Here is a 72,089-nt window from a genome sequence, read left to right on the forward strand (position 1 = left end):
CATAGGCCACTCCACCTTTTTTAGGTCGTATGCGGCTACACCTCAACTAAGAAGTTGGGAGGTATGCGAGTCTATAGGAAGGACGCATCTGTAAATGCTCATTAAATATTCAAAAAAGGTCCAGAATGGCCTGACTTTGGTGGTCATTCCGATTTGTTTGCTCGCTAGCTGCTTTTGCAAACGCTAGGCCGCCGCCCTCTGGGAGTGTATCTTAGCTTAGCAGAATTGCGAACGAAAGATTAGCAGAATTGCTACTAAATAATTCCTTACAGTTTCTAAGTAGCTCCAGACCTACTCCTAGACTACGATCACCTCAGTCCGTTTAGTTCCTGGTTTGACGTCACAAACACGCCCTGCGTTCGGCCAGCCACTCCCCCGTTTCTCCAGCCACTCCTGCGTTTTTACCTGGCATGCCTGCGTTTTTTAGCACACTACCTGAAAACAGCCAGTTTCCGCCCAGAAACACCAACTTCCTGTCAATCACACTACGATCACTCGAGCAATGAAAAAACGTCACTTGAGCTTGTGTAAATCTACAAAGTTTTGTGTTAAATTACTTAGCGCATGCGCGTTGTGTACCATGCGCATGCGCATTTTCCAACTAATTGCTGCGTTGTGAAAAACAGCAACGAGTGAACAACTCGGAATGACCACCTTTATGAGATGAAAGCTCTCATTACTGAACAGCTGACATCCCATTGACATACTGTAGTTTGAAGTGAAATGTGTCTGAATAGGAGTCTCCACTGTGCACGAGTGGGACTCTGTTATACACACCAAGGCAACCATGCAACACCTGAGCAGACTATAACAGGTGATGTTCATGGGAGAAGTAAGTTCTCCCAGTACTACAATGCCCCCAAGACTCAACAGAGGAGTTAATGCTGACACTGGGTGTGCACAAGGAATGGGCTGAAGTAGGAAATGGGGAGAAAGACACAGACACTAGTAGTGATACAAAGATAAGAGAAGTATAAGTTGGGAGCAAGGTTTGGAGAACAGGAAATAAACTAATCAGGTGGTAATAAGGAAAAACAAAATGCACAGGTCTGGGTAAGAATAGATAAAATAAAAAAGCTGAAACTGGGTTCCATAAACTGTTAGTTTCTTCAAAGCAACAATAGCAGAGCAGGACACTCCATGCAGAGATGAAGCTATTACCGACAGGGAGGCTATGCTCCCTTAAAAGAAAACAATCTGCAGCTGTGCAACTGCACGTCCAAGCAGGCAGGTGTCCCAGCTGCTTAGCAACAGCTGGTATCAACAGCCAGGACCATCAGCCACTACAGCAGACATGACAAATCGTTCCGGTTGCCTAATGATGGCAGGGACCCACCGAAGAATGCAAACTGCTGCAACTCCTAACAAACTCCAGCAACAGTGCAGTATAACATTAATAATTTTAAAGGTAGATCTATTAAAAGGTATATTTAACTGAATATACTGTAGGTTGTGTGCCTCAAAACTGGGAGTACCTTTCTCTGCCCCTTGTTTTGTCTACCTATTATTAACTCTCATGGGTGCACCGCCACATGTGGTGTTTTTTTGCTTGTCTACTATTTGGTAGCTATAGTATATTTGTAAGATTATATAGATTATAGTTGGCAGTGTAAAATATGGCAAATTCCTACTATTATTCTTAAGTGTACAGTGGAGCATTTTGGTAGCAACATGAGAACACTTAGAGGATGCTACATAGAAATGTAAAAGCAATGGTAACATAGAAAAGTTAACATCGGTATGAATGTTAAATTGCCATTGGCATAGCTAAAAGTAAGGACTATTCAGTGTGAAGTCAGACATAACCCCATGTAGTCATTAACTTTATGTTTTGCTGGCACTGCAGGTGTTGTGTCATGAGAAATTGAGACTTGAGTTGGGGCTACTTGGGCTAGCTGGGCATACTGGTAGTTTAGTGAATCTTGAAGGCTTAATGAAGCTGGTCCTCATGTGGACCAGTGGGAGGTGAGGGAGATGAAGTTACAGTATGCCCGTATGAATGCACTTGATAGAATCACTGATGCAGGGTAAGCAGAATACCCAGTGCAGAGTCACTGATACAGGTTAGCGGAATATCCAGTGAAAGCAGAATATTAAATGTAGGAACATTGGTGGTCATTCTGAGTTGATCGCTAGCTGCATTTGTTCGCAGCACAGCGATCAGGCTAAAAAACCCAGCAGTTCTGCGCATGCGTATGCGGCGCACGTGCGACATACGGGCACAACGAACTATGCAGTTTTGCACAGGGTCTAGTGATGCATTTCAGTCGCACTGGTTGCTGCAGAATGATTGACATGAAGTGGGCGTTTCTGGGTGGCAACTGACCATTTTCAGGGAGTTTTCGGAAAAACGCAGGCATGCCAGGGAAAACGCAGGCATGGCTGGGCGAACGCTGTGCGTCTGTGTGTGACGTCAAATCCGGAACTGAATAGTCTGAAGTGATCGCAAGCGCTGAGTAGGTTTTGAGCTACTCTGAAACTGCACAAAAATTTTTTGCAGGCGCTCTGCGATACAACCGTTCGCACTTCTGCTAAGCTACAATACACTCCCAGTGGGCGGCGGCATAGTATTTGCACGGCTGCTAAAAACTGCTATCGAGCTTTCAACTCGGAATGACCCCCATTGATTACTGTTATCAGAATATACAGTGTATGAACACTGATGCAGGTTAACATAATATCCAAAGTAGGAACACTGATGCATGTTAGCAAAACATCAAATGTACTTTAGGACACTGATGCAGGTTAACAGAATTTACAATGTAGGAACAGTGAAGCAGGTTAGCAGAATATCCAATGTACGAACACTGGTGCAGATTAGCTATATATCCAGTGTAGTAACATTGATGCAGATTAGCAATATATCCAGTGCAGTAACACTGATGCATGGTAAGCAGGATATCCAGTGTACTGTAGAAACACTGATGCAGGTTAGCAGAATATCCAGTGCACGAACACTTATGCAGATTAGCAATATATCCAGTGTAGTAACACTGATACATGGTAAGCAGAATATCCAATGTACTGTAGAAACACTGATGCAGGTTAGCAGAATATCCAGTATACTGTAGAAACACTGATGCAGGTTAGCAGAATATCTAGTGTATGAACACTGATGCAGATTAGCAGAATATGAAGTCTAGGAACATTGATGCAGGTTAGCAGAATATCCAGTGCAGGAACACTGATGCAGGATAGCAGAATATTCACTGCACAGTAGCAACACTGATGTAAGAATTGAAGTGCAGAATACAAAGCAAGAACCTGGAGCCAAGGCACTAAGGGGGTCATTCCGAGTTGATCGCTAGCTGCCGTTGTTCGCAGCTCTGCGATCAGGCTAAAAATCTGCATATCTGCACATCCATATGGGCCGCAGTGCGCTCGCATGACGTACTTTCACAAAAAACTATGCAGTTTTACCCAAGGGCTAGCGACTCTTTTCCGTCGCTCTGTTGATCGGTGAGTAATTGACAGGAATGGCGCGTTTCTGGGAGGTAACTGACCGTTTTCCGGGAGTGTGCTAAAAAATGCAGGCGTGTCAGGTAAAAACGCAGGCGTGCCTGAAGAAACGGGGGAGTGGCTGGTCGAACGCAGGGCGTGTTTGTGACGTCAAAGCAGGAACTAAACAGACTGAAGTGATCGCAAGGAAGGAGTAGGTCTGCAGCTACTCTGAAACTGCTTGAAAAAAAAATAACCCCGTTCTGCGATCCTTTCGTTCGCACTTCTGCTAAGCTAAGATACATTCCCAGAGGGCGGCGGCTTAGCGTTTTCTACTGCTGCTAAAAGCAGCTAGTGAACGATCAACTCGAAATGAGGGCCTAAGGGCTCTCTGTTGATTGACAGGAATGGGGCATTTCTGGGAGGTAACTGACCGTTTTCCGGGAGTGTGCTAAAAAACGCAGGTGTGTCAGGTAAAAATGCAGGCGTGCCTAGAGAAACGGGGGAGTGGCTGGTCGAACGCAGGGCGTGTTTGTGACATCAAAGCAGGAACTAAACAGACTGAAGTGATCGCAAGGAAGGAGTAGGTCTGCAGCTACTCTGAAACAGCTTGAAAAAAAAATAACCCCATTCTGCGATCCTTTCGATCGCACTTCTGCTAAGCTAAGATACACTCCCAGAGGGCGGCGGCTTAGCTGCTGCTAAAAGCAGCTAGCGAACGATCAACTCGGAATGAGGGCCTAAGGGCCTAATTCAGAGTTGATCGCAGCAGCAAATTTGTTAGTAGTTGGGCAAAACCTTGAGGGTAATTCCAAGTTGATCGCAGCAGGAATTTTGTTTGCAGATGGGCAAAACCGTGTGCACTGTAGGGGAGGCAGATATAACATGTTATTTTGTTTCTGTGCAGGGTAAATACTGGCTGCTTTATTTTCTTTTTCATCGACTAGGGGTCACTGGAGTACTCTTGGGATATGGACGGTTCCGCAGGAAACAAGGCACTGAATAAATTAAATTTGGAACTACTCCTCCCCTCCATATCCCAGAGTACCTCAGTGTTTTTTCGGTGCTCACAGAGCAACAAGGCTGTGTGGAGATTATCCACACTTATTGGATTTTTTGATTTTTCTTCTTTTTAACTTTTCCACATCCCTTCCCCCCTTCCAATAGGCGTGGGTCTGGGATAGTGGAAGCTGCTACAAGCAGCTGTGGCGTGTCGGGCCTCTCTAAAAAGAGCTACCTCACAAACCACGTGCAGGACTACCTGCAGGAAAGGCTGGACGGATCTTACAGAAGAAGCCCCGTCACAGCCCCTCACCACAGGGTCCAGGTATGTTGGGGACGGGGTGGTCAGCTCACCCTGCCGCCCCGCTGCGTGGGGACACCGTGATTAGGTGCGAGCCGCCCGCCGCCGCTTCCAGCGCCCGCTACCTGGTGACCGCTAAGGAGAGATGCCTCCCGCCGCTTCCGGAGCCGCGCTGGCCACGATCTCCATGCATAGGCGGCTCTATGCAACACGCTCCCCGGCTCCCGCGACCGCTTCCCGGCTTCTTCTCCAGCTTGTATGTAAGCCCGGCTCCGTGTAATAGAGAGCGATACACGGAGCATGGGGGGGGGGGAAAGCACACAGCAAGGGGGAGAAGTGTGCTAGTAGCAGCAGCAGCGCTGCATGTGTATTAGAATAGGCTATTAAGCCTTTTTTAACAGGATTCACTTATAATGTTTCTTACACTAAAGGTTTGAATACAACATAAGGATGTTTTTATTTAAATCTCTTAAATAAGATATAAGTCTGCACTTTGTGTTATACTGTAAGCATGGGGGCATATTTAACCATGCTTCCTGTTTTTCCTGTTGTGTTTCCAGAATTTTCTGTACTACATCTCTACTCCATTGAAGGTGCAGGGTTGTAGGGGGATTTTGGGGATCAGGTTTCATGTTGCTGGCGTGCACTGCACTTGGCCAGATATATATATATATATATATATATATATAGACACTTTAGTGCTATTTACTGAGTTGGGCAAGTTGTCTGTCTTGTATTTTGTATTGTTTGTCTGCATAATGAGTAAGACACCAGCTAAAACTAAAAAGCAGTTTCACTGCAAGGTCTGTAACAGTGTGTTACCGGATGGATCTACCACATGTACAGTATGTTATGTGAATTCAGCTACAAATACAATTTCCGCTCCGGTTGCAAAACCAGTTTCATCTCCGGACCCTCCATGGGCTATGCTTGCAGATGTTCTGGCTGGATTGCAATCAGAAATGGCCACCACTCGGCAAGAGCGGGAGGCGGCAAGATCGGAGTCTAGGGTGAGACCACTAGAACTATCGGAGGGGTCTCAGCCTTACCAAAAGTCCAAGTCCTCTTTGGGTAGAAGGGATAATTTTCATTTGTCTTATAATTTACCAGTGTCTGCTATGTTGCTTTCTGACGATTCTATGCCAGACCTCACTGCGCAGGATGAGGGTGAGGAGGGCGAAGTAGACCAGCAGTCAGATGGTGACAATTTTGACAGCCCGGGCATTGATAATCTCATCAGAGCAGTGCGTCAGTCTCTGAAGTTTACAGAAACTGAGGAGCATCTGACAAATGATGAGGTCATCTTTACTAAACGACAGAGAACTGCAATGTGTTTTCCTGTTTCGGAATCTCTTAATAAGATGTTGCTAGAAACACGAAAGAATCCAGATAAACGATTTTCTATACCTCGCAGATTTAAGTCTAGTTACCCGTTTCCAGACTCTGTAACAGCTACATGGGAGAATCCGCCATTGGTGGATTCATCTGTGTCTAAACTTACAAAGAAATTAACCATACCAGTACCAACTGCTACTACACTTAAGGACCCTTCGGACTGTAAAATAGAAGCTATGCTAAAGTCCATGTATATAGCAGCAGGGGTGTTGCTTAGACCTGGGTTGGTTGGCATTTGGGTAACTAAGGCGCTAATGGTATGGATAACAGAACTCAAGTCTGCCTTAAGTGATGACCTCGCTGATCAAATCGGGGAAGCTGCGGACTATCTATGCACAGCTTCTACAGCTTCTACTGACGTCTGTCAGCTCACTTCTCGCCTTTCATCATCGCTGGTTACAGCACGACGAAGTACCTAGAAGGAGATATTCTGGACCTGCGTTCAAATCCTTTAGACCTCAGTCCGTTCGCGGGCGTGGCAGAGGAACGGCCACACCTGGTAGACGAGATCGGGGACGTGGTTTCCAACAAATCAACACCACTCGTCAGGACGCTAAGGTCACCGGCAAGCCAGTGGCATGACTGGCTCCCAGCCCATCTCGGATCTCCAATTGTGGGAGCACGCCTTCAGACGTTCCAGTTGGCGTAGTTTCAGACGTCCACAGATGGGTGGATCCGCAATTTAGTGTTAAAAGGTTACAAAATAGAGTTCGACTGTCTCCCGCCAATGCGGTTTTTCAAGACAGGACTGCCTGTGTCGGACGACAAGAAGGCGGTTCTGCAGATTGCTATTTAGTCTCTGCTGGATGCAGCAGTTTTGATTCCGGTCTCTGTACACCAACAGGGTCAGGGTTATTATTCCAGTCTGTTTGTAGTACCCAAGCCGGATGGCTCGGTCAGGCCAATATTGAACTTAAAGGGTCTCAATCAGTACGTCACTTACTACAGATTCAAGATGGAATCTCTGTGTTCAGTAATTGCAGGTCTAGAGCCACAGGAATTCATGATTGCACTGGATCTCAAGGATGCGTACTTACACATTCCGATTTGGCCACCTCATCAGAGGTTCTTGCGATTTGCAATACTGCAGAACCATTACCAGTTTCAGGCTTTACCGTTTGGCCTCTCGTCAGCGCCTCGGGTATTCACCAAGGTGATGTCTGTGATGATAGCTCATCTCAGATCCCTAGGAGTGATAATAGTTCCGTACTTGGACGATTTGCTCATCAAAGCTCCGTCTCAACAAATGCTCCTCCAACAGGCGTTGCTAACAAACAATGTACTGGTTCACCACGGTTGGATTGTCAACTTCAAGAAATCACATCTAATTCCGTCTCAACTACTTCAATTCCTAGGTATGATTCTCGATACGGTAAATCAAAGAATTTACCTACCAGAACAGAAAGTACAGGTCATTCGTCATCTGATACAATTAGTGCTCAAGCCACGCACAGTCTCGGTTCATTTGTGCATTCGCCTCTTAGGCACAAGGGTGGCGGCTTTCGAAGCGCTTCAGTTCGGAAGATTTCACTCACGTCCATTTCAACTGGATGTGCTCGCACAGTGGTCAGGCTCGCATCTGCAGATTCACCGCAGGGTGAGGTTGTCGCCATGGGCCAGAGTGTCTCTACTCTGGTGGCTCAAAGTACAGAATCTAACCACAGGGAAACGGTTCGGCGCCTGGAATTGGATAATTATCACGGCGGACGCGAGTCTCAGAGGTTGGGGAGCTGTAGTTCAAAATTATCAGCTCCAGAGTCTCTGGGCGGATCACGAAAAATTGCTGTCTATAAATGTCCTGGAACTCCGGGCAATTTACAATGCGCTACGACAAGCAGTGCACATGCTTTGGTCTCAGACTGTTCAGGTGCAGTCAGACAATGCGACGGCGGTCGCATACATCAACAAACAAGGAGGAACGAAAAGCCACATGGCAATGCGGGAAATAGCTTGAATCCTCAATTGGGCCGAGTATCACCAAGTGATATTGTCGGCAGTATTCATTCCGGGAGTGGACAACTGGGAGGCGGATTATCTCAGCCATCGGGATTTTCATCCAGGAGAATGGGCATTAAATCCAGAGGTGTTTCACATGCTGGCCCAGAGGTGGGGTCACCCTCAAGTGGACCTGATGGCATCTCGCCACAATCATCAAACGTCCCAGTATGTGTCCAGAACGAGAGATCCAAAGGCAGTGGCGGTGGATGCTCTCACAATCACGTGGCCATACAGCCTCGTGTATCTGTTTCCACCATTTCCGCTGCTCCCCCTGTTGCTAAAACGGATCAAAAGAGAGTCCGTCACAGTCATACTAGTGGCACCTCATTGGCCTCGTAGAGCTTGGTTCTCAGATCTCCTCTGACTACTCACAGATGATCCTTGGCCGCTCCCACTGCGTTCGGACCTGTTACAACAGGGTCCGTTCCTTTACCCCGATTTAGCGTGGCTGCGTTTGATGGGGTGGCTGTTGAGACCGCCCTCTTAAGAAGAGAGGGCATTCCAGAATCAGTTATACCAACCATGTTACGAGCTAGGAAGACGGTTACGGCAGCCCAATATTACAGAATTTGGCGTGCCTATATAGGTTGGTGTGAAGCTCGGAAGTTTCCAACTTCATCTTTCAAGTAATCCCGTCTTTTGTTATTTCTACAGATGGGGTTAGATGGAGGTCTGCATTTATCCACACTAAAAGTGCAGATATCTGCGTTGTCAATTTACTTTCAGAGAAGATTGGCTCTATTGCCGTCGGTACACACTTTTCTGCAAGGTGTCCTCAGAGTACAGCCTCCATTTACTCCACCTACTGCGCCATGGGACTTGAATCTGGTTTTAGATTTCTTACAGTCTTTATATTTCGAACCCTTACAACAAGTGGATATTAAGTTTCTCACTTGGAAAAAATTTTTCTCCTAGCCTTGGCTTCGGCAAGGCGTGTTTCAGATTTGGGTGCCTTGTCATGCAAGCCACCATATTTAGTGTTTCATGATGACAGAGCGGAACTTCGGACGAATCCCGCTTTCCTACCAATAGTTGTGTCCTCTTTTCACATCAATCAACTAATACAGGCATTCCCAACCACGGTCCTCAAGGCACACCAACAGTGCAGGTTTTAGTGATATCCAGGCTTCAGCACAGATGGTTAAATCAAAAAAACTGAGGTGCTAATTAAGTCACCTGTGTCCAAGCGTGGATATAACTAAAACCAGGACTGTTAGTGTGCCTTGAGGACCGCGGTTGGGAAACACTGAACTAATAGTAGTTCCTGTGTTAACAGGAGATTCTGAAACCTTGGATGTGGTACGCGCACTGCGCGTTTATGTATCCCGAACGTCTACAGTTCGTAAGACGGATACGTTGATTGTTCTCTACGATGCTGCCAAGATGGGTTGGCCAGCTTCTAAGCAGACCTTATCCAGATGGATAAAACTGACCATACGTCAGGCTTACCTTCATGCTAGGTTACAGCCACCTACATCAGTAACAGCTCATTCCACACGTTCTGTGTGAACGTCATGGGCAGCTGGTCGTTGAGCTTCTACGACACAGCTTTGGCGTGCGGCTACATGGTCTTCAGTGCACACGTTTGTGCACTTTTACAAGTTTGATACTTTTGCGGCATCAGCATCTAGCTTTGGTTGCCTAGTGTTACAGGTGCCAAACAGCTCTCCCGCCCACGGGGAAACTTTGGTACGTCCCAAGAGTACTCCAGTGACCCCTAGTGGATGGAAAAAAAATAGGATTTTGGTACTTACCAGGTAAATCATTTTCTTTGAATCCATAGGGGGCACTGGACGCCCACCCAGAGCAGTTTTTCCTGGTTTGTGGTAAGTTCAGGGGATCTTATGGTAACACACTCTAACCGACTGGTTCAAATTATCAAGTTCTATCGTTTATGGTGTCAACTGTTAGTTGTCAGTAACGTTATGTGTCAACTTTATTGTTGTCCGTTTTGTTATATGTAATTCTCCATTGTCAACCTCTCTATAGCTCCTGTTCGGCTCAGTAAAAAAACACTGAGGTACTCTGGAATATGGAGGGGAGGAGTAGTTCCAAATTTAATTTATTCAGTGCCTTGTTTCCTGCGGAACTGTCCATATCCCAAGAGTACTCCAGTGCCCCCTATGGATTCAAAGAAAAGGATTTACCTGGTAAGTACCAAAATCCTATTTTTACACTGCAAATTAGATTGCAGATTGAAAACACCACACCCTAATCTAACTCTCTCTGCACATGTTAAATCTGCCTCCCCTGCAGTGCACATGGTTTTGCCCAACTGCTAACAAAATTCCTGCTGCGATCAACTTGGAATTACCCGCAATGTGCGCTGCAGGGGGCAGATATAACATGTGCAGAGAGAGTTAGATTTGGGTGGGGTGTGTTCAAACTGAAATCTAAATTGCAGTGTAAAAATAAAGCAGCCAGTATATTTACTAGAGATGAGCGGGTTCGGTTTCTTTGAATCCGAACCCGCACGAACTTCACTTTTTTTTCCACGGGTCCGAGCGACTCGGATCTTCCCGCCTTGCTCGGTTAACCCGAGCGCGCCCGAACGTCATCATGACGCTGTCGGATTCTCGCGAGGCTCGGATTCTATCGCGAGACTCGGATTCTATATAAGGAGCCGCGCGTCGCCGCCATTTTCACTCGTGCATTGAGATTGATAGGGAGAGGACGTGTCTGGCGTCCTCTCCATTAGAATAGAGATAGATAGATTAGATAGAGAGAGATTGTGCAGAGTCGCAGACAGAGTTAGTTTACCACAGTCAGTGACCAGTGCAGCAGCTAGTTAACTTTTATTTAATATAATATATCCGTTCACTTCTCTCTGCTATATCCGTTCTCTGCCTGAAAAAAAAACGATACACAGCACAGTCAGTCACACAGTGTGACTCAGTCTGTGTGCACTCAGCTCAGCCCAGTGTGCTGCACAGTCATCAATGTATAAATTAAAAGCTTATAATTAATTGTGGGGGAGACTGGGGAGCACTGCAGGTTGTTAGCAGGAGCCAGGAGTACAATTATATTAATTAACAGTGCACACTTTTGCTGCAGGAGTGGTGACCAGTGCCTGACCACCAGTATAGTATTGTTGTATACTACTAATATCTCTTTAAATATCAACCAGTCTATATTAGCAGCAGACACAGTACAGTGCGGTAGTTCACGGCTGTGGCTACCTCTGTGTCGGCACACGGCAGGCAGTCCGTCCGACCAGAATTGTATTATTTATTATTATATACCTACCACCTAACCGTGGTTTTTTTTTCATTCTTTATACCGTCATAGTGTCATCCTAATTGTTACGAGTATACTACTATCTCTTTATCAACCAGTGTACAGTGCGGTAGTTCACGGCTGTGGCTACCTCTGTGTCGGCACACGGCAGGCAGTCCGTCCGACCAGAATTGTATTATTTATTATTATATACCTACCACCTAACCGTGGTTTTTCTTTTCATTCTTTATACCGTCATAGTGTCATCCTAATTGTTACGAGTATACTACTATCTCTTTATCAACCAGTGTACAGTGCGGTAGTTCACGGCTGTGGCTACCTCTGTGTCGGCACACGGCAGGCAGTCCGTCCGACCAGAATTGTATTATTTATTATTATATACCTACCACCTAACCGTGGTTTTTTTTTCATTCTTTATACCGTCATAGTGTCATCCTAATTGTTACGAGTATACTACTATCTCTTTATCAACCAGTGTACAGTGCGGTAGTTCACGGCTGTGGCTACCTCTGTGTCGGCACACGGCAGGCAGTCCGTCCGACCAGAATTGTATTATTTATTATTATATACCTACCACCTAACCGTGGTTTTTTTTTCATTCTTTATACCGTCATAGTGTCATCCTAATTGTTACGAGTATACTACTATCTCTTTATCAACCAGTGTACAGTGCGGTAGTTCACGGCTGTGGCTACCTCTGTGTCGGCACACGGCAGGCAGTCCGTCCGACCAGAATTGTATTATTTATTATTATATACCTACCACCTAACCGTGGTTTTTTTTTCATTCTTTATACCGTCATAGTGTCATCCTAATTGTTACGAGTATACTACTATCTCTTTATCAACCAGTGTACAGTGCGGTAGTTCACGGCTGTGGCTACCTCTGTGTCGGCAGTCGGCAGGCAGTCCGTCCATCCATAATTGTATTATTATTATAATATATACCACCTAACCGTGGTTTTTTTTTCATTCTTTATACCGTCGTCATAGTGTCATACTAGTTGTTACGAGTATACTACTATCTCTTTATCAACCAGTGTACAGTGCGGTAGTTCACGGCTGTGGCTACCTCTGTGTCGGCAGTCGGCAGGCAGTCCGTCCATCCATAATTGTATTATTATTATAATATATACCACCTAACCGTGGTTTTTTTTTCATTCTTTATACCGTCGTCATAGTGTCATACTAGTTGTTACGAGTATACTACTATCTCTTTATCAACCAGTGTACAGTGCGGTAGTTCACGGCTGTGGCTACCTCTGTGTCGGCAGTCGGCAGGCAGTCCGTCCATCCATAATTGTATTATTATTATAATATATACCACCTAACCGTGGTTTTTTTTTCATTCTTTATACCGTCGTCATAGTGTCATACTAGTTGTTACGAGTATACTACTATCTCTTTATCAACCAGTGTACAGTGCGGTAGTTCACGGCTGTGGCTACCTCTGTGTCGGCAGTCGGCAGGCAGTCCGTCCATCCATAATTGTATTATTATTATAATATATACCACCTAACCGTGGTTTTTTTTTCATTCTTTATACCGTCGTCATAGTGTCATACTAGTTGTTACGAGTATACTACTATCTCTTTATCAACCAGTGTACAGTGCGGTAGTTCACGGCTGTGGCTACCTCTGTGTCGGCAGTCGGCAGGCAGTCCGTCCATCCATAATTGTATTATTATTATAATATATACCACCTAACCGTGGTTTTTTTTTCATTCTTTATACCGTCGTCATAGTGTCATACTAGTTGTTACGAGTATACTACTATCTCTTTATCAACCAGTGTACAGTGCGGTAGTTCACGGCTGTGGCTACCTCTGTGTCGGCAGTCGGCAGGCAGTCCGTCCATCCATAATTGTATTATTATTATAATATATACCACCTAACCGTGGTTTTTTTTTCATTCTTTATACCGTCGTCATAGTGTCATACTAGTTGTTACGAGTATACTACTATCTCTTTATCAACCAGTGTACAGTGCGGTAGTTCACGGCTGTGGCTACCTCTGTGTCGGCAGTCGGCAGGCAGTCCGTCCATCCATAATTGTATTATTATTATAATATATACCACCTAACCGTGGTTTTTTTTCATTCTTTATACCGTCGTCATAGTGTCATACTAGTTGTTACGAGTATACTACTATCTCTTTATCAACCAGTGTACAGTGCGGTAGTTCACGGCTGTGGCTACCTCTGTGTCGGCAGTCGGCAGGCAGTCCGTCCATCCATAATTGTATTATTATTATAATATATACCACCTAACCGTGGTTTTTTTTTCATTCTTTATACCGTCGTCATAGTGTCATACTAGTTGTTACGAGTATACTACTATCTCTTTATCAACCAGTGTACAGTGCGGTAGTTCACGGCTGTGGCTACCTCTGTGTCGGCAGTCGGCAGGCAGTCCGTCCATCCATAATTGTATTATTATTATAATATATACCACCTAACCGTGGTTTTTTTTTCATTCTTTATACCGTCGTCATAGTGTCATACTAGTTGTTACGAGTATACTACTATCTCTTTATCAACCAGTGTACAGTGCGGTAGTTCACGGCTGTGGCTACCTCTGTGTCGGCAGTCGGCAGGCAGTCCGTCCATCCATAATTGTATTATTATTATAATATATACCACCTAACCGTGGTTTTTTTTTCATTCTTTATACCGTCGTCATAGTGTCATACTAGTTGTTACGAGTATACTACTATCTCTTTATCAACCAGTGTACAGTGCGGTAGTTCACGGCTGTGGCTACCTCTGTGTCGGCAGTCGGCAGGCAGTCCGTCCATCCATAATTGTATTATTATTATAATATATACCACCTAACCGTGGTTTTTTTATACCACCTAACCGTGGCAGTCCGTCCATAATTGTATACTAGTATCCAATCCATCCATCTCCATTGTTTACCTGAGGTGCCTTTTAGTTCTGCCTATAAAATATGGAGAACAAAAAAGTTGAGGTTCCAAAATTAGGGAAAGATCAAGATCCACTTCCACCTCGTGCTGAAGCTGCTGCCACTAGTCATGGCCGAGACGATGAAATGCCAGCAACGTCGTCTGCCAAGGCCGATGCCCAATGTCATAGTACAGAGCATGTCAAATCCAAAACACCAAATATCAGAAAAAAAAGGACTCCAAAACCTAAAATAAAATTGTCGGAGGAGAAGCGTAAACTTGCCAATATGCCATTTACCACACGGAGTGGCAAGGAACGGCTGAGGCCCTGGCCTATGTTCATGGCTAGTGGTTCAGCTTCACATGAGGATGGAAGCACTCAGCCTCTCGCTAGAAAACTGAAAAGACTCAAGCTGGCAAAAGCACCGCAAAGAACTGTGCGTTCTTTGAAATCCCAAATCCACAAGGAGAGTCCAATTGTGTCGTTTGCGATGCCTGACCTTCCCAACACTGGACGTGAAGAGCATGCGCCTTCCACTATTTGCATGCCCCCTGCAAGTGCTGGAAGGAGCACCCGCAGTCCAGTTCCTGATAGTCAGATTGAAGATGTCAGTGTTGAAGTACACCAGGATGAGGAGGATATGGGTGTTGCTGGCGCTGGGGAGGAAATTGACCAGGAGGATTCTGATGGTGAGGTGGTTTGTTTAAGTCAGGCACCCGGGGAGACACCTGTTGTCCGTGGGAGGAATATGGCCGTTGACATGCCAGGTGAAAATACCAAAAAAATCAGCTCTTCGGTGTGGAGGTATTTCACCAGAAATGCGGACAACAGGTGTCAAGCCGTGTGTTCCCTTTGTCAAGCTGTAATAAGTAGGGGTAAGGACGTTAACCACCTCGGAACATCCTCCCTTATACGTCACCTGCAGCGCATTCATAATAAGTCAGTGACAAGTTCAAAAACTTTGGGTGACAGCGGAAGCAGTCCACTGACCAGTAAATCCCTTCCTCTTGTAACCAAGCTCACGCAAACCACCCCACCAACTCCCTCAGTGTCAATTTCCTCCTTCCCCAGAAATGCCAATAGTCCTGCAGGCCATGTCACTGGCAAGTCTGACGAGTCCTCTCCTGCCTGGGATTCCTCCGATGCATCCTTGCGTGTAACGCCTACTGCTGCTGGAGCTGCTGTTGTTGCCGCTGGGAGTCGATGGTCATCCCAGAGGGGAAGTCGTAAGCCCACTTGTACTACTTCCAGTAAGCAATTGACTGTTCAACAGTCCTTTGCGAGGAAGATGAAATATCACAGCAGTCATCCTACTGCAAAGCGGATAACTGAGGCCTTGGCATCCTGGGTGGTGAGAAACGTGGTTCCGGTATCCATCATTACTGCAGAGCCAACTAGAGACTTGTTGGAGGTACTGTGTCCCCGGTACCAAATACCATCTAGGTTCCATTTCTCTAGGCAGGCGATACCGAAAATGTACACAGACCTCAGAAAAAGAGTCACCAGTGTCCTAAAAAATGCAGCTGTACCCAATGTCCACTTAACCACGGACATGTGGACAAGTGGAGCAGGGCAGGGTCAGGACTATATGACTGTGACAGCCCACTGGGTAGATGTATGGACTCCCGCCGCAAGAACAGCAGCGGCGGCACCAGTAGCAGCATCTCGCAAACGCCAACTCTTTCCTAGGCAGGCTACGCTTTGTATCACCGCTTTCCAGAATACGCACACAGCTGAAAACCTCTTACGGCAACTGAGGAAGATCATCGCGGAATGGCTTACCCCAATTGGACTCTCCTGTGGATTTGTGGCATCGGACAACGCCAGCAATATTGTGTGTGCATTAAATCTGGGCCAATTCCAGCACGTCCCATGTTTTGCACATACCTTGAATTTGGTGGTGCAGAATTTTTTAAAAAACGACAGGGGCGTGCAAGAGATGCTGTCGGTGGCCAGAAGAATTGCGGGACACTTTCGGCGTACAGGCACCACGTACAGAAAACTGGAGCACCACCAAAAACTACTGAACCTGCCCTGCCATCATCTGAAGCAAGAAGTGGTAACGAGGTGGAATTCAACCCTCTATATGCTTCAGAGGTTGGAGGAGCAGCAAAAGGCCATTCAAGCCTATACAATTGAGCACGATATAGTAGGTGGAATGCACCTGTCTCAAGTGCAGTGGAGAATGATTTCAACGTTGTGCAAGGTTCTGATGCCCTTTGAACTTGCCACACGTGAAGTCAGTTCAGACACTGCCAGCCTGAGTCAGGTCATTCCCCTCATCAGGCTTTTGCAGAAGAAGCTGGAGGCATTGAAGAAGGAGCTAACACGGAGCGATTCCGCTAGGCATGTGGGACTTGTGGATGCAGCCCTTAATTCGCTTAACAAGGATTCACGGGTGGTCAATCTGTTGAAATCAGAGCACTACATTTTGGCCACCGTGCTCGATCCTAGATTTAAAGCCTACCTTGGATCTCTCTTTCCGGCAGACACAGGTCTGCTGGGGTTGAAAGACCTGCTGGTGACAAAATTGTCAAGTCAAGCGGAACGCGACCTGTCAACATCTCCTCCTTCACATTCTCCCGCAACTGGGGGTGCGAGGAAAAGGCTCAGAATTCCGAGCCCACCCGCTGGCGGTGATGCAGGGCAGTCTGGAGCGACTGCTGATGCTGACATCTGGTCCGGACTGAAGGACCTGACAACGATTACGGACATGTCGTCTACTGTCACTGCATATGATTCTCTCAACATTGATAGAATGGTGGAGGATTATATGAGTGACCGCATCCAAGTAGGCACGTCACACAGTCCGTACTTATACTGGCAGGAAAAAGAGGCAATTTGGAGGCCCTTGCACAAACTGGCTTTATTCTACCTAAGTTGCCCTCCCACAAGTGTGTACTCCGAAAGAGTGTTTAGTGCCGCCGCTCACCTTGTCAGCAATCGGCGTACGAGGTTACATCCAGAAAATGTGGAGAAGATGATGTTCATTAAAATGAATTATAATCAATTCCTCCGCGGAGACATTGACCAGCAGCAATTGCCTCCACAAAGTACACAGGGAGCTGAGATGGTGGATTCCAGTGGGGACGAATTGATAATCTGTGAGGAGGGGGATGTACACGGTGATATATCGGAGGGTGAAGAAGAGGTGGACATCTTGCCTCTGTAGAGCCAGTTTGTGCAAGGAGAGATTAATTGCTTCTTTTTTGGGGGGGGTCCAAACCAACCCGTCATATCAGTCACAGTCGTGTGGCAGACCCTGTCACTGAAATGATGGGTTGGTTAAAGTGTGCATGTCCTGTTTTGTTTATACAACATAAGGGTGGGTGGGAGGGCCCAAGGATAATTCCATCTTGCACCTCTTTTTTCTTTTCTTTTTCTTTGCATCATGTGCTGATTGGGGAGGGTTTTTTGGAAGGGACATCCTGCGTGACACTGCAGTGCCACTCCTAGATGGGCCCGGTGTTTGTGTCGGCCACTAGGGTCGCTAATCTTACTCACACAGCTACCTCATTGCGCCTCTTTTTTTCTTTGCGTCATGTGCTGTTTGGGGAGGGTTTTTTGGAAGGGACATCCTGCGTGACACTGCAGTGCCACTCCTAGATGTGCCCGGTGTTTGTGTCGGCCACTAGGGTCGCTAATCTTACTCACACAGTCAGCTACCTCATTGCGCCTCTTTTTTTCTTTGCGTCATGTGCTGTTTGGGGAGGGTTTTTTGGAAGGGCCATCCTGCGTGACACTGCAGTGCCACTCCTAGATGGGCCCGGTGTTTGTGTCGGCCACTAGGGTCGCTTATCTTACTCACACAGCGACCTCGGTGCAAATTTTAGGACTAAAAATAATATTGTGAGGTGTGATGTGTTCAGAATAGGCTGAAAATGAGTGTAAATTATGTTTTTTGAGGTTAATAATACTTTGGGATCAAAATTACCCCCAAATTCTATGATTTAAGCTGTTTTTTAGGGTTTTTTTAAAAAAACACCCGAATCCAAAACACACCCGAATCCGACAAAAAAAATTCGGTGAGGTTTTGCCAAAACGCGGTCGAACCCAAAACACGGCCGCGGAACCGAACCCAAAACCAAAACACAAAACCCGAAAAATTTCCGGCGCTCATCTCTAGTATTTACCCTGCACAAAAAGAAAATAACCCACCCAAATCTAACTCTCTCTGCACATGTTATATCTGCCACACCTGCAGTGCACATGGTTTTGCCCAACTGCTAACAAATTTGCTGCTGCGATGAACTCTAAATTACCCCCTAAGATCTCTGTGAGAGTAGTTGTACTGGCAATGTACTGCCAAAACTTCCTGCTTTAATTATCATACTTTCAGTGGAGAATAGTCCCTTCAGTCACATGACCGGGAACTACTGTGTTCTGAGTGGACAGGAGACTGGGTGACATCAGTCCAACATGGTGGCGCCCACCTGAGCCAACAGAGCCATAAGGTGAGGACACCAGCAACCTGAGGCTGGGTGTAGGGTTTTATGGAGCTGCACAGCGAAGAGACAGAAGAACCACAAGGAACACCACTGAATCCAGAAATGAGGCCCCTGGGATCCAGTGCGTGACAGTATATTCTCCAGTTTTGAGTTCTGATTCTAAGTAGTTGGCACAGGGGCTAAGACTCAACCTGTATACGGTATATATACTGTACAGTAACTGATGTTTTATTTGATGTTTTTATACTCTTGTAATAAATGTTTTTATTATCACATAAATTGCTCTAATATTCACGATTATATGAGCCAAACTCAGTGCATTCGTGTTTTTGTGTTGTGGCAATGCTGATGTTTTGACTTCAGTGTATAATGTACTTTATTGAATAATGAACCTGGTGTGCCCTTGTGCTGGACAAAATTATTGGGCTAGGCAACAGGGGAGATTTTTGACATATATATATATCCAACCACATATTATTAAATTAATATCTCAATAATGTAATACCTATGGGCCTCCCTTCATGTCACACTTATGATCCATAGTGAAGAGTAATTCAAATCTCGCTGAAAAAGTATTAGGCTACTGAAATTTGAAATATAATAAAACAAATTGCTATAAAGATATGTAAGCACATATATGTGCCCTGAGAATAAGTCTACATTAAGCTAAATCGTACAATTAGATAGGCCGCTATTTCTCCTGGTTTCTATCTGTTTATAATTTTATGCCTAGAGTCTACAACCTTATGCTTTAAAAGACATTAATAACTGACAATTGATGCTAGAGAATTATGGGATTTGTAGTTTGGTAACAGCTGGACAGACTGGTTAAAGTAGCCTTTTTTACTTAGCAGTATACAGCAAGGTGCATATACTGTACTGTAAATAAGGAATCATTTCCTATTTTACAAAGTGGATTCTGTTACAGTATTTCAATCGTCTTATGGCTGGTAGCACAAATGAAAGCACCAAAGTTTCTTACATTATTATATCTGAAATTGATAAATAATAAACAAGCATTTAAAACCTGTTTATACTAAGTATGCATAATATAAATATAGTAATTACAACTCTACATTACACTGTGCCTACTATCAGCTATCTGCTACACTGTTAGGATTGCATGCAACTAAATTTGGCTTGCAATAATTTACAGGACCTCTTGTGGTCAAATGATTGTATTACATCTTCTTTTATCACAATTTTCAATCATATATTGGGTATATGGTATCTGGCTGATAGGTTGACAGGTAAAAGGTCGACACCAAATGGCTTACATGCATATGGTTGACGAGGTCAAAAAGCCGACATGCCAAAAGACGACACATGAAAAACATGCGGTTTTTATTTTTTTACATTTTTGTACAACTTTTTGATACTTTACCCTCCATGTGGACAATGATTGGGAATAATAACCTCCCCCAAAGCAAGGTGAGTGAAGCGAGCTAAGCAAGGAAATGCAGTACATTAATTGGGGTTCCAAGTGCTAGAAGGGAAAATTTTACACACAAAAAAAACACTTTTCTTGTGTCGACCATTTCCATGTCAAATTTTTGACCATGTCAACCTTGTGCATGTCAACCATTTGGTGTCAACATAGACACTGTCAACCTTTTGACTGTCGACTTATTGTACCATAATATGTAAGCTTGCAAGAGCAGAGCCTTCTCCCCTTTCTCGCCTTTCCTTCTCTTACTTACACTATCTTATACTTTATACTCCCTTTGATGGCACCTAACCCTTGGTTTTCTCTATATACCCTGTACTTGTACTATATTGTTTCAAAATATACAGATGTGTCCTCACACATCCATGTCAAAATATTCGCCATAGCGTGGCGTTCCAGCGATGTGAATATATTGCAGGAATGCGCACTGCCATAATGCTATTGTAATGCTATTAGTCGCAAATGCATGCGTACGCATGCGTACCTCGATTGTACAGAGGATGGAACATATAACTAAGAGGACTGGGAGCTTATTCTCCCGCTACCTGTTCTTACAGTGTTACCCGAGGAGCACCCATAGCAGATATGGTAAAAAGTGACAGGACCATTTTTGTAGTTTATTAAATTCTACACATTGGCGGTGAAATCCAAATTTAGATGTGATTGTTAATTTGGGCGTTATCGTTATCAGTAATTACATCATTATGTCAATCCCCTTTTCCTCCCCTTAGGGGAGGTTTATTAAAATTCTAATTACGTAGTTTTCCAATTTCCCACCTGCAGAATACCTATGTTAAATTTCATCTTCCTAACATATCAGGAAGTAAGAGAATTAATGAGTGAGTGAGTCAGTCAGTCAGTCAGTCAGTCAGTCAGTGAGGGTTTTCGAATTTATTCAGTAAATATAGATATATGCATATACTCCATGGGGTAAATTTACTAAGATGGGACTTCTATTTAAGATGGGATGTTGCCCATAGCAACCAATCAGATTCTACTCCTCATTTATCTAACACCTTCTAGAAGATAATACCTGGAATCTGATTGGTTGCTATGGGCAACATCCCATCTTAAATAGAAATCTCATCTTAGTAAATTTACCCCCATGTATACGAGTAATGATAGGATGTGGCTCTCAGTAACGCATGAAACACTCCTTCAAACATCAATACAGCTTTCGAATAAAAGATTGACTGCGGCCAAACCAGGAAAATCTACCACTCCCTTGTGAGCAGGGGCATAACTAAGGGGGGTCGAGCAGGGCACGTGCCATGAGTGTCGTGGCAGGCCCAGCAGAAGGGGGCGCCGCTGGCCAGGGCATCGTACCTGCTCCGCCCACTCGCCTCCGTCAATGTGCTGCTGATGCCGGGTGCGTGCTCTGTGATAATGAGCAGCAGCAGCAGAGAGTAACCTGCTGACAATGGGGGTCAGAGGAGTATGTGCTGAGCCCAGATTGGTGGAGCTCAGCACATGCTCATCTGACCCAAATAGGGAGCAGGGCTACAGCAGCATCTAGAGCTCCTCTCTTGGGCCCAGGCTGGCAGCGTGGAAGAGGAGGGAGCAGCTGCTGGAGGCTACAGTGCCAGTGACGTGCGGTGGGGTAAGGCAGGTGAGGCAGAGACTTTCCTGTCATACTTACGTTTAAACCAGAGTTTTGACTGAATAAAATATATGAAAAATACTGATAATTTGTTTTAAATATCTTCTTTGCATTATTCTAATAATTTTTATAGCCCAAACTCTGGAGTAAAAAGTCTATGGCAGGTGAGGCAGTGCCTCCCCTGTGTATCTTTCCACACATCTCTAATCAGAACTCATCAGATTTCCAGGAGCTTATAATGCTGCACCTGTGAATAATGCCCAGATGTACCCTTTGGCTCATATATTGCATGCAAATCTGGCTCTGGGGTTAGCTAGTGCCTCCTGAGCCATTTAGCTCACCGCACGTCCCTGGGCTACACATCATCAAGGTTAGGGCAATTCTGTCTGTGTTTGTGTGTGACCCTGACTGCATGTGTCTCCATGTCCCTCTCCCCCCACCAGTGTGTGTCTCCATGCCCCCCCTCTCCCCATCAGCAGTGCGTGTCTCCATGTCCCCCTCCCAACACCAGTGTGTCTCCATGCGCCCCTAACCCCCATCAGCAGTGTGTGTGTGTGTGTCTCCATGTCTCTCTCCCCTCACCAGTGTGTGTTTCCCCATCAGCAGTGTATGTCTTCATCTCCACCTCCCCTCACCAGTGTGCCTCCATGCCCCCCTACCCCCCCATCAGCAATGTGTGTGTGTGTTTCTCCATGTTCCCCTCCCTCCACCAGTGTGTCTCCATGCTGCCACCTGCAGTGTGTGAATCCATTACCCCTCCCCCTCCAGTGTGTGTCTCTATGCCCAACATACCCCCCACCAGTGTATCTCCATGCCCCCTACCCCCACAAGCAATGTGTATGTCTCCATGCCCAGCTCACCCCCGTGTGTATCTCCATCCTCCCCTCCTCCAACCTACAGTGTGTGTCTCCATGTCCCCCTCCAGCAGTGTGTCTCCATGTCCCCCTCCCCTCACCAGCAGTGTGAGTATCTCCATTCAACATCACAGGTGGGATCGTCTACCGCATTCCGATGTTAATCGCATATGTTAGTACATATGCGAGTAGCATCACTGTGGTAGGTGGTGAGGGGTGGCAATGTATTTTAATACATCCCGCCCTCTCTGTCAGAATGCCAGCACAGGGCGCTCAGGTGCGGTGCAGTCTCCCTGACAGCAGCAGCATGGGCTCCCAGCGCATGGGACACACACAGAGTGTGATGGCGTGTGCTGAATGACGATGCAGGGGTAGGTGATGGTGTGCTGAATGACGACGGCAGAGGAGGTGATAGTGTGGCTAGGAGATGATTCAGGGGGTGGTGATGGTGTGGCTGAGAGATGACGCAGGGGGTGGTGATGGTGTGACTGAGAGATGTCACGAAAGGAGATGATGGTGTGGCTGAGAGATGCAGGGGGCAGGATGTGACACAGGGGACAGGATGAGAGTCTTATTGAACTGCTATTGCATGATGCTGACCTTGTTTATATTCCTACACAAACAGGCATCTTCTGGACGATGGGATCGCCTACATGAATAGTGATTACCAACTGAAGACGCCGTCTGCCTCAGAGGATACAGTTCTTCAGAGGTTCCATATATGTGACCATGCCCATTTTTTCGGTGCGCATCTGCGGCGCACACACACAATTTCTTTCTTCTTTTTTTTAGGGGGCCGGTGCCATTCCTTATCTTACCCTTGGCTCCAAAAACCATAGTTATGCCTCTGCTTGTGAGGCCCCAGTTCCACACTATGGGGGTCATTCCGAGTTGATCATAGCTGTGCAAAATTTTGCACAGCTACGATCAACTTTCCTGACATGCGGGAGGACGCCTAGCACGGGGTTAGTCCGCTCAGCATGTCAGTTCGGCCCCCCCTCGCAGAAGTGCAAAGGCATCGCACAGCAGCGATGCCTTAGCACTTAAAGAGTAACTCCCAGCCAGCACAGCTTTAGCGAGCTGGCCGGGAGCTACTCCTCGCTCCCTGGCTCGCAGCGGCTGCGTATGACGTCACGCAGCCACTGCGGCCCGCCCCCCATTAGGTCCGGCCACGCCTGCGTTGGCCGGACCGTGCCTACAAAACGGTGGCCAAACACCGCCGTTTTGCCCCCTCCCGCCCATCGATCGCCTCTGCCTGTCAATCAGGCAGAGGCGATCGCTGCCCTGTTATGGCCGTCGGCCGTCCCGCATGCGCAGGCGCACAAAGGTGCTGGCGCATGCGCAGCAGGGACCCATTCGCTCTGCTGCATGAAAACGTAGCAAGCAAATGGGTCGGAATGACCCACTAATGTGAATTAGCAGTAAACTAATTTACAAGGGCCCTCATTCCGAGTTGTTCGCTCGCTAGCTGCTTTTAGCAGCATTGCACACGCTAAGCCGCCGCCTTCTGGGAGTGTATCTTAGCTTAGCAGAATTGCGAACGAAAGATTCGCAAAATTGCGAATAGAAATTTCTTAGCAGTTTCTGAGTAGCTCGAGACTTACTCTGCCACTGCGATCAGTTCAGTCAGTTTCGTTCCTGGTCTGACGTCACAAACACACCCAGCGTTCGGCCAGGCACTCCCCCGTTTCTCCAGCCACTCCCGCGTTTTTCCCAGAAACGGCAGCGTTTTTTCACACACACCCATAAAACGGCCAGTTTCCGCCCAGAAACACCCACTTCTTGTCAATCACACTCCGATCACCAGAACGAAGAAAAATCCTCGTAATGCCGTGAGTAAAATACCTAACTGTTGAGTAAAATAACTAAGCGCATGCGCTCTGCGAACATTGCGCATGCGCAGTAAGCGACTAATCGCAATATAGAGAAAATCGGCAACGAGCGAACAACTCGGAATGAGGGCCAATGATCTGCAAATTGGCAAATTGCCCCAATCGATTGCTGATGTATGGGAGCCTATAGATGGCTATTGAATGGTAACAATCAGCAGATTTGTAGACCGTCTCTAGTAAACTGATAAGCCTTTCAAGATTGTCAGATCTGTTTTTGCTGAAAATTATCTGCAAGGACTGGTTAAAAAAAATCTCAGAATCTGCTATTTTTCTTTGTGATTGCTGATGTATGGGGGCCTTTAGATTGCATTATCAAATTGATTGTCCTATGGAGGTGTAATTCCATCTTTTGGAAACAATGCAGATCCACAGAGTATCAGGGGGGGGTCTAGATATTTCATTTAGGGGAGGGCGGTTTAAGAATTAATCCTGACTCTTCTCTCTTTATTCATTACTTCTCCCACTTCCAGTCCTGCCAATCCCATTTTAAGTCCAAACTCTTTTGGGCCCTGATGTCAAATGGCTGATTTTTGTACTTTTTATGAATGGTGGAAATATCTGCTGCAGTCCCTTAATGTTACATCTAGGGAATATTTACTGTCTGAGGCCACGGCACTGGACACACCACCCTATCTATAAGCCTGGGTAGGTTAACTGACTGCTGACAACAAAAATAAATAAAGCATAATCTGTCCATGTGATAGTTAATATAGGCAGGAAGTGATGTGAAGAACTTATATAGTTGTTTGGCCCATTTCATCTGTGTTATGTAAAACACTAATGCCTACACACAAAAATAAAAAGGCTGATCACCCCAATTATTGACAAAACGGTTAAATACTTAGAGAACTTTCTTCAATCCTTAATATTCTCTTTGGATTCAATGAGATTTAGGGACACATTTATCATTGATCGCATATTGAATATAATCTGGGCGAGATCCCTGTGATGTGCTGGGAGGGCTGCCAGAGGTGCTGCGCATGTGCAGTCAGCTCTGACCACGCTGCCCAGAGGCTATTTCTGGGGAGGGTTCCAAGGGAACCCTCTGCTAGCTACAAGTGCAATCCATAGGCTTCAATGGGCTACCGCCATCTTCTGATGAGGGACCAATTTCAGGAATGCATCGTATTCCGAATATTGGTAAACCTAGCAACATCGCATCCCTCATAGAAACCTATGAGGATTGCAGCTGCTGTATCCCTCCTTCTTATATGCAGGAATTACTTATTATTTGCAACTAACCCCTGAAAACACCCGTTTAGCCACAAATATACTATGATAAATTGTCCCCAGAGTGGCTCAACCCAGAACAGTGGCTGTGAATAGTGGTTAAATATTGGTGCTTATAGTTGTACTAAATCCCTAATGTTGTAATAAAGCCAATAATGCTAATAATGCTACGGTTGACCAGTGGTTACATATCTTTTACACTTGTTACCGATGTTCCTTAACCATTGCTGTTAGCATTTTAACAGAAACAAAAATTCCAGTGCATTTTTGTAAGAATTTGCTTCCTCCTCATGGATTCAAAATGTTAAATGTATCGCATAGGTTCTGAATAGTGCTATATAAAATGCATTGAAATTGTAATATAATCATACCTAGAGGTCATGATACGCTGAAGGGCCTGTCTAAAAAATGCTTTTATCCTTGTATATCTCCCCCTCCTAACTCCAGTTACCTGGTTACCCAGCACGACAGTGGTGCAGGCCATGAACCAGGAGGGCAGGCCAAGGATTAAGACCTGGTCTACGGAGCAGATGGGTGGGGCAGCAGGGTAACTGGTAAGTGGTCCTGCAGGGTGCTGGTGCCCTTGATCTAGTCGTTACAGGCACATCCACAGCCAGGGCTCTCCCCTGGGGCAAGTACATCACTATTACTGTTTTTTTGTTGTTTTTTTCGAGGTGCGTGGCTTCATCACGCAGTGGTCTGTGCAAAAAACCGTGCTGGGGGCGTAGGTACTTGGACCCTCTCCAAAATGAGAAGGGCCCCGTTACTCCCCAGACCCTCAGAGCCAAAAGGCCTACTGAGGGAAAAAGGTTCTGTGGGTCGATCCTTGCCGAAGCGCACAGGGACCCTCGAGTATCCCCAGGGTTGGCCGTAGCTTTCCCCTGGGGAACGAAACAGTCTCTAGCCCTCCCCAAAAGGAGAGGGCCTCGACAACTAGGGGAGAGGGTGGCCCATAGGGGTCTCACCTTAACCCCACCAAAAAACGCGACAAACACACGAAAAACACAAAAAAGTGGTGTAGTGCAAAAAAGTGCAAAACACATGAATGAATGAATGAATGAATGAATGAATAAATGAATGAATGAATGAATGAATAAATAGGGCCCAGCCCAAAGGCCAGGGAAAAAGTAAAAATTACACTTGCCATAGCCAAAAGGCCAGGGCAAAGGAAAGTGGGTGCAGACAGGAAGGATGAGGTGCTCAGTGCAAAAGTGACATACTAGTGCATGGTGTGACAGCTTCACCAGTGCATTTTCAGGCACCCCTGGCTCTTCCAGCACCAGGGGCACATAGCAACCTCGGTCTTCAGACTGCTCCTGACCTCCAGCCAGACCAAGCTTCATACCCACTCTGTGCCAGGGTCAACCCCCAGTATGAGAGTAGATACTAAACCAGGCCATTCCCGCTCCATGCAAGGGGTCCTATTTCAATTCCTTCTTAGGACGACGGATACTAAGCCCAGTTTTTCTCCACTCTCGACCATTGCCACACCCCGGCATGGTACTCCACAAGGTATTTCTCCATTCCACACTAGGGACCTCTCATGCTCCCAGTGTAAGAACAGGTATTCCACCAAGTGTTTCCCTTGAGCAGGTACTACACTTGATCTTAGCCAGAAGGCTGAGAACATAGCTGTTACTGTTGGGGCTGCTAGCCCTCCCTTGGATCAGGTGCTCATTACTGCTGGGATCAAGGGGCACCGTGCTGCTGCTGAGAGGTGCTGGGGTTCTCAGTTATGGAGAGCAGGCAGTGAGAGATATGTAGCGTGGGGATACAGGGCTGTGTGGAGGCAGGTAGTGGGACCTGCATCCCATGGCCACCCAACCAGAATGTGCTGCACTGTCAGCAGGATGACAGGAGAACACTTGTGGTGTGGGGAAGCAGTGCGATCTGACTGAATTTGGCCACTGTGGCCAGGTCCTGACCAGTGCAAGCAGCTCCCACCAATCTTTGCTGCCTGCACGAAGAATAATTGGAATGGGATGTGTTTGTATGTTATGGGGACGAGTGCCCTGTTCACCTTCCCATGGATCCGCCAGTCCAGAGTATATATGAGGAGGCTTACCATACTATTCCTTTAAACTGGAACAATCATGGACTACACAGGTTCTGTGGCTGATTAAAACCAGATGAAATGCAGGCTTGAAGTCAGTCAGCCACAGAACCTGTGTACTTCATGAATGTCTCAGTTTAAAGGGATAGTATGGTATGCCTAAGTTTATATAAATGTATGGGCATTATCTGTGAGACAGGAGTTGATTAAAAATTGTATTATACAGTATTAAATACCTAAATATACTGTAATAATGTAGATTTTGTGGACCTACTGTTGACGTTCTTAGTGCACATTTTGAACAAACTGATTATGCTCTGACCTTATCTCCCTTTACACTCCCACCCATCCTCTTCGCTCTGCTAATGCACGCCGACTCTCCTGCCTACGGATTACTTCCTCCCACTCCTACCTCCAAGATTTTTCACGTGCTGCACCACTTCTCTGGAATTCCCTACCTCTCCCCCTCAGACTCTCCACCTCTCTACAAAACTTCAAACGGGCTCTCAAGACCCACTTCTTCACCAAACCCAGCCAAATCTCATCCTAACCCTCTGTTCTATGCTCTCTATGTACCCCATCTGTGTCACCCCTGTCTGTCTACCCCTCCCTTTTAGAATGTAAGCTCTCACGAGCAGGGCCCTCTTCCCTCATGTGCTTATCCTTTCTTACTTTAATAATCTTCAATTGCACCAAATCCATCAGTCTTCTGCCACCTGATACTTATTCCAGTGTCATCTGCTGATGTAACTATGTTTATTTACCCTGTACTTGTCCTATATTGTCATCAACTGTAAGTTGCTGTTTTCCTGTTTGATTATTTGTTTATGTACTCTGTAATTGGGCGCTGCGGAACCCTTGTGGCGCCATTTAAATAAAGGATAATAATAATGGGGGTCATTCCGAGTTGTTCGCTCGCAAGCTGCTTTTAGCAGCTTTGCACACGCTAAGCCGCCGCCTACTGGGAGTGAATCTTAGCTTATCAAAATTGCAAACGAAAGATTAGCAGAATTGCGAATAGACACTTCTTAGCAGTTTCTGAGTAGCTCCACACTTACTCGGCATCTGCGATCAGTTCAGTGCTTGTCGTTCCTGGTTTGACGTCACAAACACACCCAGCGTTCGCCCAGACACTCCTCCGTTTCTCCAGCCACTCCCGCGTTTTTTCCAGAAACGGTAGCGTTTTTTCGCACACACCCATAAAACGGACTGTTTCCGCCCAGAAACACCCACTTCCTGTCAATCACATTACGATCACCAGAACGAAGAAAAAACCTCGTAATGCCAGGAGTAAAATACCTAACTGCATAGCAAATTTACTTGGCGCAGTCGCACTGCGGGCATTGCGCATGCGCATTAGCGACTAATCGCTCCGTTGCGAGAAAAAAATACAGAGCGAACAACTCGGAATGACCCCCAATAATAATAATTTATCACAACAAGGTGACTACTTTTAAAATAGAGACCTACATTAAGCTTTGTGTGTTATTAAATACTTTGAACCTCAAAAACATTATAGCTTGGTAAAATTAATTCCACTAGAAAATTCTATGGATAGATGCTTGGGATGAGGGGTCAAAATTAAGACAGTCAGTTGTCAGTGCCTTCGAAATGTACAAGACTACAAAGGGTTGTGTAATCTCCATATACTGATACTGGCATATATTTCCTGTGATACAGGCATATAATATTGCTGTTTAATTCCTGTGATACAGGTGTATCGTATAATTCCTGTGATACTACCGTATAATTCCAATGATATTGCCGTATAATTCCTGTGATACGGGCGTATAATTCCTGTGATACAGGCATATAATTCCAGTTCTATTTCCGTATAATTCCTGTGATACTGGCATATAATTCCTGTGACACTGGCGTGTAATTCCTGTGATTCTGGCGTATAATTCCCGTGATACTGCCGTATAATTCCAGTGACATTGATGTATAATTCCTGTGGTACTGGCGTATAAATCCTGTGATACAGGTGTATAATTCCCGTGATACTGTCATATAATTCCAGTGATACTGGTGTATAATTACAGTAATATTGCCAAATAATTCCTGTGATACTGGAGTACAATTCTCGTTATACTGGCGTATAAATCCAGTGATATTGCTGTATAATTCCAGTGGTACTGGCGTATAAATCCAGTCCAGTGGTACTGCAGTTTAAATCCAGTGGTACTGGCGTATAAATCCCTTGATGTTGCCGTACAATTCCAGTGGTACTGGCAAATAAATTCAGTAATCCTGCCATTTAATTCCATATATAAACCCATATAATTCCGTATAAATCCAGTCCAGTGGTGCTGCCATATAAATTCAGTGGTGCTGTATATAATTTACTCCAAATAAAGTGGTTATTAATATTTAATCCAATTATTTTCACCTGTGTGGTGTAGAGGTATGCTCTCCTGTACCGCATATTGTCATACTACTCCCGAAAAATAATGGAACAAAAATTTGGAGGATAAAATAGGGAAAGTTCAAGAACCACTTCCTCCTAGTGCTGAAGCTGCTGCCACTAGTCATGACATAGAAGATGAAATGCCATAAATGTCATCTGCCAAGGCCAATGCCCAATGTGATCGTAGAGGGCATGTAAAATCCAAAAAGCCAAAGTTCAGTAAAAAGACCCAAAAAAAGAAATTTAAATGGTCTGAGGAGAAATGTAAACTTGCCAATATGCCATTTATGACACGGAGTGGCAAGGAATGGCTCAGGCCCTGGCCTATGTTCATGACTAGTGGTTCAGCTTCACATGATGATGGAAGCCCTCATCCTCCCGCTAGTAAAATGAAAATAGTTATGCTGGAAAAAGCACAGAAAAGAACTGTGCATGCTAAGATGGTATCACAAATCCCCAAGGAGAGTCCAAGTGTGTCGGCGGATGCAATGCCTGACCTTCCCAACACTAGATAGGAATATGTGGTTCCTTCCACCGTTTGCACGCCCCCTGCAAGTGCTGGAAGGAGCACCCACAGTCCAGTTTCTGATATTCAAATTGAAGATGTCACTGTTGAAGTACATCAGGATGAGGCTATGGGTGCTGCTGGTGCTGGGGAGGAAGTTGATGAGGAGGATTCTGATGGTGATGTGGTTTGTTAAATCAGGCACCGGGGGAGACACCTGTTGTCTGTGGGATGAAGAAGCCCATTGTGATGCCTGGGCAAAATACCAAAACATCCACCTCTTCTGTGTGGAATTATTTATCCACAAATTCGGACAACAGGTGTCAAACCATGTGTTGCCTCTGTCAATCTGTAATAAGGGGTAATTAACAGGGGTAAGGATGTTAGCCACCTAGGAACATCCTCCCTTATTCGCCACCTGCAGCACATTCATCAGAAATAAGTGTCAATTTGTGAAAATTTGGGTAAGAGCGTAAGCAGTCCACTGATACCTAAATCCCTTCTTTCTCTTGTACCCAAGCTCCTGCAAGCCACACCATCAACTCCCTCAACGTCAACATCCTCCTTAGTCAGGAACATCAGTATTCCTGCAGGCCATGTTACTGGCAAGACTGAAGAGTACTCTCCTAACCAGGATTCCTCTGAAAAATCCTTGAGTGATACGTCTGCTGTTGCTGCCACTGCTGTTGTTGCTGCTGGGAGTCAATCGTCATCGCAGAGGGGGAAGTCGAAAGACCACTTGTACTACTTCCAGTAAGCAATTGACTGTCCAACAGTCCTTTGTGAGGAAGATGAAATATGATAGCAGCAATTCTTTGCAAAAGTGGATAACTGAGGTCTTGACAGCTATGTTGGTGTTAGACATGCGTCCGGTATCCACCATTAGTTCAGTGAGACTTAGAGAATTGTTTGAGGTAATGTGTCTCTGGTATCAAATGTACAGAGACATCAGAAAAAGTGTCCTCAGTGTCCCACAAAATACAATTGTACCCACTGTCCACTTAACCACGGACATGTGTACATGTGTAACAGGGAAAACTAAGGACTTTATGACTGTGACTACCCACTGGGTAGATGTATGGCCTCCCTCAGCAGCAACAACAGCAGCGATGCCAGTAGCAGCATCTCACAAACGCCAACTCATTCCTAGGCAGGCTACGTTATGTATCACTGCTTTCTAAGAGGCACACCGCTGACAACCTCTTACGGAAACTGAGGGACATCATTGCACAATGGCTAATCCCCAATTAGACTCTCCTGGGGATTTGTGATATCAGACAACGCCACCAATATTGTGCGTGCATTACATCTGGGCAAATTTAAGCACGTCCCATGTTTTGCACATGCAATTAATTTGGTGGTGCAGATTTTTTTTTTTAAATGACAGGGGTGTGCAGGAGATGCTGTTGGTAGCCCGAAAAATTGCAGGCCACTTTCGGCATTCAGCCACCTTGTGCCGATGACTGAAGCGCCATCAAACACCCCTGAACCTGCCCTGCCATCACCTGAAGCAAGAGGTGGTAACGAGGTGGAATTCAACACTCTATATTCTTCAGAGGATGGAGAAGCAGCAAAAGACCATTCAAGTCTATACATCCACCTACAATATAGGCAAAGAAGTGGGAATGCACCTGACTCAAGTGCAGTGGAGAATTATTTCCGTCTTGTGCAAGGTTCTCCAACCCTTCGAACTTGCCACACGTGAAGTCAGTTCGGACACTGTCAGCTTCAGTCAGGTCATTCCCCGCATCAGGCTTTTGCAGAAACAGCTGAAGAAATTGAAGGAGGAGCTAAGATGGGGCAATTCTGCAAAGTTTGTGGGACTTGTGGATGGAGCCCTTCATTTGCTTCCGTCAACAGCTCCTCCTTCACTTTCTCACGCAACTGGGATTGCGAAGAAAAGGATAAGATTTCCTTGCCCACCCGCTGGCGGTGATGCAATGCAGTCAGTAGCGAGTGCTGACATCTGGTCCGGACTGAAGGACCTGCCAACGAAGTAGGCATGTCAGACAGTACGAAAAAATATTTACTGTTAAGAAAGCGCCTCAGCAGAGGATGAAAATGATGATTGTTAAAACCTATTTCAGAAATCCTGCGCTAGCCAATGTACTATATGTGTAATAGTGTGGCTATAAATAAACAAACAAGGAAAGATGGCTGCGCTGGGTTTCAGAAATACATGTGATGTAATCAGTAGAGAGAGCCAACGTATCAATTATAAGATATCAGATTTATTAAAACATTAACAGTGTACTGAATAAAAAGCAATAAACATGAAAATTCCTCAATAACTTGGTCTCAAGGTGTCAGTCATTTTGCAGCTGTAACATATAATGTTAAAGTCCGTATTCCGTAGTTAAAAGTAGTGCTGCTAGTGGTGCACAGACAAGAGCACAGAATGTGGTAGTAAAGCTGCTGTGATAGAGTGATGGTGTGTTACCGGTGGGTCATTCAATAATTAGTACCTCTCCAGTGAGCTGGTCCGTTGACCGGGCGTCCCCGGTCTGGTATCCTGCGTTGCCCACAAAGCTATGCAGCGGGGAGGAGACAGGTTGCCGTACGTGGTCGGCTAACGAGTGCGGCTTGAATGACAGCGGCTGTGGAGAGCAGAGATGAAACCGGAACGAAGCCATCTAAAAATGCTGAGCTCTGCACCAAATGGGGACACCTGAGCAGGTGTATAGAGGCGGGTCCTAACGCGTTTCGTCACGCTCCACGTGACTTTTTTTGTCAGACAGTACGTATACTGGCAGGAAAAAGATGCAATTTGGATGCCCTTGTACAAACTGGCTTTATTTTACCTATTTCCCCCATCCTCCAGTATGTACTCCGAAATAGTGTTTAGTGCAGCCGGTACCCTTGTCAGCAATCGGCGTAGGAGGGTACTTCCACAAAATGTGGAGAAGATGATGTTCATCAAAATGAATTATAAATTCCTCCGGGAAGACCTTTACCAGCAATTGCCCCCAGAAAGTACACAGGGACCTCTGATGGTGGATTCCAGTGGGGATGAGTTAATACTCTGTGAGGAGGAGGATGAACACACTGAAAGGGGTGAGGAATCGTAAGGATGAGGATGAGGTCGACATCTTGCCTCTGTAGAGCCAGTTTGTGCAAGGAGAGATTGAGTGCTTCTTGTTTGGTGGGGGCCCAAACAAACCAGTAATTTCAGCCACAGTCGAGTGGCAGACCCTGTCATTGAAATGATTGGTTTGTTAAAGTGTGCATGTCCTGTTTATACAACATAAGGGTCAGTGGGAGATAGGGCCCAAGGACAATTCCATCTTGCACCTCTATTTCTTATGTGCATCATGTACTGTTTGGGGACTAGTTTTTTAAAGTGCCATCATGTCTGACACTGCCGTACAACTCCAGGGGTACTGCCATATAAGTCCAGTCCAGTTGTGCTGTATTGTGCTGCATCAGTCCAGTGGTGGTGTCTTTTGCTGCCATAAGTCCAGTGGTGGTGTCCTGTGCAGTTTATTATTTACTCCAAATAAAAGGGTTATATACATTTCTTATATTACTGTATTATCCAAATAACTTTTACAGGGTAGTCCCTGTGTGGTGTAGGGGAACGCTCGCCTGTTCTGCATATTATTATAATAGCTTCAAATAAAAGGGTTATTATTATCCAAATTAATTTTACAGCCTTTGCCATGTGTGTGTTTGGTTTAGGGGTATGCTCTCCTGTGCCATCAATATTGTGCATGTATTACATCTGGGCAAATTCCAGCATATCACATGTTGTTTGTGCCGCACACTTGTGTCGCTTAGCTTAGTCATACAGCTACTTCATTGCACCTCTTTTTCTTCTTGCATGATGTGCTGTTTGGGGCCTAGTTTTTTTAAGTGCCATCCATCTGCAACTGCAGTGCCACTCCTAGATGGGCCAGGTGTTTGTGCTGCACACTTGTGTCGCTTAGCTTAGTCATACAGCTACCTCGATGCAACTTTTAGGCCTAAAAACAATATTGTGAGGTGTTCAGAATAGACTGGAAAGGAATGGAAATGAATGTTTTTGAAGTTAATAATACCGTAGGATCAAAATTACACCCAAATTCTGTAATTTTAACAGTTTTTTTTATGTTTTTTTCAAAAATCATCCAGATCCAAAATCAAAACCAAAACACAAAAGGGTGGTTTTGGCAAACCAACCCAAAACCAAAACACAAAAGTGGAATTAGAACCAAAACCTAAACGCAAAACACGAAAAGTGCCCGCCGCACATCTCTAGTTTAAATACATGTTCTTCACCTAATTCACTCATTAAAAAAACGACAATTTCTGAGCATTTTTTGGGAAACAAAATTATCATTTAAGTGGTTGAAAAGATAGTATGGTAAATCTGTTAATGTAACATTACTGTTTTCATGAGGAACATGATGCAAGGATACTTCCATTATTGCAGGCACTCATAATTAAAAAATATTGCCTATATTGTACTCTACATTCAAATACAAGCATACCTTACACTACAGTATATGCACTTTCATGCTCTGGCTGATTTATGTGTATCTAAGCATACAGTATCTGTACCAGCGAGGTAAAACTGACACATTTGCTGCTATTGCAAAGCTAGGCACATCTTGCTTGGGAAATGTAAGGAATAAAAATATTATTCATGAGGAAACTATGCAGTTCAATATTGTGGATATGGGTTTGGTCTTGAATAGCTTAAGTGAACTAGTCAAGGACAAGAAAAACCAATTTGGCTTCAAAGTGGGCAAATTTAATTTTACGTCTGATGATTATAATATACTTTAGAAGGTGTGATATTATTGTAAGATTTTTTTTTTTTTTCAGTTTTCTGTCTGAATAATCAAATTACTTATATGTGCACCCAGGGAATTTATACAAGCAGGCGATGACCTGTCGGGTGTTTCCCAGTATGTATTACATTTACTGTAAGTAAGTTAGACAAAGTAGACCAAGCTTTACAATAGCCGAAACTAAGCTGCATTACCACCATTTAAAGAGGAGAAAAAACAAATGATAGTAAAATGATATTATTGCAAAGTGTTGCTTTACCTGTGAAATGTACAATTTGTTTATCATTTGAAACAGTCCAAAATATCTAACCTCTAAATTCTAATTTTATGAAGTTAGAGGTCACTGCCTATGCAAGTACTTATACTAAGACTAATACTGTATATCTCTGTGTACTTTCTTATAATTACTCCAGTACTTGTTTTAATTTAATACCAGAATATATAAATTTTCATAAAATGCAATTCAACAATTGGAACTCGAAAAGGAGGCGAGCAACCTCACTGATTAAGTGGTTGGAGACACTGGATTATAAGGAAAGGCTTACTAGGTTAGATATGTTCACACTAGAAAATAGGCGGCAAAGAGGAGACATTATTAATATTTACAAATCTATAAAAGGACAATACAAGGATCAAACAGAAAATTTGTTTATTGAAAAACTCTACACAGGACACATGGACACCATCTGAGGTTAGAGCAGAGAAAATTTCATACCCAACAAAGGAAAGGGTTCTTCACAGTAAGGGTAGTAAGGATTTGGAATTCGTTGCCCGAAAAGGTAGTAATGGTGGAGCCAATCAATATTTTCAAAAATGGATTTGAAAAATTTCTTACTGAAAGAAATATCGAAGGCTATAGCATTTAAAGTGAATGCATTAAAAAAAGCATGATTTATAGTGTTAGTTAGGCTTATTAACTTAACTTTATCTGGGTTAGTATAGTTAAATTAGTTGGTGAAAAGAAAGGGACGACCCGGCACTGGTCTCGGTATCGAAAAATGAAGACAAATAAGTGAACCAAGATTCGGACAATTAAGATATATTTAAATTATCAAATCTCTGTCCAGTTTGGTGGTGCGCCCAGAGCCAGAAAGAACATATGTCAAAATGGGACATAGTTAAAATAGTGTAAGAAGTATAAAAAAAGGTTGAACTACATTTTGTCTTTTTTCAGCCTCAATAACTATGATACTATATAATAATAAAGTCTGTACCAAGACTTCCATTACTACCAGTGCAAAATTATAGTAGGCCTTAGGTGAGGGGGGACCTTGCCAACAGTGTTAATTTTGACAAGGATTTTCAATATAGTTTAGTCTTAGTAATTTACTTAGAATTGTAGTTGCTTTGAAGTCACATTTTAGTCTTTTTCTTTTACTTTGTTTTAGTCAATATTTAGTCAGTGGATCTCAGTTTTCATTTTAGTCTAATTTTAGTCAATGTTTTAGTCAGAACTTTTGCAAACAGTTTAATGATACTGTTGTGGATTTTGCTGAAAAACTTTTCTCTGAAATTCCCTTGAGAAGTTTGCATACCTTTAACTACAGTATGTGTTTAGTAATCTAGGCTCAGTAGGCTGAGAATGTGTTACATACTGAGCCTGACTTACCATAGTATTCCCATATATCATATACAAATGAATGCCTTGAGTTTGTTAGAACAAACGAGTGCAAATCACAATCCTATTTCCTTCACAGCAGGTCATGTTTATTTTCTGCAAATATCTAGAGCACATATTTGTTCTTTAAAACTATAAAACCTTACTTCCAGTGTTAATTTGACAAGGATTTTAAATTTGGTTTTAGTCTTAGTTACCTTTTTTCTTTGTTTTAGTTAAAAATTAGTCAGTGGATCTCTGTTTTCATTTTAGTCTAATTTTAGACTTTACAGTAAACTGTAGTTGATGAATACTTTTAGTCAAAAATGTAGTCGACAAAACTAACACTGCTTACCAATGGCAGGAAGCCGTCCTCTTCGAAGTCCCTCAATCCCTCCCTGAATCCCCAATCAAAAATATACTGTATACAGTATAGAAGAAAGGAAAAAAGCAAACAAGGATACACTACTGTACAGTAAGAGAAACCACTCTGTAGAGGAGAAAAGGTGAGGAAGTCCCAAAAAGTACAAAAGTATTGATGAAAAGAAAAAGGATAATGCTAAGGATAATCTATATAATAAAATAAAGTGGTGTGGTACAAAGTGTTGACATTCACAATGTTGACTGTCATCATATTGACAGAGCATTCAGGTATTTGTAGCCCTAAACTTACCCTAACCTTACCACAGCTTAACCCTAACCACAGCTTAACCTAAACCCTCAAATCAACTAAGGACATTCTGGATGTCGTCATTCAGACTAGATCCTCAATCTGAATGTCGATATAAGAGCTGCATACCAAATCAAATGCTGATAAGAAAAATAGGTAAGATGAAGGGGAAGAGAGACGGAGTAAGAGGAAGAGAAAAAGAGTGGGGAAATGATGAAGTGAGAGTGGAGGAAAGAGCAAGAAACAAAAAAACAGGTATTGCTTGGGGACATCTAATGTTCATTAAAACTAAAATCTAAAGTGAGTGCATGAAAAATAAACTTACAAGATATAGAAATATCTATGACAAATTTCTATGTTAAGTTTTGCAGATGTTACAGTAAATACAGATATGTCCTCATACATCTAGCTGCCTGGCATGAATGAGCTGACAAGTCCTGTGCAATTCTGCTATTGTTGGGCCTCTTTTTTTGCAGAGTCCATCTTAATCATATCACTATGGGAATAGGATGCACAAGCAGTCTCTGCAGATTAAAATGATATGCAGCATGCCTATATTCTCTGTGCATCTACGGCTGTGTCTGCATTTTCAAATGCATGCCACTTATCATTTTAATAACCAGAGTCTGCTTGTGTGTCTTATTTGCATATATTTGCAAATAAGACACATTTTCAGGGGGAAACTGTACAAAAAGACGCCCAGCATTAGTAAATTTGCTCATGACTTGGAGCGTCTAGAGGTACGATTTAATGTTACTGTAGTAACAAAGTAGGAGGACACATCTGTATATAGTATAATTTTATATATATATATATATCCTATATAATAGCTCAGATCTGTGACTCTGTGCCTGTGTGTCTAACGCTGGGCGTGGATAGGAGCTCTCATTGGGTTAGTGGCAGGTCTATCACACCCAGTCCACAGCTGATTGGGTGAGAAACGCCCTCCAACACAGGTTACATCTAATGGGAGGCTCTGCCCTTTGGCTGCTGTATGTTCACAGAGCAGGATTAACAATGGGGATGATGGAGCTGTAGCTCCAGGTCCACACCCCAAAATAGGCTCACTGCATCTGCAGCAACATACCATCCAACAATTTAAACATAAAAATCGGTACAAATTCTAAAAGGGGACATGGCCACGGGTACAGTTATGTGGCCACGCCCCTTTTCCTATACTTTCAATGGAAGTTTGGAGAGCCAAAAATTGGTACAGACCATAATTTTTTTTTACTGTTGGAGGGTATGTCTCTGCATCTGCAGCAAGGTTCTGCGCTGTCGATAGGGATAAAAAAAATCCTTTTACTGCAGCATCCTATGTCTTGCTGCCAGTCCGCCTGCCCCCTCCGGCGTCAACAATCCCACTCCCTAGCCGCAGCACAGGTGGAACAAAAGCTGCTGCGGCCACTGGCATAGATGTGTATGATAGCCCTCCCTGCTCCGCATACTCTCAGAGCCCTGAAGCCTCCTATGCGCATGATGTCACAGAAGTGCCTCCCCGCCACAGCTGTGCCCAGATCCCCAGAGGCCCTGACTCCACAACACAGCACCTGGGTTGCTGGCCTGGAAGACCAGAGATGGCAAATGTAATGGATAGAGTGGGTGATATCACGGAGGGTAATGTTTGGACGCTGAATCAATGTAAAAGGTGACAGTGCTGTGCAGTTCAGTGGGTGTGCAGTGTCACTGACACTGCACAGCAGTCTCACCTTTTACATTGATTCAGCAAGTCAGTCAGTTCTGCCAGCCAGTCACTATTGTTAGCACCGGTGTCCCAACATGCCACATTACAGGGAATTAGACACACTAAATAAACGACAGCTCCCATCAGCCCTTAGCACCAAAGCATTCTGGCCCTTAGGGCTGCTAGGAGCTATAGTTTATTGAGTGCATCTTCTTCCCTGTAATGCGACGCGTTGTGACACTGGCGCTAACAATAGTGACTTGCTGCTTGCCTTCTGTGCGAGTCTTTGGGAGAGCCACTGCCAAAGGGAGGACAGCAGCTTAGCTGCTTCCAGGTGAAGAAGCATTACCTGCCCCTCCCCCACTTGCAGTACCTCCGGGCACCATCCGCGGCACCCCCAACATCCCCCTTCAGCACCCGCGGTGGCTGCGGTCCCCCTCCCCGTATTGCAGCACCCCTGCACCTGCCACTCCACCACCCGCTGCACCGCTGTAACTGCTTCTTCCCAACCTGCGGTGGCTCTGGACCCTACCCATTGTACCCACACACCCTCCCCCACCCATGGAACCACTTCACCAGCCCCTCCCCCACCCACAGCACCCCTGCACCCACCACTCCCCCAACCACAGCACCTACTAAGTGATTCATCAGGCCCTGCATGCACTGTTCATGCCATTGCAAGGGTCTTCAACCCCTTAACCATCACACGTCCTTTGTCCGTGCAATATTTAACCACTCACACAATTATGATTGGAGGTAATACTCCATATAATAAAAATATTGCACGCCACAAGAGTTTGCAAGGGTTAAGGGGGTGTAGCCCCTTACAATGGTGTGAAGAGTACCCATAGGGCATGATGAATCACCTAGTATATATATATCAAACACAACAATAGTGAAATTGGCCCCCTAGGGGAGGTATACTCCTGACCCATCTTATGTTAGTATCTCTTTAAATATATCTTACAGAGAGTATAAAATAAACAGTGAGTTTCCAATACACAGATTTTTTATTAAAACATTGATAAAATATCAATTATGTCCTTATATCCTTAGATGCATTACCAGATGACAGCCTCCTCACATAACATGGAGGTTGGATTTCTCATAGATGAAAGGATTGCTTCTTTCGTGAGATCATCCTTCCAATGATACATGTTGGAGGTTACATCAAAGCATAATAGAATATCCAATGCGTTTAATCAGATAGACTTCATCAGGGGTGTATCTTCATCAAAAATGTGTTCCTAAGGCAATTTCCTGGACAATATTTTCCATCAAACAGGCCTCATGCGGTTGAAAAGGTGAGTATTGTTGCCTGATTGTGTCTACAAAAGGCATATGATACTTAGGACATCACAATCGTAAGAAAGGTTCACAGGAAAAACTCTGATTCATTCAACCATCTAGTAAAATGAGCAGTGCATCCAAGTATCATGTGTCTCACACATGATACTTGGATGCACTGCTCATTTCACTAGATGTCCTAAGTATCATATCATATGCCCAGACTGCAGCCCAGAATTCCTAACAGAAAGATAGGGTGGCAGTAACCCTTATTTTGGTGCACACTGGTGCCTCCAAAAGGTTTTGGTGTGTGCCACAATTACTTTAAGTGCAGTGACTCACAACAGTGTTTAAAAAATATATAAAAAATTAAAATTAAAAATAAAATGTGTTTGTGTTATGGCGAGGCAGTGGCAATGTGTTACAATAATGCTCATTGGGTACCATGCCACTGCATTAATAATATGTGTTGTGAGAGTCACACTGTGATGATGTTGTTGTCATTTGTTAAAAAAAAAAACAGGAAAAAGTAAGGGGATTTATAAAACTTGTGTGTGTTTAGGGGCAAGCCATGCTACTACATGAAAAATATAAGTGCTGTGAGTCGATAAGGATCACAATTAGTTGATAGAAGAGCAGAAGCAGCAACCATGTACCAGTGCTGCGGCTGCTGCCAGAAAAAGTAACCTTTTTCCAGAGTCCCACTCAGTGCACCAGAGTGACACATCATTTTGACATCTGATGATTTCTCAAAGAATTGCCCAACATTAGTGAAACCTCTACTGTGGCTTAATCTGATATAGTAACCATCCAAATGAAAATGGATTATTATTTTAATGACAGTGTACTAATGAGCATGTCAGATGGTCTCATTGACTACTGGGAGGGAAAAAGGCAATTTAGAGACCCTTGTATAAGCTCACTAAAGTTTACTTAAGCTGCCCAACCTCCAGTGTATACTCCGAAGAGTTTTCAGCACAGTTGGGAACCTTGTGAGTGATCGGTTTAGGAGGCTACTTTTCAAAAGGTGGAAAAGATGATGGTCAAAAAAATTAACTACAAATTCCATAATGAAGACCTTTCCCACCAATTATGTCAAAGTACAGAGACTTCTGTAATGCTGGATTCCAGCAGGAATGAAATAATATTGTGTGATGATGATGTTAACACTGTTGAGAGTGAAGATGATAATGACAAAGACATCTTGCCACTCTAGAGAAAATATTAACAAAACAACACTGCTAGCTGCATTCAGCCCATTGGCAGCTAGTTTTGTAGGGGCCCAAACAAACCAAGAACTTCAGTCACAAAAGTATCTGTCCCTCTCACTGAAGTGCTTGGTTTGTTTAACTGTACATGACCTTTTTAATATCCAACATAAGAGTGGGTGGACCCAAGGACAATTCCATCTTACGCCCTTTTTGTTTTTTGCCACTGTTGTATGGCAATGTTTTATTGAGGTGCTATAAACGTCCGCGCATTTGTGCCGTTGCTCTGTCACTTAGTAACCAGCCAGCTCACAGCAGTCTGTGGCCACTGTTGGTGAAAACAATATTTTGAGCTGTGAGGTGGTCAAAATTGACTGGAAATTAATGTTATTGAGGTTAATAATACTGTAGGAATAAAAACAGACCCAAATACATGATTTTAGCTATTTTAAAAATATAAAAATGCAGATTCAAAGCCAAATCAGAAGACAGTAAAATGGTGAATATTATTTCTTAGCAGAGGATTGGTTATTGAATATGTACTTCATTGCAAATAGTAAGCATTTCTGATTGGTCACATCAGAGGCGACCATGTCAGGGAAGCCCAGCCCAGCCTGGTATGGCTGCATCTAATACAGGTTGAGTATCCCATATCCAAATATTCAGAAATACGGAATATTCAGAAATACAGAATTTTTTGAGTGAGAATGAGATAGTGAAACCTTTGTTTTCTGATAGCACAATGTACACAAATTTTGTTTAATACACAAAGTTATTAAAAATATTGTATTAAATGGCCTTCAGGCTGTCTATATAAGGTGTATATGAAACATAAATGAATTGCGTGTATGTACACAAACTTTGTTTAATGCACAAAGTTGTTAAAACTATTGGCTAGAATTACCTTCAGGCTGTGTGTATAAGGTGTATATGAATCATAAATGCATTCTGTGCTTAGACCTGGGTCCCATTGCCATGATATCGCATTATGGTATGAAATTATTCCAAAATACAGAAAAATCCGATATCCAAAATCCTTCTGGTCACAAGCATTTTGGATATGGGATACTCAACCTGTACGATCATGCCAGGCAAGTGTTAATAAAATCTGTCCCCTTTTATGTTAATCTTGTCTCTGTGTTTTATTTTAGGTTTAAGATTGCGGTGGTTTAAGGTGCATGATACGTTTTGTTATGCCTAGACAAAGTCATAAACCACTAGGCGACTGAACACATGGAATGGTTTATATACCTTCATGTATAAAAATCTAGACTGGGGATTTAAGCATTGTAGTTTTAAAACATGCACTTTGATAGGCAGTTTGGTTATTAGTAAATTGCTCGGAGTACAAACTGTACATTAAGCAGCATCTAAACCTCTAAAATGTTCAAACAGCAGATGCAAAATCTCTTTTACAGTGTGCAAAATCATTCATGTAACAATGTGACACTGCACAAATGAGTTTCGCAAAGTACTGCTTTTTCTGTTTTAGAAATTATTCCTACAGTAAGTTTAAACTATGTTAAGCTACATAATGCTAATTTAAATGATGGAAAGAAATTCAGCATCTTGAAGAATTGGTGACATGCTTACTTGTGAGTAAGATAATTTGAATTATAAACATTAACATTTCACCACAATGAATAATCAGCAAAGCCACCCACACAATGCTAATAACTGAGATATGCAAACACAAATTCTAAACTTGTGATATTTAACTGCTTTGCTGACAATAGGCCAATAACAGAAAGCTTTTATTATGTCTAACTGTTGGGTTTTATGGTTGAAAAGCAGTTAATGCATTTAAATATTTTGAATTTGTTATTAAAATGTGTAAGTTACTCAATGCATTTTTGAAAGTATATGAGAGGATAATTTTATGTATTAGTGCACATATCATTTTATTGCTTTGTCTTATCAAATAGTGTATGTGGTTGGTGTGTTTTCATGAAATGAAGGAATGTTGTGCTTGGGTTGACCATTGAAGCAATACCTAATTAGTCCTGATTCTGCCTAGGTAAATTATGACAAGTAGTATCTCTTTTTAAGATTCAAAACATGTTTATTAAGGTATCACTTCCAGAGCAGACACTCTGGGGTATATTTACTAAGCTCCCGATTTTGACCGAGATGCCGTTTTTTCATCAAAGTGTCATCTCGGTCAATCTCGGTCATTTACTAAACACTAATCACGGCAGTGATGAGGGCATTCGTAATTTTTTGCTAGTTCAGGTAAAAAATTACGAATGAATACACCATCGGTCAAATTACGCCTGTTTAGATACGAATCTCGGTCATTTACTAAGCAAAAAAACACAAAACACTGCCGTGAAAAATTACAATTCGCAAAAAAGTACTGCTTTTTCTGTTTTAGAAATTATTCCTACAGTAAGTTTAAACTATGTTAAGCTACATAATGCTAATTTAAATGATGGAAAGAAATTCAGCATCTTGAAGAATTGGTGACATGCTTACTTGTGAGTAAGATAATTTGAATTATAAACATTAACATTTCACCACAATGAATAATCAGCAAAGCCACCCACACAATGCTAATAACTGAGATATGCAAACACAAATTCTAAACTTGTGATATTTAACTGCTTTGCTGACAATAGGCCAATAACAGAAAGCTTTTATTATGTCTAACTGTTGGGTTTTATGGTTGAAAAGCAGTTAATGCATTTAAATATTTTGAATTTGTTATTAAAATGTGTAAGTTACTCAATGCATTTTTGAAAGTATATGAGAGGATAATTTTATGTATTAGTGCACATATCATTTTATTGCTTTGTCTTATCAAATAGTGTATGTGGTTGGTGTGTTTTCATGAAATGAAGGAATGTTGTGCTTGGGTTGACCATTGAAGCAATACCTAATTAGTCCTGATTCTGCCTAGGTAAATTATGACAAGTAGTATCTCTTTTTAAGATTCAAAACATGTTTATTAAGGTATCACTTCCAGAGCAGACACTCTGGGGTATATTTACTAAGCTCCCGATTTTGACCGAGATGCCGTTTTTTCATCAAAGTGTCATCTCGGTCAATCTCGGTCATTTACTAAACACTAATCACGGCAGTGATGAGGGCATTCGTAATTTTTTGCTAGTTCAGGTAAAAAATTACGAATGAATACACCATCGGTCAAATTACGCCTGTTTAGATACGAATCTCGGTCATTTACTAAGCAAAAAAACACAAAACACTGCCGTGAAAAATTACAATTCGCAAAAAAGTCCTAAAAAAAAACAGACCTGCTTTTTTTATTCGTGATTTGAGATGCATGCAGGGATCCATGAGATCCGTGCATGTATATCAATGGGAAGGGGTGGGAAAGTGTTTTTTGTTGTTAAAAAAAATTGCGTGGGGTCCCCCCTCCTAAGCATAACCAGCCTCGGGCTCTTTGAGCCGATCCTGGTTGCAGAAATATGGGGAAAAAAATGACAGGGGTTCCCCCATATTTAAGCAACCAGCATCGGGCTCTGCGCCTGGTCCTGGTCCCAAAAATACGAGGGACAAAAAGAGTAGGGGTCCCCCGTATTTTTAAAACCAGCACCGGGCTCCACTAGCTGGACAGATAATGCCACAGCCGGGGGTCACTTTTATACTGCGCCCTGCGGCCGTGGCATCAAAAATCCAACTAGTCACCCCTGGCCGGGGTACCCTGGGGGAGTGAGGACCCCTTCAATCAAGGGGTCCCCCCCCCCCCAGCCACCCAAGGGCCAGGGGTGAAGCCCGAGGCTGTCCCCCCCCATCCAATGGGCTGCGGATGGGAGGGCTGATAGCCTTTGTTGAAAAATAAAAGATATTGTTTTTAGTAGCAGTACTACAAGTCCCAGCAAGCCTCCCCCGCATGCTGGTACTTGGAGAACCACAAGTACCAGCATGCGGCGGAAAAACTGGCCCGCTGGTACCTGTAGTACTATTACTAAAAAAATACCCAAAAAAACACAAGACACACACACCGTGAAAGTATAATTTTATTACATACACACATACATACATACTTACCTTAAGTTCCCACGCAGGTCGGTCCTCTTGTCCAGTAGAATCCAAGGGGTACCTGTTGAAAAAATTATACTCACGAGATCCAGTGGTCCAGGCTCCTCGGCAAATCCAGGGTTAATCCACGTACTTGAATAAAATAAAAAAACGCTGTCACGACCACGAACTGAAAGGTGACCCATGTTTGCACATGGGTCACCTTGCCCCGAATGCCAGAAACCCACTTTGCCTTCTGGCTAAGTGGGTTTCTTCAGCCAATCAGGGAGTGCACGTTGTAGCACTCTCCTGATCAGCTGTGTGCTCCTGTCCTCACTGACAGGCAGCACACGGCAGTGTTACAATGTAGCGCCTATGCGCTACATTGTAACCAATGATGGGAACTTTCTGCTCAGCGGTGACGTCACTTTAGGTCAACCGCAGGGCAGAAAGTTCCCATCATTGGTTACAATGTAGCGCATAGGCGCTACATTGTAACACTGCCGTGTGCTGCCTGTCACTCAGTACAGGAGCACACAGCCGATCAGGAGAGTGCTACAACGTGGCACTCCCTGATTGGCTGAAGAAACCCACTTATCCAGAAGGCAAAGTGGGTTTCTGGCATTCGGGGCAAGGTGACCCATGTGCAAACATGGGTCACCTTTCAGTTCGTGGTCGTGACAGCGTTTTTTTAGTTTATTCAAGTACGTGGATTAACCCTGGATTTGCCGAGGAGCCTGGACCACTGGATCTCGTGAGTATAATTTTTTCAACAGGTACCCCTTGGATTCTACTGGACAAGAGGACCGACCTGCGTGGGAACTTAAGGTAAGTATGTATGTATGTGTGTATGTATTTAATAAAATTATACTTTCACGGTGTGTGTGTCTTGTGTTTTGTTGGGTATTTTTTTAGTAATAGTACTACAGGTACCAGCGGGCCAGTTTTTCCGCCGCATGCTGGTACTTGTGGTTCTCCAAGTACCAGCATGCGGGGGAGGCTTGCTGGGACTTGTAGTACTGCTACTAAAAACAATATCTTTTATTTTTCAACAAAGGCTATCAGCCCTCCCATCCGCAGCCCATTGGATGGGGGGGGACAGCCTCGGGCTTCACCCCTGGCCCTTGGGTGGCTGGGGGGGGGGACCCCTTGATTGAAGGGGTCCTCACTCCCCCAGGGTACCCCGGCCAGGGGTGACTAGTTGGATTTTTGATGCCACGGCCGCAGGGCGCAGTATAAAAGTGACCCCCGGCTGTGGCATTATCTGTCCAGCTAGTGGAGCCCGGTGCTGGTTTTAAAAATACGGGGGACCCCTACTCTTTTTGTCCCCCGTATTTTTGGGACCAGGACCAGGCGCAGAGCCCGATGCTGGTTGCTTAAATATGGGGGAACCCCTGTCATTTTTTTCCACATATTTCTGCAACCAGGATCGGCTCAAAGAGCCCGAGGCTGGTTATGCTTAGGAGGGGGGACCCCACGCATTTTTTAAAAAAAAATTACATTGTTTACTTAAAAAAAAAAAAAAACCCAGCACGGATCACACAAATCCGGCCGAGATTGATTGTAAAAAAAAACGGCAGTGTTTTGCTAATCACTGCCGTTAAATTAGGTAAAAAAACACGAATGACATCGACATCGGAAGCAAAGAAAAACACGAATACGACAGCTTAGTAAATTAGTCGTAATCCATTCAAAAAGTTGCAGTTTTACACTGTCGATGTCATTCGTGATTGAACTTTGACCTTTTTTCGGAAATTACGAATCTTAGTAAATATACCCCTCTGTTGTCATTGTCTGACAGTGAGGGTTATGTACAAAGCTGCAAAAAAAATAGGATCCCAACATACTGTATATTTGCAAAAATTGATCTATTTTGCCACTGTGCATATACAAAGGCGGCGTAACAAGGGTTGGGCAAATGGGGCTTGTGCACTGCGAGTCAGTGCAGAGAGGACAGAGAGGCAGAGGCTTGCATGCAGGACCAGTACTGGCGAACAACATCCTTGATTTCTTGAGAACCCAACACCATACTCCAGCACAGGGCAACCTCAGAGGTCCCCACCAGTGCCAGATCAAATCAAGGACTTGAGGGGCCACTGTTCTAATAGAACCTCTTACAGGTGCTGGCTGTTTGAAGAGACAACTGGATCTTAATTGGCAGCACCTGTACCAAACAGCAGATGCTAAGGTATGAGGATGAGACGATGCCTGTGTAAGATTAGCCAAGACGGGGGTGAAGAAAAACAGAAGAATAGTTTAGGTAAGTATTTTCATTATTCAGGTAAAAGTGCTAATTTATCTATAGCCAATATGATATTATATTATACTAAAACAAGCTATGAACTATAATATTTCATATGATATGTTTAAGTATTGTCTTTGACAGTAATAAAACAAGCTGGTACTGGTGACTGTTAATCTAAAATTTTGAAGTAACTGCAGTACAAAACATTTCCACTGTTCACCATCTAAAGTGGAGTGTGCACAGGTCAAATGCCACTGCATCTGAAACCCATTCAGGGAGCTGCCTCTGCTGATTACAGAGTCTTCAGGTCCAGGATCATCCATTTCCCAGTAACTAAAAAATATATTTTCAGAGCACTGGCCTGATACTTTCCCACTCCTCCCTTTTCCTCATTTGGAGAACATTCTATCTATCTGTTCTTCCCCTCTCATATCTGTGTCTCAGTAATCTACAGTCCCCCTAGCCCCACTTGCCTATTCATTGAAAACTTTGCTGCCAGGCTTCCCCACTATCTTCCCTCTGACCTCCTGTCCAACTTCCTGGGTGACATTAACATCACAACTAACACCCCCACTAACCTGGCTTTCACCAATCTTCTCAACCTTTCTTCCTTTATTGACCTTTCTCGGTGGACCTCATGCCCCATCCATCACCTCAGTCACTCAGTTGACCTAGTCTTCTCCCATCGGTATGCTCTCTCTGACTTCTCCACCGCTCCCTTCCCACTCTCTGACCACCATCTCCTCTCCTTCATACTCTCCCCTTCTCCGGCACCACTTACCACACCTAAATCTAGTGTCACCAAATGCAATCTTGATGCTCTTTATCCAGCTATACTGACCACCTCACTTGATGCACTCCTCTCCCAATATCCATGCTGGCCTGCTCCAACCTGATATCATCCTCCTACAACCTCACCCTTGCCTCTGTTCTGACCTTTGCAGCCTCCTCCTCTTCTGTCCAATTTTTCCTCTCCAAACCCCAACCCTGGCACTCCAAAATTACCCGGTTCATCCAAAAATGCATCTGCACCTGCGAATGATATAGGAGAGATTCTCGCTCCAGGGCAGACTTTCTCCACTTTAAGTTGATCCTCTCATCCTACAGTTCTACCCTCTCCCTTGCTAAGCAATTCTGAATATCTCTCATTACCTTTCCAACCTCCAACCTGCAGCCTCTTTTCCACAGTCAACACACTCCTTAGGCCCCCCTCGCCTTTTTCATCCTCCCTTACTGCTACTATTTCACCTCTAAAATCTTTCTGCCACCCCCACCACACCATCCTCTTGTCCTCCCAGCCACCCTATCTCCCCACCACAGGTGTTTCCCTAATATTACCCTCTGCTCATTGCCTGTTCCGATCTTGCTCACCTCATCAAGCTATTCCTTTCCTCTGTGATCTTCCCTCTTCCTTTAAACATCACCCATTCTAAAAAAAAGAAAAAACTATCTTGACCTCATTCTCTAACTACTGCCACATCTCTCTTCACTATTATTCCTACAAAAATCAGCTACCTCTCTGACAACTCCATCTTTGATCCTCTCCAATCTAGCATTTGCTTCCTCTACTTCACTGAAACTGCCCTGATCAAAGTATCCAACAATCTTCTCTAATCCAAATACAGGGGGCACTTCTCCCTGCTCTTCCTCCTGTACCTCTCTGTCACTGTGGCCACTCTTTCCTGCTGTGCAGCCTCTACACCACTGACCTCTTTGACACTGTACTCTCCAGGTTCACCTTCTACCTTACGAACCACTCCTTCTTTGTTTCTGCATCTGGTTCTACCTCCACCCGATCCATCATTCCCATGTGCGTTCTACAGGGCTCTGTCCTCATCCCTCACACCTCCTCTCTGAACTCAGTTCCTTTGGCCTGCAGAATCACCTCTATGCTGATGATATTTGACTCCTCTATCTCCTGATTTTTCGCACCTCTCTTGAGTGTCTAGTTGCCTCTCCATCATCTCCTCCTTGGTGTCCATGTGGTTTCTCAAACTCAACATGGCCAAAACTAAATTCATTGTCTACCCTCCATCAAATGTCTCTCTCCCCCCATCCTCTCTATCTCTGTTAACACCATTATCACCTCTGTTCCCCAAGTCTGCTGCCTCAGGGTCATTCTTAACTCCTCCCTCTTTTTCACCCACCACATTCAATCTCTTGCCCAATCATGTCACTTCCAGCTCTACAGCATCACTCGCATCAGATCCTACCTCTCCCAGGATGCCAACAAAACTATCATCCACTTACTGTTCATTTCTTGTCTTGACTACTGCAGCCTTCTCCATACTGACCTTTCCCACTTTGGTCTTCCTCCTCTCCACTCTGTACTCCCCCTTTCCTACAGAACCATCTTCAAACTCCTCACTCTCATGTATTCTGAAAGGCTTATCCAACTCCACTGCTCCCTACATCTGTGACCTAATTTTGTTACATACTCCCTCCCACCCACTCCAGTCAGCCAATGACCGCTGCCATTTTTCCAATCTGGTTAATCCAAGATTTTTTCTGTGCTGGCCCCCCATTACTGGAACAATCTCCCTTGCTGTATCAGACTATCCCCTAACCTACATAGCTTTAAATGGGTGTGGAAAACCCACGTGTTCCTAAAAACATACCAGCCCACCGCTTAACCATGTCACCCTCTTTCATCCTCCATCTCTCTCATTCTTGCTTCCTGCCCTCAGCTCCTGTGTCATCCATTTGATTGTCCTGTCCTTTTAATATGCAAGCTCCTATGAGCAGGGCCCTCTTCCCTCCTGTCTCACATCTACTACCCTTGCTCACTCATCCACCTATTCCTTGGACTCTCTGCCCAGGGCTCCTACCTATTGTTGTCTTTCCTACACACCTCTAAAAAACAGTTTGGACAGAATTCCTTACATCAGATGGCAGTTTAAAAAAAATATTTTATTTTTGATTTTAGTTTTAGTGCATCTAACATTTTAAAAACCAAACATTGATACACACCAAAATATACTCTCTTGTTTGTATACAGACATAGATACGGACAAGGGTGTAACCATGGTGGGCTCTGACAATGAATGGGAGGGCATGGCCTAATAATTGCAGTGGTCTGGTGTGCTCCACAGAGGGCGCCAATCTAATGCAGGAGGGAACAGAATGGGGTGTGAGGGAAGGCAGTGATATTTGGGAAGATGGTGCATGTGCACTAGAGAGCATAGACTCTGGCACAGTGCTAGAGACTTTGCTTTCAGTGTGTAGGTACCGTCTTCCCAAAGATTTCACTGGGAAGATGGTGCCAGCCTTAAGTATAGGTATACCTGGCAAGGGGGGGCAGAGGGCCCGGGTCCCTCCAGCAGCCAGGGCCCAGGTAATTAGTACTCCCTCTCAGCACCACTGTATATGGACACAGGGCCTGATTCTGATTTAAGAATAAAGCAGGAAAGAGCAAGTACAGTAATTGTGTACCTGGAAATACATTTTGCAATGAGAGGGGTGTAAATGCATATATTTATTTTTCATGCAGGGTTGATACTGGCTGCTATTGCATGTATCGCCCACCTGGGCATCCCAAAAAGTTCCTGGAAGATTTTTCTGCTTGGCTACCTCACTTTTTATCCTCTGATATCTCCACCATCATTAAGGGTAATTTCAATATCTCTATTGTCAGTCCACAATCTCCCCATGCCTCCAAACTACTTTCTCTAACCTCCTCTCTTGGCCTCTCCCAATGGAATGACTCCACTGCCTTGATCTAGTGTTCAGTAGATTATGCTCTGTTTCTGAACTCACTAACACTCCTTTCCCTCTCTCAAATCACAACCTTATCACCTGCATGCTCTCCTCCATTAGTTCTAACTCAATGTCCCTGAAGTCTGCCTAGCCTCCTCTAAACTGCAGAAATACTAACGCTATTAATTTTCAACAACTATCTACCTCACTGCAACCACTGCTCTCACCAATTTCTACATTCACCTCTCCTGATACTGCTGCATCACACCTTAACTCTAGAAACAGCACTCGATGAAGTGGCTCCAGCTACCCATCATACTCCACATAGACAAAGATGTCAACCGTGGCACTCTTAATATATAAGACACCTACAAAATCTCTCATGTATAGTAGAATGTCAGTGGCATAAATCTCGTTAGTTCAAGTGATTTTCTCACATATAAGACCGCGTGCCCCTCTTGCATTGCCAAGCAAACATATTTCCAATCTCTCAACCATACTCAAGCCCAAGCGACTTTTTAATACATTTAAATCACTTCTTATCCCTCCCTCACCCAACCTACCAGCCACTATTGGTGCACAAGATCTTGCTTCCTATTTCAAGGACAAGATTGATAAGATCCGAACTGAAATGGTATGCTCTTCCACAGCCAGTGACTTGCTCAATTCCCTTCCTGAACCCCCTAACACCTTCTCTTCATTTGATCCCACATATGAAGATGAAGTATCTGCACTCTTCTCATCTGCTTACTCTACTACCTCTCCTCTTGATTCTATACCCTCACAAATTAGTAAAGCTCTGTGGTGCTCATCCCAAACTTAACTACAATCTGCAATTTCTCTCTGACTACTGGTATCTTTCCTTCATGTGTACAAGCATGCAGTGATTACTCCCATTCTGAAAAAGCAAAACTCTGACCCTAACTCTCTCTCAAACTACCAACCCATCTCTCAGCTCCCATGCCGCTCCAAGCTACTTGAGAGACTTGCCTACACTCGCCTCACACACTTTCTTTACTCACACAGCTTACTGGACCCACTTCAGTCAGGATTTTGTGCCCAACACTCCACAGAGACAGCACTCACTAAGGTAGTGAATGATCTGCTCACTGCTAAATCTAAAGGTCATTACTCACTAGTTATTCTCTTTGATCTTTCTGCTGCTTTTGACACTGTTGGCCATTCTCTTCTCATACAAATACTACAATCCCTAGGTATTCAGGACACAGCCCTTTCTTAGTTCATATCCTACTTATCTAATCACTCCTTCAGTGTTCATTTCTCTGTTAACACCTCCTCTTCGCTACCTCTCTCAGTTGGAGTACCGCAAGGCTCAGGCTTTTCTCTATCTATACCACATCTCTTGGCAAACTAATCAGCTCTTTCGAATTTCGGTATCATCTGTATGCGGATGATACTAAAATCTACCTATCCTTCCCTGATTTGTCACCATCTGTATTGGGCCGTGTCACTGAATGCCTTTCTGCCATTTCATCTTGGATAACATCTCACCACCTCAAACTTAATATTTCTAAAACATAATTAAATATATTTTCACCGTCCAAAAGTAGTTACCAACCTGATATCTCTATAACTGTTGACAACTCAACAATCATCCCTACCCGACAAACTCGCTGCCTAGGTGTAATTCTTGACTCTGAACTGTCCTTTGTTCCCCACATTCAATCTGTCTCAAAATCATGTTACATACATCTAAGAAACATATCCAAAATACGACCATATTTTACACAAGACACAGCAAAATCTCTAATCCATGCTTTCATTATCTCCCGCATTTATTATTGTAATAGTCTCCTGACTGGTCTTCACAAACATAGGCTCTCACCACTACAATCCATTTTGAATGCAGCTGCAAGGCTAATCTTTCAGATCTGCTCTGTCAGTCCCTCCATTGGTTACCGGTATTTTACCGTGTTAAATATAAAATACTTTTACATACATTAAAGGCTATTAACCAAATTGCGCCAACATACATCTCTTCACTCATCTCAAAATATCTCCCAACCCATCCTCTCCACTCTACACAAGATCTGCATCTCTCATCCACACGTATTACTTGTACCCACTCAAAATTACAGGACTTTACCCGGGCTTCACCCATTCTGTGGAATGTCCTCCCACGTAAAATAAGACTCACCTCTAGTCTCCAAATCTTTAAACGTTCTCTGAAAAGTCACCTCTTCAGACTAGCCTATCAAATTCCAGACCCACCCACATAACCTTCAATGCTTCCCTATCTAATTACATCATCTCTGTACAGTACACATAGGGGGTGATTCTGAGTTGTTTGCTCGCTAGCTGCTTTTAGCAGCATTGTACACGCTAAGCCACCGCCCTCTGGGAGTGTTTCTTAGCTTAGCAGAAGTGCGAACGAAAGATTAGCAGAATTGCGAATAGAAATTTCTTAGCAGTTTCTGAGTAGCTCCAGATTTACCATTGCGACCAGCTCAGTCCTTTTCGTTCCTGGTTTGACATCACAAACACACCCAGCGTTTGCCCAACCACTCCCCCGTTTCTCCAGCCACTCCTGCGTTTTGCAACTAGTACGCCTGCGTCTTTTCGCACACTCCCATAAAACGTCCAGTTTCCGCCCAGAAACACCCACTTCCTGTCAATCACACTACGATCAGCACAGCGATGAAAAAGCTTTGTTATGCCGTGAGTAAAATACCTAACTTTTGTGTAAAATAACTAAGCGCATGCGCTCTGCGAACCTTGCGCATACGCAGTAAGCGACTAATCGCAGTATAGCGAAAATCGGCAACGAGCGAACAACTCGTAATGACCCCCATAATCCTCACATATTTTGTCTTTCTTTACTCTCACACCATCTTGACCCTTGGCCAACATTGCTGGGTGATCATATCATAAAACCCATTAAGAACCTAGCAATCTGGTGGACCATTATGCAATAGGTAGCATCTATCCTTGTGTATCAATGCCTATTTCCCTGTCTGGTTTTACCCAGTTTTGTTCTATTACTGCTGTTCTAATTGTAAAGCGCAACAGAATATACTGCGCTATATAAGAGACTGTTAATAAATGAATAATAAATGAATAATAAATAATTAAATAATAAATGTTCTCCACAAATACTACGCAGCTTTATTCTTACACTGCAATTTAGATTTGAGTTTGAACATGCCTCTCATGACTGTTTGGGGCCGGAATTGATGTCAAATGCTTGGGAATACCTGAGTTTTTCCAACCACTCCCTGAAAACGGTCTGTTGCCACCCACAAACACCTTCTTCCTGTCAATCTCCTTGCGAACGGCCGTGCGAATGGATTCTTCGCACAAACCAATCGCTGAGCAGCAATCAGCTTTATTCCCGTGCGATGCGCCTGCGCATTGCGGTGCATATGCATGCGCAGTCCTAACCTGACGCAGAGCTGCAAAAAATGCTAGCGAACGATCAGGTCTGAATTACCCCTCATGTGCACTGCAGGGGGGAGGGCAGATATAATATTTGCAGAGATTTGGGTGGGTTATATTGTTTCTGTGTAGGGTAAACACTGGCTGATTTATTTTTACACTGCAATTTAGATTTCAGTTTTAACACACCACACCCAAATCTACAGTAACTCTTTCTGCACATGTTATATCTAACCCCCCCCCCCCCCCCTGCAGTGCACATGGTTTTACCCATCTGCTAACAAATTTGCTGCTACGATCAGGTCTGAATTAGGCCCTCCATTCTAAATCTCTCTGCACATTTTAAATCTGACCCACCTGCAGTGCAACATGGTTTTGCCCAGGTGCACACTGCACAGTTACTGTGCTTGCTGTTTCTTACTTTAGTCCCAAATCAGAATCAGGCCCTCAGTACAAGGTGCATTCCTAGCCCAATGTATGCAAACTCTGGTATTATTAACACATTAATGCAGTATTATTATTATTATTATTTACAGTTTCTTTTATAGCGCAGTATATTCCGTTGCGCTTTACAATTGGAATCAACAGTGATAAGCCAAACTGGGTAATAACAGACAGACATAGAGGTAGGAAGGCCCTGCTCACAAGCTTATAATCTATAGAATATGCACTTTTCCACATACAGAAAACAAATAGACCAGAGAGATGCAAATTATGACATCATGGTATAAATACTGTGTAGCTTTGTAATTTTGAAGATGTTTGCACCTCTGTAGCATTGTAGATATGTATATGAGTCGGAAATGCTGGAAAACAAGTAACAGCCATCTGCATTGACCAGCATGGCAAAAGTAAATGCAATGCCAAACATTCCGTTTTCTATTAAATGAATGGGAGAGTTTCCATATGTATATGGGTATGTTATCAGGTGCGCTTTATTGAAGACAACATGTACTGCAGATTTAGAGATCCTTTAGCAATATTGCATGGTCACGTGTTCTAACATTCATGACAGCAGGAGACATTTCCTTTACTTTGATTGCACAAACGCCTCTTGCTTCTTAGATGTTTTATTGTTTATTGAAGTTTTTTTTCAGTGAATTCTCTAGACCATCTGTTCCTCAATGCAATGGCAATAATAAAACTTCATTTAATTCCAGGATAACCAAATGAAACATCACACTAGTTTGAGAACATGATTTAATCAATTAGTCAGGAAAGATATGAAGAGGATACAGGCTGGAATTATATATGGATCCGTGCATACATTATGATATATATATAATGCTTTATAGAAAGGTTGTTAAGGCTCTATGTGCTCCTGACTTATCCCATGTGTTCTCAAAGATATCTTATTAGTTTTAAACAAAATGCAAGACACACACATGATTTGCTTTTTGCTCAGTACAGAGGGGATCATACATATGAATGCAACATGCAATGGAGAACAAGGTTATCATTTTTAGAAATAGACCTTTGCTGTTTAGGTTGGTTTAGCTAGACACCATATAATTCTATAGGTTATCCCATGGAAAATTGCCCAAAATGTCACAAGCCTGCATCCATATATAACTCACTGGCAGTGGCGCACCCAGGGGGGGTTTCCGAGTACCCAGAAACCCCCCTCCACTAAAAAAAAAAAAAAAAAAAATTTTTTTTTTTTTAGCTGCATGAGTATTATTAATGACTGTCTAGCATCCTCTGCAGCCTGCTGTCTTCCTGGTGGCACTTGCAAGTGCAATAAAAGTTTACTTTATTTTAATTATAGTACATATATATCCATGTGCCTACATATATACACATGTATATACATACATACATACATATAAACACACACACACACACACACACACACACATGACATATATATATACATGTGTATATATATGTGTACTGTATGTGTGTGTGTGTATATATATATATATATATATATATATGTATGCATGTTTAATATGCTATGTATATGTGTATATGGGTTCACTACGATCTCCCGGCGGCCGGCCTCCCGGCGACCAGCATACCGGAGCCGGGAGGCCGGCCGCCAGCTTACCAACAGTGTGGCGAGCGCAAATGAGCCCCTTGAGGGCTCGCTGCGCTCGCCACGCTACGCGCGCCACACTATTCTATTCTCCCTCCAGGGGGGTCGTGGACCCCCACGAGGGAGAATAAGTGTCAGTATGCCGGCGGTCAGGCTCCCGGCGCCGGTATGCTGGTCGCCGGGAGCCCGACCGCTGGCATACTGAAGACCACCCGTGTATATGTATGTATATATATATATATATATATATATATGTGTGTGTAGATATATGTGTATATATATATATATACACACACACACACACACACACACACACACACACTAGTTTTACGGACCCAGCATATACTGGGTCACCTCAGTCCCCACCCCCGTGATTGGCTCCGCCCAGTTCTGGAAACCCCGCCATGCAAATCCTGCGTTTGCCACTGACTGGACAATCAGTAGGGAACAATGGTGCTTGTAAGCAGGGACCATTATTCGGATGTGGTTTAAGGTGCTGTGCATCCCATAAAGTACCAATGTTCAGTACTTTACGCATGTTCTAGACCAGTACTGCGCATGTGCAGTATGGGTCTATGATGACGGGCGCACATCGGCAGCAGACTGTCAGTGATTGACAGTTTTCGTCAAATAGAAAGGTTCAAGCCACTGCCAAACATATTTTCAAATCTCATCTCAATCTTCTAGCTAGAGATTAGCGGGTACGGTTTTACTCGGATTTACCCGAATCTCCTTATTGGCTATCGGACGTCACATGTTTTGATTAGCCAATAAGAAAAATCCAGAAAATAAGAAATGCCGATAATTCTGGCGTAAAGAACTGAGTAAATTTGAACCCGCTCATTTCTACTTCTAGCCCTAAACAACATGTTTAATACGCGTAAATTACAATTACATATATATAAAACCCACCAGTTATTATCAATGCCCAACAGCTGCTAAAATCTAATAAAATCTGAGATGCAATGTTGTGCATTTTCTCAGACTGAAACCTGCTTGTGGCAGGGTGAAAATTTCCTACATTTGATGAAAGGGGTTAACCTTCTGTGGTTCAGGAAAGAAATCTCTACTATTATCTTTCCATCATTGTTCAAGCAAGCAGGGATTATACTTCTATTAAGAGAAAGAATAGTTTTGACCCTAAGGGGTCTATTCATGAAGCACTGAAAAGTGTGGAGAAGTGAGACATAGACATAGAATTTGACAGCAGATAAGAATCACTTGGCCCATCTAGTCTGCCCCTTTTTTTACCATATTTTTATATTAAACCTTATTTAATCCTTATTTATTTGTAAGGATATCCTTATGTCTATCCCATGCATGTTTAAATTACTCTACTATCTTAGCCTCTACCACCTCTGATGGGAGGCTATTCCACTTGTCCACTACCCTTTTTTTGAAGTAATTTTTCCTCAAATTTCCCCTGAACCTACCTCTCTCCAGTCTCTCTGCATGCCCTTGTTTCCTATTGCTTCTCTTTATTTGGAGAATATTTCCCTCCTGGACTTTATTAAAACCCTTGAGATATTTGAAAGTTTCTATCATGTCCCCCCTTTCCCTTCTCTGCTCCAAACTATACATATTGAGATTTTGTAGTCTTTTTTTGGTATGTTTTGTGATGTAGGCCATGCACCATTTTAGTTGCCCTCCTTTGTACAGTCTCTAATGTATTAATATCCTTTTGCAGATATGGCCTCCAGAATTGAACACAGTATTCTAGATGATGCCATACCAATGACCTATACAGTGGCATTATTTCTTCTTCCTTTCGGCTGCTAATTCCTCTCCCAATGCAGCCAAGCATCTGACAGTGGAGAAGATGCACATGGCAACCAATTAGTGTTGAGGTAACATTTATAAAGTGCATTCTATAAAATTATACATAGCACCTGATTAGTTGCCATGGGCAACTTCACCACTGGCTCCTTTCTCCACACCTTTCACTGCTTTATGAATAGACTCCTAAATCCCTATTAAATTACAATCCCATTTCTCAACTTCCATACCCCTCCAAGCTACAGTATTTGCGGACTTTTTTTCACCCACCTCATGCCCTTTCTTAACTCACACATCTTAATTGACCCATTTAAGTCCGTCTTCCATTCCCAACCATCCACAGAGACTGTACTGATTAAGGTAGTGAATTATTTGATCACTGCTAAGTCTAAAGGCTGTTACTCAGTTATTCTTCTGGATCTCTCTGCTGCATTTGACACTTTTGTCTATTCTCTTCTCACACAAACACTACAATACCCAGGTCTTCAGGACACAGTCCTATCGTGGTTCTAATCCTACTTAACAAATTGCTCTTTCAGTGTTTGTTTCTCTTAATTCACCTTCTCTTTGCTACCTCTTGCAGTTGGAATACCATAAAGCTCAGTCCTAGATCCTCTACTTTTCTCAAGACTGTACAGTTAAGAATCATGTTTGCCAGCAGTTTAGACTAGGTTCAGAGGTCCAGAGCTGGTTGTGATTTCAAGAGGGATCCCAATCATTTTTTTTCCTTTTAAACTAACCCTTCCTTTATACTAGAATGCACAAGATCCTGCACAAATCATATTGATCTATGCAGTCCTTCGGACAAAACCTCAGCTTACAGGCAGGTACGTTTAATACTTGTTTTCAGATGCTTTGACCAATGGTCTAATGCCATCTATTGCCAAAGTCATATTTAACATGTGATTTCAAGTCGGTTTTGCCTTTAGTAAATTTCTGAATTGCAAATTCGGCTGAATATCTCAGAAAATTATCAAATATCTCATATTTGATCTCTAGTAAATTTACCCTCATGTCTCTTGCAAACTTATAAGCTTTCCTGGATTTAAGTATCATCTGTATGCAGATACTTCTCAAATCTACCTGTCCTCTCCAGATCTCTTTGCCCACAGACCATTTGTTTCCAAACCCAATTACATATAGGACATCTAAGAAACATATCTAGAATACACCCATATCTCATATAAGACACTGCACTCATTAACTTTCCTAATGATTATGCAATAATCTCCTTACTGTCACGATCCGGGTATCTGGACGCCATTTCTTACCCATCAGATGCCTCCTAAGGCTGGCTCAGCGCTCCAGGACCGGATCCCATCTGCTATCCTGATGTGTACATTCCTGTATCCTCTCCTGTCACTCTGGGACGCTGTCACAGTAAACGCCATATTACACCTGGCATGGCGTCTTCCGCGGCCTCCGCCGCCGTCCCTGAACTTCTGCATGCAGAGTGTCTGAGTGGCGATTACGTCAGCCGCGGCCTCCGCTGTGTCCGCGTGGTTGGATGTGCTTCTGTCAGCCTGGCGCCTCCTGTCTCCAGTGGCCGGCGCCGCCATTACTGTTTTCATTACCACATGGATTACAAACCAAACTTCCCTCCAAGTGTCTGCATGGGCGCAGCCATCTTGGATTCTGTCAGCTGATCATTTACTCCAATCTGTTGTCAGTATTGTTAATCTGCATAATTGCCTAGCCAATCCCTTCCTTGCTGCAGGTATAAATACACTGTGCCTGAGCAAGGAAGGCGTCAGTGCTTTGGTTGTCAAACCTAGTTCCTGTTTGTCTCTCTCCTGTGATTGTCTTCCAGGTTCCAGCTCCTGTCTCAAGACTTCCACCATAGAGACCCGCACCAGCATTCCACCTGCGGTGTAGCCTGACTCTCCGATCCATTGTGGATTCATCTGTTTCCAGCTACAACTTTACCTGCTTCCAGCCCAGCTTCCAGCAGAGTACAGCTTCTCTTAAAGGGCCGGTGTCCTTTCTACAGTTTACCACTCTCCACCGGTATTATAATTTAACCGCTCTCAAACTCCTAACTTCAGCTCATATTTCATCGCTCCCAAGTTCATTTATTATTTAACTGGTTCCAGCCAGTATCCACTCCATGCCAACAACAGTCTGGTTCCAGCCAGTATCCACAGCAGCCGTTTTATCTTCAGCTGCCCAGCTTTTCCTGGAACACCAGCTGGTACAATCCTGGGTTATCTCCATTGCTACAGTCGGGCCTGGTAAGGACTTTCCATCTAGAAGATTATAAGAACTGTCTCACACTACCAGTGCCCTGTGGCTCCTGCCACCCTGTAGTTCCCAGGAACTGTATTTATTCTTTGCTGACTTTTATGTTTCTTTTTCTGCTACTGTGATGCATGGAGTTTGTCATAAATAAACATCATTGACTTTTATTCAAGTTGTCGTGGTCACGCCTTCGGGCGGTTCTTCTTCATGTTACTTACATGTCCAGGGGTCTGATACAACCTCCCAGGTTCCGGTACATCTCAGCCCCTACAACTGAGGCTGCCTCCCGTCAGCTCAGGCCCTCAGTTGTGACAGTAAGCACTGACCAAATGAATCCAGCCGGAGACCAGGATCAAGCGGCCAGGCCGATGCAAGAACTGGCAGCCCGACTAGAACATCAGGAGGCTGCACAGGGCCACATCATCCGCTGTCTCCAGGATTTCTCTACTCGGCTGGATGGGATTCAGACAACTCTCCGTGGATCAGGCGCGTCTGGTGCGTCAACCACAGTGACTCCAGCTATAACCCCACCCACCTTACCCATTTCTGCTCCACGTCTTCATCTTCCAACGCCAGCAAAATTTGACGGATCTCCAAGATTCTGCAGGGGATTTCTCAACCAGTGTGAGATTCAGTTTGAGCTACAACCTGGCAATTTTCCCAGTGACCGTACAAAAATTGCCTACATTATTTCTCTTCTCAGTGGCTCAGCCCTTGATTGGGCATCACCGTTATGGGAGAGGTCCGACACCCTGCTATCTTCCTACACTGCCTTCGTGTCAACATTCAGGCGCATCTTCGACGAGCCAGGCCGGGTAACCTCAGCTTCATCCGAGATTCTCCGTTTACGCCAGGGGTCACGTACTGTAGGACAATATCTGATACAGTTCCAGATCCTGGCATCCGAACTGGCATGGAACGACGAGGCCCTGTATGCTGCATTCTGGCATGGCTTATCTGAGCGTATTAAAGATGAGTTAGCTACCAGAGACTTACCATCTAAGTTAGATGAGCTAATCTCACTCTGCACGAAAGTTGATTTACGTTTCAGAGAGAGAGCAACTGAGCGTGGAAGATCATCTGCTCCAAAATCTTCTGCTCCTCCTCCTCGCCAACTGTCACCAACTAAAGATGAGCCCATGCAAATTGGCCGTTCCCGTTTAACTCCTGCTGAGCGCCGAAGACGTCTCTCCGAGTCTCTCTGTCTTTATTGTGCAGCTCCGTCTCACACCATTAATGCCTGTCCCAAACGTCCGGGAAACTCCAAATCCTAGCTCGCCAAGGAGAGGGCCGGCTAGGAGTAATGATCTCCTCTCCATCTCCTCAAGATTGTAATCTCCCAGTCTCGCTTCAAGTTGCTCAACGTTATCGGAACGTCATTGCCCTCCTTGATTCCGGAGCAGCTGGGAACTTTATTACCGAAGCCTATGTTAAACGGTGGTCCCTACCCACCGAGAGACTTCCTTCGTCCATTTCTTTAACTGCCGTGGATGGCAGCAAAATTTTTGATGCAGTTATTTCTTTAAGGACTCTACCAGTTCGTCTGAGAGTGGGAGTTCTTTATTCCGAACTTATTTCTTTTTTAGTGATTCCAAGAGCCACACATCCTGTGGTCCTGGGCCTTCCATGGCTCCGTCTTCACAATCCTACAATTGATTGGACGACTACGCAAATCCTGGCATGGGGTTCCTCCTGTGCTGAGACATGTTTGTTTAAAGTATTGCCTGTCTGTTCTTCCTCCCCCAGGTCGTCTGATGTTCCACCTCCTCCATATCAAGATTTCACGGATGTGTTCAGTAAAAGCTTCTGCTGATATCCTTCCTCCTCATAGAGAATGGGACTGCCCGATTGATCTCGTTCCAGGGAAGGTTCCACCTCGAGGCCGAACTTATCCGTTGTCTCTGCCTGAGACGCATTCTATGGAGGAATACATTAAAGAGAACCTAGCAAAGGGGTTCATTCGACCTTCTTCTTCCCCAGCCGGCGCAGGCTTCTTTTTTGTAAAAAAAAAAGATGGTGGTCTGCGGCCGTGCATCGACTACAGAGGTTTGAACGACATTACCATCAAGAACCGTTATCCTTTACCCCTGATTACTGAGCTCTTTGACAGAGTTAGCGGAGCTACCATCTTTACAAAGCTGGACTTGAGAGGTGCATACAATCTCATCCGGATCCGTGAGGGTGACGAGTGGAAGACCGCCTTTAACACCCGTGACGGACATTATGAGTACCTCGTCATGCCCTTCGGATTGAGCAATGCTCCAGCTGTCTTCCAGCATTTTGTCAATGAGATCTTCAGAGACATTCTATACCGTCATGTCGTGGTCTATCTAGACGATATCCTCATTTTTGCCAACGATTTAGAGGAACATCGTTTTTGGGTTAAAGAGGTTCTGTCCCGTCTCCGTGTCAATCATCTCTATTGCAAATTAGAGAAATGCGTCTTTGAAGTCAAGTCCATTCCGTTTCTAGGGTACATTGTGTCCGGTTCCGGACTAGAGATGGATCCTGAGAAACTACAAGCAATCCAAAATTGGCCGATACCTTTAACCCTCAAAGGGGTCCAGAGGTTCTTGGGGTTCGCCAACTATTACCGAAAGTTTATACGAGACTTTTCCACCATTGTGGCGCCTATTACTGCTTTCACTAAGAAGGGTGCTAACCCGTCCAAGTGGTCTGAAGAAGCCATGCAAGCATTTCATCTTTTAAAACAAAGGTTCATCTCTGCGCCTGTTCTGAAACAGCCTGACATCGACTCTCCTTTCATCTTAGAGGTGGATGCCTCCTCCGTTGGAGTAGGAGCGGTGTTATCTCAGAGGGCTAAAGATGGCCATTTACACCCTTGCAGTTTCTTCTCCCGGAAGTTCTCCCCAGCTGAGCGCAACTATGCCATTGGCGACCAGGAGTTGCTAGCCATCAAGCTCGCTCTAGAAGAGTGGAGGTATCTGTTGGAGGGAGCTTCTCATTCAATCACCATACTTACAGACCACAAGAACCTTTTATATCTGAAAGGCGCACAATGTCTCAACCCTCGTCAGGCCAGATGGGCACTTTTCTTTTCCAGGTTCGACTTTAAACTCCAGTTCTGTCCGGGCTCTCAGAATCGCAAGGCCGATGCCCTTTCCCGCTCATGGGAGCAAGAAAATGAGTCAGAGTCTTCAGACAAGCATCCTATTATAAATCCGTTGGCATTCTCCACGGTAGGGATGGACTCTACGCCCCCATCAGGGAAAAGTTTTGTGAAACCGATGCTAAGGAAGAAGCTCATGCATTGGGCCCATGCTTCCCGTTTTGCCGGACATACAGGTATCCAAAAAACCCTGGAGTTTATCTCTAGGTCCTATTGGTGGCCAACTCTGAAAAAGGACGTCTTGGAGTTTATTGCATCTTGCCCAAAGTGTGCTCAACATAAGGTATCCCGCCAGTCGCCTGCGGGGCAACTGGTTCCACTATCTGTTCCCCGTCGACCTTGGACCCATTTGTCGATGGATTTTATTACAGATTTACCCATGTGCAACAAGTTCAATACCATCTGGGTTGTAGTTGACCGGTTCACCAAGATGGCACACTTCATTCCTCTCACCGGTCTTCCGTCAGCTTCCAAGTTGGCTCAAGTATTCATACAAGAGATCTTCCGACTCCACGGTCTTCCTGAAGAAATTATCTCAGATCGAGGAGTTCAATTCACAGCCAAATTCTGGTGAAGTTTATGTCAAGTCCTCCAAGTCAAGCTAAAGTTTTCCACGGCTTACCATCCTCAGACCAATGGTCAAACCGAGAGGGTGAATCAGGACTTGGAGGCCTTCCTCCGCATCTATGTGTCCTCCTCTCAAGATGACTGGGTTCAATTACTTCCCTGGGCCGAGTTCTGTCATAACAACCAGTATCATTCTTCATCTGCTTCAACACCATTCTTCACTAACTTTGGATTCCACCCTAAAGTCCCTGAGTTCCAACCACTTCCAGCAACTTCTGTTCCCGCAGTGGATATCACCTTGCATCAGTTTGCCAATATCTGGAAGAGCGTACGATCAGCTCTGCTCAAGGCATCGTTCAGGTACAAGAAGTTTGCGGATAAGAAGCGTCGAGCAGTTCCTGCTCTCAAGGTGGGTGATCGGGTATGGTTATCCACGAAGAATTTGAGGTTAAGAGTTCCCAGTATGAAGTTTGCACCTCGCTATATCGGTCCTTTCAAGATTGAACAAGTCATCAATCCTGTTGCTTACAGACTCCAGTTGCCTCCCTTCTTAAAAATACCCAGGACATTCCATGTTTCCCTGTTGAAACCGCTGATCTTGAATCGGTTTCATTCCTCACTTCCTCCAACTCCGAAAGTCCAAACTCAACGAGGCGTTGAGTATGAAGTGGCCAAGATCCTGGACTCACGTCACCGTTACGGTCAACTACAATATCTTATTGACTGGAAGGGTTATGGTCCTGAGGAACGTTCATGGACCAATGCTTCTGATGTCCATGCTCCTGCCTTGGTCCGGAGATTCCATTCCAAGTTTCCTCAAAAGCCAAAGAAGTGTCCTGGGGCCACTCCTAAAGGGGGGGATGCTGTCACGATCCGGGTATCTGGACGCCATTTCTTACCCATCAGATGCCTCCTAAGGCTGGCTCAGCGCTCCAGGACCGGATCCCATCTGTTATCCTGATGTGTACATTCCTGTATCCTCTCCTGTCACTCTGGGACGCTGTCACAGTAAACGCCATATTACACCTGGCATGGCGTCTTCCGCGGCCTCCGCCGCCGTCCCTGAACTTCTGCATGCAGAGTGTCTGAGTGGCGATTACGTCAGCCGCGGCCTCCGCTGTGTCCGCGTGGTTGGATGTGCTTCTGTCAGCCTGGCGCCTCCTGTCTCCAGTGGCCGGCGCCGCCATTACTGTTTTCATTACCACATGGATTACAAACCAAACTTCCCTCCAAGTGTCTGCATGGGCGCAGCCATCTTGGATTCTGTCAGCTGATCATTTACTCCAATCTGTTGTCAGTATTGTTAATCTGCATAATTGCCTAGCCAATCCCTTCCTTGCTGCAGGTATAAATACACTGTGCCTGAGCAAGGAAGGCGTCAGTGCTTTGGTTGTCAAACCTAGTTCCTGTTTGTCTCTCTCCTGTGATTGTCTTCCAGGTTCCAGCTCCTGTCTCAAGACTTCCACCATAGAGACCCGCACCAGCATTCCACCTGCGGTGTAGCCTGACTCTCCGATCCATTGTGGATTCATCTGTTTCCAGCTACAACTTTACCTGCTTCCAGCAGAGTACAGCTTCTCTTAAAGGGCCGGTGTCCTTTCTACAGTTTACCACTCTCCACCGGTATTATAATTTCACCGCTCTCAAACTCCTAACTTCAGCTCATATTTCATCGCTCCCAAGTTCATTTATTATTTAACTGGTTCCAGCCAGTATCCACTCCGTGCCAACAACAGTCTGGTTCCAGCCAGTATCCACAGCAGCCGTTTTATCTTCAGCAGCCCAGCTTTTCCTGGAACACCAGCTGGTACAATCCTGGGTTATCTCCATTGCTACAGTCGGGCCTGGTAAGGACTTTCCATCTAGAAGATTATAAGAACTGTCTCACACTACCAGTGCCCTGTGGCTCCTGCCACCCTGTAGTTCCCAGGAACTATATTTATTCTTTGCTGACTTTTATGTTTCTTTTTCTGCTACTGTGATGCATGGAGTTTGTCATAAATAAACATCATTGACTTTTATTCAAGTTGTCGTGGTCACGCCTTCGGGCGGTTCTTCTTCATGTTACTTACATGTCCAGGGGTCTGATACAACCTCCCAGGTTCCGGTACATCTCAGCCCCTACAACTGAGGCTGCCTCCCGTCAGCTCAGGCCCTCAGTTGTGACACTTACTGGTCTTCTCCTTAATAGACTTTCAGTCATGTGATCTATTTTAAATTCTAGGCTGATCTTCTTTGCAAAATGTTCATGCTGCTCTATCAGTCCCTGCATTGGTTACCTGTTTTTTTTACCAAATTAAATATAAAATCCTTCTACAGTATTTAGATAAAAGCTATCAACTAAACTACACCAACATATATCTCTTCGCTATCTCAAAATCTCTCCAAGCTCAATTCCCCTCCCCCACTCTGCACAAGATATGTGTCTCTCATTCACACACACTACCTGCTCCCATTCCTTATTACATGTTTTTTTGGGGGCTACACCTACTCTGTGTAATGCCCTTCCTTGCACAAGAAGACTTTCTTCTAGTTTCCAAACCATCAAGTGTTCCCTGAGTCTCACCTCTTCAGGCAAACATCAAATTTCAGAACCAACCACTTTACCTCTGTAATCAATTCTACCATTTACCTTCGCTCTATACAATTCATACATAACTTTAAATATTTTCTTGTTTATTCACTCACACATCCCAATGACCCTAGACCAACATTGCTGTGTGACTGGATTATACAGCCCACCAAGAACCTCTACCATCTGACTGAACCAATATGCCATATGTCGCACTTATCCTTATGTATAAAATGCCTTTCTTTATAGATTGTAAGCTTGTGAGCAGTGCCCTCATACCTCTTGTTTGTATATTATTATTCAGTCTTGTTTTATTACTGTTTTATCACTTTTATTCCCAATTATTAAGCACAACTGTATATGTAGCACTATGCAAGCAACTGTTAATAAATAATCAATCTTTCTAGCAAGAAAATACACTGCATATTGGATCATATTGTGAGCTCCTTACCCACTGCTTTATTGAACATACTGTACGGCACTCTGTGTAGCATTTCATGTCTATATTTCCACTGCACATGCTCAAAAAGCGAGTGCATGCAAATCCGAGCAGGAGAGGAAGTCACAATGACACAAAAGCGGCCCATCCAGACAAGCACGTAAGCATATAACTATAATTGTTTCAATTCTATTAATATCGTTATTTCTCCTATGAAACATGTAATGAAACAATTCCCTAATGAAACAATCTAAATAAAACAATAATCAACCAGTTGGTGTACAATAACATGTTTTATGTAAATAAAACATATATACATTTGGTGGACTGTGCTTAAAACTATTTGGAAACCTTATCTAAATGCAATACTTAATTAACTAAGCCAAATGTTTAAAGTTCCCCATTGATTGAATTCGCAATTGATCAACATGGCAAATGTAACTACAAATTTCAGATTGAATTAGAATATATTGAATGTTGAAAAATCAGACTGAATAAGTCTACACAAAAAATATAATCCACCTCTAATTTAGAATCTAATACCCTATAACTGCTCTGAATTAGATGTCCATACCTGGGACACTAGTCCTAGCAGTCTCCCCCTGATAGCTTCCCTGCGTGCAAGTTATCCCCCTTTAAACAAATGCATTTTGTGCCATCACCATTTCATCATGCCCTACCTACTTTGGCCACATTTACATGCCACCTTTAATTCCAGGCCCAGACCTCTTTGTGCAGAAAGCTGCAAGTACAAAATGCAGCCAAGGCAAAAGAAATGCATTCTGAATTAAGGCACATGTGCACTTAAAAAAAGAGCAAGTTGCAGGGAAAAAAGTCACAACTTTAAGTCCAACTCCAAATGAGAGCCGCCAATGTACTGTATCTGAAATTTATTAAATAAATGTTTAAATGCATAGAAAATGATGGGTCTGTGCAGGGTTGTACTGGCCCACATGGATACAGGGGAAGCCACTGTTGGGACACCCTGCCTGGGGGCCCCACCTCCTCCTCTAAAGATCAGGTTCCAGACTATGCACTTTAATTATACATTATACATATATTACATTGTACTGCACAGGGATATTGTGTATTTTCTACAGTGCATTGCTGTTATTAATCTGGTACATTATCATGCATGCCCTAGCAGTGTTTACAATATATATATTTATCAAGGGGCCCAGACTAATCACTCTTTAATGGTTAGTCAAACCAATGTAGCTGTTGGACACACAGCCTCTGGAGACTGGCAACACCCCTAAACATGGGTCCCCATCAATGCATTCACCTGGTGGGCCCTTTATACCCCAGTCCAAACTAGGTCTGTGTCATACAGCTCTCCCTTGACACAAATACACAAAGGACACTCTAATAGATAGAGGTGAAACAGACAATGAAAAAAACATTTAGTGGGATACCCAATTAGCCATGATAATTAACCAGGGATAATTGTCCCATCGGGGGCTATCCTATTACCCCTGATGAGCCAGCACAAGCGGTGGCTTATCGTGGGTTACCTTATGCTGCACCGGATGCCAGCTGCTGACAGCTCCCGGTGCAGCGCTGCTCCTCCGGGTCTTCCCGGTCACATGGCCACTCCCCATCATTTGACTGCTGCCAGGGCGGGGGAGAGGGGGGATGCGGTCACAACGCTGTCCCGACTTCCCTGTAGGGGTCACCATGCCAAGTGGCAGCTTCCGGGCCATGGCACCATGCCTGCAGTCCCAGGCAGACTAAACCAAATCCCCAAAAACAACCCTGTGCAAAAACGGGGCTGTTTCTACCGAAAACACACAGGTTTCACTGAACCTGTGTGTTTTCGGGAGAAAGGGCATTTTTTTACAGGCGATCAATCTGGATAGGCTGTAAAGAAAAATAATCAGTGAAACAGCTGGAAAAATTGTGAAAAACATACGTTTTTTGCACCCAATATTTTACTGGGGCTAATAGGATATCCCCCTCAGTATTAAAGAATCTGGCTCTATCAGTAAACTTCCGACCTATGGCAATTTAGAACTCCAGGTTAGTTCATTATACTGTGGGGAATAACATGTTTTATTTTTCTCTAGAACAGCAGTTTCATATTAACTTCCACCTTAGTGTCTCTATATTACTGACTGACACATACAGCATGGTGGCCCTTTTTCTGGAGGCCAAAAAACTTTGATTTTTATATATATAATTCAGCCACAATGGTTTCAGCATTAGAGACAAAATAGATTGTGACAACTGATCACCAGAAATGTGTCAGTATGTTATACTGTTGTACAACGGCTCACTTTCATGACCACTCTACAGTATATATGTGAGCTTATTAAGCATTTCTTTATGAAAAGTCAACTTGTGTCAAAGATTTAGGGGGCTATGTACTAAGCAGTGAAGAGAGCGGAGAAGTGAACCAGTGGAGAAGTTGCCCATTGCAACCAATCAGCATTGAAGTAAGATTTATAATTTGCTTACTTTCAAATTATACAGAGCAGCTGCACTGGCTCATTTCTCCACTCTTATAACTGCTTAGTACATTTCCCCCTAAGTGCATTTTTAATAAGAGAGCCCTTCACAAGCATGCCAAGTAGTCCTTAATGGTTACTAAGGAGTATATTTATTAAAGCTTCTAAAACAGACAATTGGTGGTGTTGCCACCCATATTCACCAATCAGATTCTAGCTATCATTTCTCTATTGATATCTAGAAAATGGTATACAGAATCTTATTGGTTGCTATGGACAACACCACCACTTGTTTGTTTTAGAAGCTCTAGCAATTCTACCCCTAAGAATAATGAAGCCAACAACAGAATTTGGTGGTAAAAATATAATCTTTACTCTTTACTGATAACAAATACTACTATGATGGCAGAAAAAGGGTAGCCAGAACCAGAGCAAACTATAGGGAAATCGTATGTCAATGCAAGTATCAAATGCATTGTAATCACACACCAATGCAACTGTCATAGGCATTGGGGAAAAATTAGTTAAAGGGTAAGTTAAAGGGGGATGATAGAGCCAATATAAGTTCACATGCATTGGGGGCAAAATAGGGTTTTAAAGGGAGAGGTAACAGCCAGGCCACATTTGCCTATTAGGTGCTGTAACTGATAAAGTCAGCCAGAGCTGGATTAAGGCTTTAGAGAAGTTCGGGAGCGTCATGTGTCTGGGAATGAGGTTGGAAAGAGGTCAGACAGAGAATGGAAGCTGGACAGAGGATGGGGTGGTGGAAGCAAGAATGGGATAGGACCAGACAGGCTAGCCTTCACTCCCTATGTGCAGCAATGAGCCTTGGTCACCCATGACCCTGTCATCGGTTTACCGCATAACGGGAACATCCCACCTGCTGTTTAGGAGATGCTCTGACCCAGGTCTCTAGCCATCACAATTTGGCCCTTTCTCAAAGTTGATAAGATTCTTACCAATTTCCTGCTCCAACACATCAACTTCAAGAACTGACTGTTCACTAGCTGCCTAATATATGGCTTAGTGTGTGCATGTGTATGTTTATACACACATATAATTGAATCAGTAGTGTGTCATGTCTCTGGGACTCCGGTGAGACATGGGGCAGAGTAGGGACAGAGGCAGGACAGTGGATGGGGTGGTGTAGGAGGTGGGAATGGGCATTCAAAAGAGAAGTAATTCAATTTCAAGTAAGATACCAAAGTAGGGTGAGTCAAATATTAATTATTAATACAGAAAAAGAGAACAGCACTCCAAACATATTATTTGCATAAATACAATGGTTTATTTGCAATTTGAGAAAGGACCTGAAGGTTGAAACATTGCTGAATATTGCTAATAAACCATTGTCTGTATGCAAAGGATATGTTTGGAATGTTGGTCATGTGCGTGTGCATGTATATGTATAAATACACATATACAGGTTGAGTATCCCTTATCCAAAATGCTTGGGACCAGAGGTATTTTGGATATCGGATTTTTCCGTATTTTGGAATAATTGCATACATAATGAGATATCATGGCAATGGGACCTAAATTTAAGCACAGAATGCATTTATGTTTTATATGCACCTTATACACACAGCCTGAAGGTAATTTTAGCCAATATTTTTTATAACTTTGTGCATTAA

The sequence above is a fragment of the Pseudophryne corroboree genome, chromosome 1, assembly GCF_028390025.1.
Source record: "Pseudophryne corroboree isolate aPseCor3 chromosome 1, aPseCor3.hap2, whole genome shotgun sequence".
Taxonomy (NCBI): Eukaryota; Metazoa; Chordata; class Amphibia; order Anura; family Myobatrachidae; genus Pseudophryne; species Pseudophryne corroboree.